The following is a 50,466-nucleotide window of genomic DNA, read 5'->3' as shown; positions in this document are numbered from 1 at the left end:
TCAAAATTCACTCTAGATCTTTTGATGTAGTGTGTGCTTTCTGTAGGCATCCTAATGACATCTTCTTCAGCATATCCACTTTTCTTGATTCAGAGTGTTGGCGATTTTCTTTTCCTAAAATTGCTTTAAAAGATCTTAAACCTTGGATTTTAAGATAATTATACAATCCCCCCTTAGGAGGATGTTGACCAACACTAGAATCACCCTGGAATGCATGACTGAGCTATGAGGTATATGAATCAATTTTCAAAAGAAAACTACAAACCCAAAAACCAAATAGAAGAGAAAAAAATTAAAATCTGGATAAAAATACATATATATATATGTGTACACATATATATATATATATATCCTATATGTATAAAATTATGAGTAAAAATGAAACCATAACAAGTCTTTGAATCACTAGCAAAACCCAATTAAAGTGGCTTATGTCCTACAAGCATGCAGGACAATTATAGCAATATTGCACTTATCCATTTGCAACCAGTACTACAGAAAATTGCCATACTATAAAAGAAAAAAACAGGGGACAAAAGTCTAAGGTAAAAGGGAAGTATGATTTTCCCTGGTCCAATTTTTCCTTCAATCTCAAGGAGAAGAAAGCCAAAATGAAATGAAATGAAAGCCAAATGAAGGTATTTGTGAGAATGTGGCATGAGGAAGTTCAACCTCTGGATCTGCCAAACAGTTGCTTCCTCAAACCCCAAAACAAGTCCTCTGTCTTGGCATAGATCTTCATCAATCCCACAGGGATTGTTGGTATCCTTGACCTTATGCTTCTTTGCACTGTGCAGTGGCTCCTCAGTAATCACTCCTTCTGAAATCAGACATAAATGAGTTAAAGTCCCATAATATTTAACAATCAATGGCAGGTTTCTAAAGTCTAAAGCTGTTGGGGTATGCAATGTTATTAGGGCTAATAGGTATTATAAACTTATTCTTCAAAATGAAAAACATTAATACTGATTCTACATAAAGTGTAAAAAAAAAGAAAATCAAACATCCTAGTGAAAATATAAAGAAAAACAGTAATAAAAAAACAGAAATTTATATTGTACATCTCATTTAACAATGGGTTGGCCAAACAGAGGAATAACAAAGGGATTTCTCACTCAAAATCAATCTCTATTTCCTTTCTACCTTGGCCATGATCCACAGTGAGAGTGTACATAATTTTTTCACCAGTTAAAAGCTTGTTACAAATCATAGGGGTGTATGGGGTGCTCAGGGAGGCGTAGTATCTCTGGTATGGAGGGCTTGTCGTGCCCTCCTAGGGCAGCTCTCCAACCTCTGACCCTCACCTGACACCCAGCTCTCACTTGTGGCTCCCAGTAGCTGCTAGCATGTGGCAATGGCCACACCCCGGGCAATGGCTTCAATAGGCCGGCTAAACCTTGTGAGGGTAGCCATCAGGTCGTCAACCCCTGGTGAACCAGGGCTTTGCTCACCCAGCATGTGAAGACTGCTTTGGTTGAACAGGCGGAAGAAACCAATAAGAAGGTTCAACGGCTGAGATGGCGACGCAGCAAGGCACTGTGGAGTGCTTAGGGCGTGTTGGAGCACAAAAGACAACACGGCCACCCAATGCAGCTGAGGAAGTCTCCAGATGTAACGATTTTTCGTGCCACTGGACCCAGGCTTCCAATGCCGAGAGAGTGGGACTGTCTCTGTGCATCGACTTTTCCACTTAAATCTTCATGCACAGATGTCTTTGTGCACACTCATCTATCCTAACCCCGATGAGGGTACACCATAGATGAAAACACACAGACAATTGTCATCCTTGGTTACCGAGAGACTACTACCATACCATAAACCATAGTACAGCAGCTAATACAGATTAATAAATGACTGGCTGATTGTTCTGTTTCACAGCTTTATTAATAATATGGATGAAAACATAGCTAGAACGTTTATTAAATTTGTAAAACAAAAAGCCAAATGGGACAGAATATAACTGGGATTCAAAAAATCTCGAAAGGCTAGAATAAAGAGCTAAATTCAATAACATGTAGTTTAATCCATCTAAATGTTTAGTTCAATGCTTTTTTTATTTTTTTAAACATTATTTTATTTGGTCATTTCCAAACATTATTCATTGGAAACAAAGATCATTTTCTTTTCCTACCCTCCCCACCTCTCCCATAGCCAACGCGTGATTCCACTGGGTATCACATGTGTTCTTGATTCGAACCCATTTCCATGTTGTTGGTATTTGCATTAGAGTGTTCATTTAGAGTCTCTCCTCAGTCATATCCCCTCCACCCCTGTAGTCAAGCAGTTGCTTTTCATGGGTGTTTTTACTCCCACAGTTTATCCTCTGCTTGTGGATAGTGTTTTTTAGATCCCTGCAGATTGTTCAGGGACATTGCATTGATACTAATGGAGAAATCCATTACTTTCGATTGTACCACAATGTATCAGTCTCTGTGTACAGTGTTTTCCTGGTTCTGCTCCTCTCACTCTGCATCACTTCCTGGAGGTTGTTCCAGTCTCCATGGAATTCCTCCACTTTATTATTCCTTTTGGCACAATAGTATTCCATCACCAACATATACCACAGTTTGTTCAGCCATTCCCCAATGGAAGGGCATCCCCTTATTTTCCTATTTTTGGCCACCACAAAGAGTGCAGCTATGAATACTCTTGTACAAGTCTTTTTCTCCATTATCTCTTTGGGGTACAAACCCAGCAGTGCTATGGCTGGATCAAAGGGCAGACAGTCTAATATCGCCCTTTGGGCATACTTCCAAATTGCCCTCCAGAATGGTTGAATCAATTCACAACTCCACCAGCAATGAATTAGTGTCCCTACTTTGCCACATCCCCTCCAGCATTCATTACTTTCCATAGCTGTTATGTTAGCCAATCTTCTAGGTGTGAGGTGATACCTCAGAGTGGTTTTGATTTGCATCTCTCTGATTATAGGAGATGTAGAGCACTTTTTCATGTGCTTATTAATAGTTTTGATTTCTTTGGCTGAAAACTGCCTGTTCATGTCACTTGCCCATTTATCAATTGGAGAATGGCTTGATTTTTTGTACAATTGATTTAGCTCTTTGTAAATTTGAGTAATTAAACCTTTGTCAGAGGTTTTTATGAAGATTGTTTCCCAATTTGTTGCTTCCCTTCTAATTTTGGTTACATTGGTTTTGTTTGTACAAAACCTTTTTAATTTGATGTAGTCAAAATTATTTATTTTACATTTTGTGACTCTTTCTAAGTCTTGCTTGGTTTTAAAATCTTTCCCTTCCCAAAGATCTGATATGTATACTATTCTGTGTTAACCTAATTTACTTATAGTTTCCTTCTTTATGTTCAAGTCATTCACCCATTCTGAGTTTATCTTGGTGTAGAGTGTGAGGTGTTGCCAATGCTTTTTTTTTTTAAATCAGATTGGGGGGAAATATGGATAGACTACAACTTATGAGAAGAAGCTCTGAGAGTCTGAGTGCGTTGCTAGCTCTTTGAGTAAACTAGATAGTAGCCAGTGATGAAATTAATGTGACTATTTGAATTATCTATAATTTGTTAGTCTTGGGAAATCATTTGGAGACTGAAAAGTTACATAGTCAGTGGATATCAGAACCAGAACTTGAATTTAGGTCTTCCCAACCCCCAGGACCAGTCTGATGTCCCACCATGATATACTGACTCTCAGTTTCCTCTATGGCCACAATAATACAATCACAGGATTAAAGGGTCAGAGCACTCTGTACTGGTTAGATTGTCCTTTGAGTACTGTGGTCAGTTCTGGGAACCTGTGTCAAGGAAGCTTATCCCCTCCCCTTCCTGAGGAACTTTACCTGTCTATCAAACATTCCTGAAATACCAGGGTTGTGTCGGTGTACATTCTGTGTGTCAATAAAAGTTAAGGTTTGGGGCAGAACCACAAGGAGAGACAGAGGAGAGAACCGCTGGAGAATTGGAGGGAGAATGGAGAAGAGACAGAGCAGGCAAGTGAGGGAAGAATGAGGAAGAGACTGGCAGACTAGGCACCACACGGTCAGGTTACTTATAGGAATGTTGTCTACCCTTCCAATAAACTTTATAAAATATATATATCTGGGTAGAAATATTATTTTGATCATTACAAACCACATTTTAGAGAGAGGACATTGACCAACACAAGTATTTTTACTGGAAGGAAGGCTCCTAGGACCCCAATGCTAGAAAAGGCTCATCAGAGCATCCCTTGTATTTATTTGTCTGTGTAAATGGTATTCCTCTACTCTCCTTCTACCTTGGATGGAAATTAAGCCCCCAGAGGGCAAGGAATATTTTGTTTTTTACTATGTCTACTCATCACCTAGTCTGGAGGCTCCACAAAGTAAATTCTTCATAAATGCTTGTTGAAAGAATGAGTTTATTCTGGAGAAAAGAATACAAAGGTGGGAAATGAGGACTGCTGAAAGTATTTGAAAGACAATTGTGTAAAATAGGGATTAGAATTGTTTTACTTGGCCAGGGCAAGAAAACCAGAAACAATGGGCAGACATTGCAAAGTGGCAGATTTCAGTTCAACAAAAAGAAAATTTCCTAATAATTCCAGCTGTCCAAAAGTGGAATGGACTGCCTCCAGTGGTAATGAGCTCCCCATCACAGAAGATCTTCAAGGAGAGTCAGGAAGACCACTTACATCAGAGCTGTTGTTTAGTCATTTCAATCATGTCTGACTTTTCATAATTCCATTAGAAGTTTTCTTGGCAAAGATGCTGGAGTAGTTTGTCATTTCCTTCTCCAGATCACTTTACAGGTGAGTAAACTGAGGCCAGCAGGGTGAGGTCACTTGCCCAGGGTCACACAGCTAATAAGTGTGTGAGACTAGATTTGAAATGAGGGAGATGAGTCTTCCTGATCCCAGGCGTGACACTCTATCCATTGTGCCACCTAGCTGTCCTGGAATGGACATAAATTGGATTAGACCTCTAAGGATTCTAAATGATCATATCCTCAGAGGGTTGGGGAAAATGGGCAGCATCTTGCTGAAAGATCATAGATTCATCCTGGCAGAGAAGAACGATTTTACTTTTACCCCAACCTTGAGAGGTAAGCGACATCAACCTCTGTCTGCCTCAGTTTTGCCATCTGCAAAATGGGAATAAGAATAGCATCTACCTTCCAAGGTTGTTGTAAAGAAAAAAAAATGAGATAGTATTTGTAACATGCATGGACACCTTAAAGTGCTAAGTAAATGTTAGCTGTTATTATTACAGATGAGAAAACATGTGTAACCCTGCAGAAGTCATTTAATTACTGAAGAAATTTAAATAGATCAACTTCAATTTGGCTTTCATTTTATTTTTTCAATTAACAAGCATTTATTTTTCCTTTGCTCCTATCCTACCCAATGTTCAGTATGAAAGAAAAAAGGAAAAGAAAGCAGCCTTGTAACAAATATCCGTAACATATTGACTATAAAATTAAATGAATAGGATTTGAATTTGAATCTTCCGGTCTGACTAAACACACCACCACCTCCTAGCTAGTGATGACTTTGTTTATGGAACCCCCCAAATTTGCCTTTGTCCTTGGGGAATTTGCATGGAGGGGAACTCCCAGACTGACCTTTGTCTTAGACTAAACAATAGACCATTGAGCATCCATTAGCACCCTGAATCGGAGTGATAAAGATATTCAAATCATAAGTACCCTTTTTTGTCTTCTTAGCCTCTCTTGGACCATCTGGTACCCCAGGCTCAGGCTACAACCTCTCCCCCAAGCCTCCACATAACCAATCACAGTGTGTTTCCTCTCCTTCATTCCCCAGAGTGTATATAAGATCCCAAGCTGTTCAATTCATTGGAAAATCCCCTTCCTGGTGCATTTTCCTGGGACATTGTTCCTGAGTCCCAGAGCTTGTCTCTGTATAGCATCTTGTCTGTGACTCTGTGTGATGACCCAGAGAGCTTTGTCTCCCTTGTCTGATTAAAGGCTGGTTCTTTCTAACCATTTGGGGGTTCTGCGTTTTTTCAAGGTTGACACTAGAGATGGACTAGGAGAGGATGACCAGGAAGGCGAAAGTCATGAATTACAAAAATCAGGGAGAGAAAATGGGGGTGTTTAGGTTGGAGATGGGAGAAGAGAACAGTCTGCAAGTATTTTCCCACAGAAGACAAGGTCGAGTTTATTCTTTTGGTCCCACAGGGGAGAACTAGGAGCACAGGTTCAAGGGCCACTTTTTAGGGGCAGTGTACAGGACCCTCTTCAGGGGAAAGGATTCTATTCAGGTACAGAGAGGTCTCTAAGATTCCCTTCCCATTTTACAGATGAGATGAAGTGCTGGATCTAGCAAAGTAAGCTCCCCTGCATAGATCTGGCAAGTTCAGATATCTACAGGATTTGTACTTTCTGAGGGACTTCTAGCAGATAAAGCCTTCAATCAGCCTTGTCAGAGAAGCTTCACCTCCAACCCAAAGTGAATTATTTGCCCAGTGGGATCCACACATTCCTGCTTCTTTCTGTTCCTTTTGTCTAGAAGATCCTCCTTGATTGGACAGTTCCCCTCCTCCAATTTGGGAAGAATCTTCAGCTGGCCAACTACCATGAATTCATTCCATCCTTCCAGATGTGTCTTGGCCTCTCTGTGCCCACTCCCTGATCCCCCAGCCTTCCATGGAGGAAACCTTGATGTTCCTGCAGATTCAAAGTGATCTCTCCCCTCTCTCAATTCCCTGAGACCTTTGTATCCAGTCTGGTTTTACATTCAATGATCATTGCTATGCAAAAAGGTCTTCCCAGCTCTAAACAAATGATCCTTTGCCTTTTCCTTTATTAGAATATGAGCTCCTGCTATTTATATCTATCTGTTGTTCCATTGTGGGTTTTTTTTTGTTATTTTTTTTTTTCAGTCTTGCTTGACTCTTTCTGACCCCTTTTGGGGTTTCTTGGCCAAGAGGCTGGAGTGGCTTGCCATTTCCTTCTCCAACACATTTTACAGATGAAGAAACTGAGGCAGAGTGAAGGGACTAGGTCAGGGTCACAGTTAGGGCTGAGGCCATTTTTGAAATCAAGAAGAGTCTAGACCCAGTTCTATCCACCATGCCACCTAGCTGCCCTCCTGTCTACTGGAATGCCTTGCATAAAGCAGGTGGATAATTGTTGAATAAATAAGTTAATACTGAGCAGAACAAAGGAGAACTTTTCAAGATTGCTCATTTCACAACTGGCCAATTGTTACTTCCTTGGCCTTCCAGGGCCTATTCAGGCACTCTGCAATTTTGAAAACCTTTATCTTATTTTAGAATCAATACTGTGTATTGAAGAGTGGGAAGGGCTAAGTAATGGGGTTAAGTGACTTGCCCAGGGTCACACAGCTAGGAAGTATCTGAGGGCCAGATTTGAACCCCAAATCTCCAGTCTCCAAGCCTGGCTCTCCATCCACTGGGCCACCTCCCTTTCTCTAGTCACTAAGTATTTATTAAGTGCCTACTAGGTGTCAAGCGGAGTAAAAGACAGTCCTTGCTCTCTAGGAGCTCTGTCTGATGGGGGAAGACAACAGGAACACAGCGGTGTCCAAACAAGCCCGACACAGGATAAATGGAAGGGAAACAAGGCAGCGGAGGTCCGGGAATGAGAAAGATTTCCTGCAGAAGACGGGATTTTAGCTGGGACTCTAGGAAGGAAGCCAGAGAAGCCTGGAGGGAGGGAGAGGCGGAGGGTCTTATCCGGGGACTCCCAAAGAGACCCGTGTTGCTGGCGCAGGAAGTAAAGGTGTAAAAAGGCTCAAATTGGGCGGGGGGGAGGGGGGGGGAATGAGGGGGACTACGAAGGGCTGTGAATGCCAGATGGAGTGAGCTGAGGGGTAATAGGGAGCCCCTGGAGCTTTTGGAGGGGCACAGGGGGTGCTGTGGGGTGTGCTTTAGGAAGACCCCAGGCCAGGGGTGAGGGTCTACATCGGGGTCAACAGATGGAAGGCAATCAGCCTCGGAAGGGACCGAGGGGAGGGAGCTGCTCCCCTACCCTCCTCTCCCCGGAAGGAGTCTCCCCCTCCTCCCCAGGGCCCTTTGTCTGTTTTTCTAGATCTTGGGTGCCCCGAGGCTGAATTCTCAGAAGCTCGCCAAGCCTCAGGGGGTGGCATTAGCCTTGGCAGCAGATGGGCCGGGGAGGGGGGTGGAGGTTGGCAGCCGAGGAAAGGGCTGGGTGTTGGCAGGAGCTCCTGCCGGCAAGCTGAGGACACCCGGAGCTCTCTGAGGAGGTGGTGACAGAGGCAGGGCCCGGGCTGGCTGGAGCTGCGGAGAACAACGAGGAGCTTGGCTGGAGGGAGCCGCTTTCAGGAAGCTCTAAGCCGGGCCAGAGGGGTCAGGCCTGGACAAGGGGCTGCTCCGGGACCGACTACCACGGATGTGGGACAGACTGGGGCAAGCAACAGAGATTTGCAGCCAGGACCCATCCGAAGCAGAAAAATCTGGGCAGAACCAGGTCAAGGGGCTCCGTCCAGCACCCCCTTGGCTCCCCGGCTTGAGCAAGTAGGCCAGAGTTCAGAAGAAACCCTCCTCGCAAAAGACCTCAAAAAATGTAAAAACCCAAAGTATCGCACTCTCTCGGGCCTCGGTTTCCCCATGTGTAAAATAGAAAAGGATGGACCTAAACCGGGACTCAACCCAGGAATCTACCGCCAGACTTCAGGGCTTGGGTGTGGGGCCCTGAGGGGGGAGGGGAGCCCCGACACCCATCCTTTCCGCCGCTCCCCTCTCCGGGAGGCTTGCAAGAGCTCAAAGAAGGGATGTGGAGGTTTCGCCATGCCTCTAAGGGCGGTCCTGGCCGGGAGGATCCCTCCCATCCCTGGCAGGTCGCATCTCCTGTTTCGGAGATTGCTCAAGAGCTTTGGAAGCCCATTTGGATGCCCTTCTGGGCCAAAGTGAATAAATACGCCAGTTCTGGCCATTCCGATTTTGCGGTGACCCTGAAGCAAATGCTGGCCATCGAGGGGGACGCTGAAGGCAGGCAGCCGAGGCTTGTTCCCCCAGCACTGCTGCGGGGCACCGGGGAGCCCTAACCAGGGCTAGAGGAACAAAGGAGCCCCTGTTGGGCCATGGAGCCAGAGCGGTTCTCTTCTCTGACCTGGCTTCCTTCCCCTCCCCCGATTCTGCTCTCCTCTGGCCTTCTCCGGCCGGGGAGTCAGTCTCACAGGATGCAGCCCATCCACCCCCTGGAAATGCTGTTTGGTGCCTGTTTGGCTTTGTTTTATAATCCCCTGTTTCTGTCTTCCAGACTTTTATACAATGCTAGGGGAGATTCGCCGCCCGCCTCCATGGGGCTTACAATCCAGCCCGGCAAATATTATAGATACAATTTATGTAATATATATAATTAGCACACATCACAATAATACATATTATACATCACATAATATATAAAATTCATACTATATATTATTACAATATATTATATAATTTATATTATATGGCATAAGTTATACTATGTAACAATATATTATGCATTATATAATTTATATTGTATTATAATACATCATACTATATATTATACATTATATAATACATAAAATTTATGCTACATGTTATTATAATGCATTATATTATCTATACTTTATATTATATAACATAAAAGTTATACTATATTATTATAATATATTATAACATATTATACAATATATTATATAATTTATATTGTAATACATGATAACATATTATATAATATATTGCTATAAACATATAATTTATATTATATTATAATACATTATATTATATATTATATAAAATGTATACTATATGTTATAATATATATAATTTATATTATGTAACAAAAGTTATACTATATTATTATAATACATTATAATCTATTATATAGGTTACTATAATACATAATGTGTCATAATATATAAAATTTATACTATATGTTATAATATATTTATAATTTATATTATATAACTTAAAAGTTACACTATATTATTATGATACATTATATGTTACAAAATATATATTACTATAATACATTATATAATTTATATTATATATTATACATTGTATAGCATATAAAATGTATACTGTCATAATATAATATGTATGATTTATATTATACAACAAAATTTATAATATATAATACATTATAATATAGTATGTAATATAATATATTATTATAATGCATTATATAACATATTTTATTATATATTATAATACATTATACTACATATATTTATTTTTTGTATTTGTATATTGTATTTGAATATTGTTTTGAATTTGTATATTTGTGTATATTATAAATAGTTATATATTATACTATATAAATTATATTATATAATATAAAATTTATATTATAAAACATGTTAATATAGAATATAATATATAATAATATACAAATATATATTTACTATATCATAATATAATATATGGATAATATATAAATATTACTACATACTATGTATTATATATAACAAATATAATACCCAAGGATTGGGGGCAGCTGGGTAGTTCAGGGGATTGAGAGCCAGGGCTAGAGATGGGAAGTCCTGGGTTTAAATCTGACCTCAGACACTTCCTGGATGGATGACCTTAGACAAGTGACTTAACCCCCATTGCCTAGCCCTTACCACTCTTCTGCCTTAGAACCAATACACAGTATTGATGGTAGGATGGAAGGAAAGAGTTTAAAACAAAAACTAGCCCAGGATTCATAGGTATTCCACATTTCCCTTCCCCTAGAGCAAAGGGTATGGGGCTTATCTAATGGCTGTCCCAAGAAATGTTAGATTCCAACAAGCAGAAAGGGTGTCCAGTTTCTTTCTTTGTAAAGTGAGGGGGTGATGGATGTCCTCTATTGTTCCTAGAAATTCCTGGGAGTTTCTGGCTGGGATCTGTTTCCATGAAGGGCCTGATTAATTCCATGCTAGCTTTGTGTTCCTCTGCCTCGTTAGAGGCCAAGCAAGGTGGTCCCATTTCTAAAGACTTAAGGGCTTGGTTGGGTAGACGAGGTGCTCAAAATGATCTCCCCAATGGACCCAATGATCCTATTTTACAGATAAGAAAACAGAGGATCAGACAAGTCCAATAATCTGCCCAAGGTCCTATTCATCAGTGGCAGAGCCAGGGGCAGAAGTTCACATGATAATTGATCCCTTGCATTAGGCAGAACAAGGGAGCCAACATATTGGGTTGAGACTTTAGTCGCCATTGGAGAGGCCACTACTGGGAAGGCTTTTCCTAGGGATGTTCAGACTCCCCACGATGCGTCCCGTCTCTGCACAGGTTCTGACAATGCTCTGATGACAAAACGGGCCAGTCCTCCCAGGTGACACATCCCATGTATGGAAGACAATATAACCTCCAGTAAATCTCTAAATACAATTAAATATGAACCAATGAAAATTAAATTGAATTAATAATAAAATTGTCTCTAAATCATATCTAATAAAAAGTCTTGGGTTGTCTGAAACCCTGTCTTGGTTTTCCCCACTATCTTGCTATGTGACTGTCAATACTTCACTTATCCTGTTTGGGCACCAGTGACCTAATCTGTAAAATGGGGATAATATTTGCACTCTTTATCTCAGAAGGTTGTGATGAAACTCTAGTGAGATAAAGAAGCACAAGAGTGCCTTGAATTATTACTAAATGGCCCAGCAATGAAAAAAGGTGTGGGGGTAGAGATAGAGAATGCTTTATCTCCTTTTTATTTATCTGATACTTATCTTTTTATTTACCTAATGCTTTAAGGTTTGCAATGAGCTTTCTTTTTTTTTTAACCCTTACTTTCTATCTTAGAGGGGTTAAGTGACTTCCCCAAGGTCACCCAGCTAGGAGGTGTCTAAGGCAGATTTTAATCCAGGACCTCCTGTCTCTAGGTCTGGCTCTCAATCCACTAAGCCACCCAGCTGCCTCTTAATAAACCTTACAAATAGCATCTCATTTGATCCTCACAGTAACTCCCATTTCACAGATGCAGAAACTGAGGCAGACAGAGAGGCAAAGTGACTTGCCCAGGGCTATATTGTTGGGGAGTGTCTGAGGCAGGATTTGAACTCACATCTTCCTGACTCCAGGTCTGGGGCCCTATCCACTGTGTTATCCAGCTGTCTAGAACTAAGAAAACTACCAACAGGTAAGAAGAAAAGGTAGATTTCTAAAATGTCTCCAACAGAAAAATCACACAAGGCTTGCCAAGTAGCTGCTGTAGTTATTCAATGAGGAACTGGGTACACTGTGGCTGCTGCTACCACTCTGACTGTCTGCCACCACTACTAGCGCCATTTTGACTTGATTCCTCAGTGTCCTGGAGTCTATGGCTTTCAGCACAGACTTGTAAATAGAGCAGTACTCAGGGGAAGGGAAGGGAAGGGAAGGGAAGAGAAGGGGCAGGGAGGGTCCCTGCAGCACTGGGTGGGGTGGGCAGCCTGCTGCTGGACGCAGATTAGCAGAAAGGGCCTTAGATAAGGGCTGAGGGGCCCTTAGAAAAGGCAAAGCGTGCCAGACCAAGAATGGGATACAGGAAAACTCCTGGGCCAGAAATGGGACGGTGGGTGGAGAGGGGGGCACTGGGGAAGGGAAGAATGGGCAGGATAGAACTTTCCCTAATTACCCTCCTCATTCTCACCTCACCCCCAGCCTTTGGAACCTCTAGGGGCTTCTCCAGTTTAACAGGGGCAGCATCAGCTTTATTTTCTGACACAATCATTCAAAACAGTCTCTTCTTTTCTATTTCTACTATCACAGTCCTTTCAGGGGTTTTCAATAAATGAATGAAGGAAAGGGAAGGGAAGGGAAGGGAAAGGAAGGGAAGTAAAGGGAAGAAAAAAGGAAAGGGAAGGGAAGAGAAGAAAAAAGGAAAGAAGGGAAGGAAAGGAAAGGAAAAAAGAAAGGAAGGGAAGGAAAGAAAAAAGGAAAGGAAAGGGAAGAGAAGAAAAAAGGAAAGGAAGGGAAAGAAAGGAAAGGAAAGGAAAAAAGAAAGGAAGGGAAGCGAAGAAAAAAGGAAAGGATAAAGGAAAGGAAGGGAAGTGAAGGGAAGAAAAAAGGAAAGGAAAGGGAAGGGAAGAGAAGAAAAAAGGAAGAGAAGGAAAGGAAAGGAAAAAAGAAAGGAAGGGAAGCAAAGAAAAAAGGAAAGGACAAAGGAAAGGAAGGGAAGTGAAGGGAAGAAAAAAGGAAAGGAAAGGGAAGGGAAGAGAAGAAAAAAGGAAAGGAAGGGAAGGAAAGGAAAGGAAAAAAGAAAGGAAGGGAAGGGAAGAAAAAAGGAAAGGGAAGGGAAGAGAAGAAAAAAGGAAAGGAAGGGAGGGAAAGGAAAGGGAAGAGAAGAAAAAAGGAAAGGAAGGGAAGGGAAGGAATGGAAAGGAAAAAAGAAAGGAAGGGAAGGGAAGAAAAAAGGAAAGGACAAAGGAAAGGAAGGGAAAGGAAGGGAAGCGAAGAAAAAAGGAAAGGACAAAGGAAAGGAAGGGAAAGGAAGGGAAGCGAAGAAAAAAGGAAAGGGAGGGAAGGAAAGGAAAAAAGAAAGGAAGGGAAGGGAAGAAAAAAGGAAAGGATAAAGGAAAGGAAGGGAAAGGAAGGGAAGTGAAAGGAACAAAAAAGGAAAGGAAGGGAAGGAAAAAGGAAAGGAAGGGAAGGGAAGGGAAAGGAAGAAAAAAGGAAAGGAAGGAACCTATTATTAATGCCAGGGATTAGGGCAGCTAAGTGGCACAGTGTATAAAAGTGCCAGGACAGAGGTCAGGAAGACCTGAGGACAAATCCAGGCTCAGACACTTCAGTAGCAGTGTGACCCTGGGTAAGACAGTTACCTCTGTTTGCCTCAGTTTCCTCATCTGTCAAATGAGTTGGAGAAGGAAATGGCAAACTACTCCAGTATCTTTGCCAAGAAAAACCCCCAAAGGGGTCGCAAGAGTCAGGACAGGACTGAAAAATGACTGGACAACAACAGCCGCATATTGAACTAAACGCAGGACTACAAATACAAAAATGAGGCAGCCCCTGCAATGGCAGAGAACATATAGAGAGGAGCGAGGATTAGGGAAGGAGGCTTTGGTCTGGGAAGTCACAGAGCATCTGCCAGCTGCCCTTTCCAGGAGGGGTAGCTGGACAACTTGAATTCTCTGTTGGGTGGCAAGCCAGGAAGATAACCAAGATAAGCAAGATCAGGGGATCACTGGTTATCTCCTACCTGGAAAGATAAGGAGATTCCATAGGAAAGACAACATTAGTTGGTATCCACAAGACCTGGGTTGGAATCCAGACTCCTTCCCAAGGTTAAGCAAAGTCGCAGCCTCTCTGTTCATGTATAAAACTAGGGATTGGACTCCGTGACCTCCGAGGCTCCTTCCAGCTCCAAATAGCCTCTTTACCAATCTTTCTGACATTTTCATTCAGGAGTCTTTCTAATGCTTCTCTCCAGTTGGGTCACTCCTCAGCTCTAACATTTCCACTGATTCTTTGTTGTTTATTGAGTCAAATTCTATGTTCCCTGCTTGGAATTGAAGGCTGTGCAAAATCTGGCATCTTCTGACCTTTTCAGCTTTATTACCAGATGAGATGATATTGGCAAAGCGCCTGGCACATAGTAGGCACTTAATAAATGTACGTTCCCTCCCATGCTCTCCGGTTCCCTCCTACACTTCTATTCTGCGCTTTCCTCCCAGCTGCCTTTCTGTTCTCATGCCCCGCTGGCTTTCCTCACTTCAGAATTCTTCCTCATCCTTTAAAGCACAATTCAGGGGCATCGAGGTAGCACTGTGGATAGATTGCTAGACCTAGAAATGAGAGGTTCTGGGTTCAAATGTGACCTCAGACACTTCCTAGCTGGGTGACCCTGGGCAAGTCACTTCATCCCAATTAACCAATATACAGTATTAAGGTTTTTTTTTTTTTTAACCCTTACCTTCGGTCTTGGAGTTAATACTGTGTATTGGCTCCAAGGCAGAAGAGTGGTAAGGGCTAGGCAATGGGGTCAAGTGACTTGCCCAGGGTCACACAGCTGGGAAGTCTCTCTCAATCCACTGAGCCACCCAGCTGCCCCCTGAGTAAGGGTTTAAAAAGAAAAAAAGAAGTTATGAGGCACCTTCTCTGTACCAGCCACTGGGCTAATGTTGGGGATATAAAAAAAGCAGAAGACAATCCTTGCCCACAATGAGCCTCGTCACTGTTGTGCCCACAGGGAACTCTGCAGCTCTGCCTGATGTCCCTGGACTTCCCTTCCCCCAGCCTCTGGCCTGAACTGTCCCTCTGCCCAGGGCTTACAAGGGAGCAGAACTTGGGAGGAAGAGATGAGAAAACGGTGGAAGGAGCTCATCGAAGAGGCCCAAATGAAGCTCTGGATGAAAAGGGTCCCTGGACAAACTCTTGAAAGCCCTTCCCTGGCCTAAAGGTCCAGAACTCTCCCCGGCCTGGCTGGGGCCTTGGGGGATGCAGTGACTTCTGGGAATAGAACGATGGGCCTGACGCTGTGCGGTCTCCTTCTCACCGCCATCTCCGGCCAGCTCTCATCCTGTCTCCTTCCTAGGATGCTCCCACACCCGCCCCAGGCCCTGGAGCTGAGCTTCTAAAAATCAGGGCCATTTCTCGGCTCTTCCCAGCTGACGTGACTAAAATAGAATCTTTTTATTTTCCAAAGAAGAAGTTTCAGGCCCTCCGTATGGAATAAGATGTTTACAGTCAGGAGTCGGGACTTTCCAAGCTCCTCAAAAAATGGACCAGTCAGGGATTGTCTGGATTTGCTGGACAGCCGCAGCCTTCCAGCTTGGGTCAGGGAAGGGCCATCTACAGACGATGGCAGGAAGGGCAGCTGGGTGGCTTAGAGGATAGGCAGGTCTTGGGTTCAAATTCGACCTCTGACACATTTTGCTGTCATCCTAGGCACGTCCCTATCCCTGGGCGCTTTGGAACAGCTACTTACGTACCTTCTAAGACAGGAGATAAAGGGGTTCTTTCTGTTTGTTTTTCAAACCTTTGCCTTGTCTTAGAGTCTGGTTCCAAGGCCAAGAGTGGTAAGGGCTAGGTAACAGGGGTGAAGTGACTAGCCAGCGTGACAAAGCTAGTAGGAGAGAAGGGAAAGAGAAGGTATTGGGGGGGGGAACCCCCCAAACTAAGGGAGGTTGAAGCCCTGGAGGTATCTGTAATACATGACCAGCTCATGAAGGGAGGCTCAGCGGTCGGGGCTAAGCAGACCCCTCTCTGCGTGAGTCGTGGGGCAAGTTCTGCCACTGGGCACGGCAGGCCCCTGGGTGCCCGGGTCCTGGGTGCCCTCTGCCCAGCCTGGACCCCCACTCTCTCCTTTAGCTGCCAAGAGAGCCGAGGGGCCGGCAAAGGTGGCACGGGAAGTCCCGGAGACTCCCGAAGCCCATCTCCTCCACCCCTTAAAATGCCACCCTTGGCAAATCTGGCCTCAGACACTTCCCAGCTGTGTGACCCTGGGCAAGTCACTTGACCCCCATTGCCTAGCCCTTACCACTCTTCTGCCTTGGAGCCAATACACAGTATTGACTCCAAGACGGAAAGTAAGGGTTTTAAAAAAAAAATAAAAAAAATGCCACCCTTGGGCCCGGGAGCGGCAAAGGGGGGGATGTGGCGGCATCTCTTGAGTGGCAAGGGCTGGAGAGCCGAGTGCCCGCTGCCCGGGTAGGCCCGTCTCCTTTGTCGGCACCGTACCCACCCAGGTTCGGAATGAGAAGGGACTGGGTGCTTTTTACCCCCCACCCCCAAGCCTAAAGCTTCAGGCGGCCTCTTCTCCCGAGCGAGCAGGGCTCAAAGCCCCAACGATGCGTTCTCAGGAGGGGGGACGCTCACACGGGGCCTTTAGATGCTCTCTAGCCCAGGTGCAATTTGGCTTTAGAAGAGGCACGTGAACAGGACGCGGCTCCGTCCGTGACCCCGAGGATGCCGCTGGCCTCTCCTGGGGAGCCCTCGCTGGCCCACCGGCCCGGCTGGCACCGAGGAACGCAGGCGGCCAAGAATGTCGCTGCAGGGGAGACGGGCCTGGTGCCTGGGCTGCTTTTGCCTTTGCTCCTCTCACAGAACCCAAAAGAAGTCTCACCTCTTACTGCCTGCAAACAAAACGTTAGTAAAGTAGGTAAAAGCGGCGTTTGGCCGCCCGCAGCCCCCCAGGCTCCTTCTCTGCCCTTTCTCCCACTCCTCTTCCCTCCCCAGAAACCCACGCTGCTAACTGCTGGCCTGCCCCAGACCAGTCCTCTCCTCTGTGGCTTACCCAAAAAGGGTGCTTTAGTAACCCGGGGTATGCCTGTCTCTACATCGTTGCTAGGGGAGTCAGGTAGCCAGGTGGAGAGAGCGCGAGGCTTGGCGTCAGGACCTGGTTCTGGATTTCATCTGGGTCCAAGCTCCGGTAGATCCTGCCCTTCCTGCTCTTGTCTTATCTCTAAGACTTTTTTTAGTCACTCAATGACTAAATTCCAGTTTAATTGGCTTCCTTTAGAGTTTTGTTTTAGGCCTTGGGCTTCACTAGAGTGCCAAGACTGTCTGCAACAAACCCAGAGATTAGAGCCTTTATAGTATTACATATTATATAGAGGGGCCGAATCGAAGAGCTGCCAGGGGACACGCTGAGGGCCTAAGCTGGGCGCCACTTCCAAGGCAGGGTTTCCCGTGCGGACTCCTGGCTGTTTTTGCACACACTTATCCACATCAGCTATTGGGCGAGCCTCGAAAGCCCCGGGAAGGGTTTTGCCACCTTTTTACTGGCAAAAAGCTGTCCAATGGGGACCAAGCATGAGCAAGAGTTCTTAGCAGGGAACACGGAGGCCTCGATGGACGAGACCCCCGGCAGCCCGGTCCTGCTCTTGGCTAGGCCTTCCTGGGACGTCCTCCAGCGGCTGCCTAGGCCTGGCTGCATCAAACTCCCTGAAGTGGCAGAGAAGGAGCTTTTACCTACTTTACTAACGTTTTGTTTGCAGGCAGTAAGAGGCGAGACTTCTTTTGGGTTCTGTGAGAGGAGCAAAGGCAAAAGCAGCCCAGGCACCAGCAAGGATGATTCCCAAGATCGCGGCCTTGTTCTCCTTGCCCTCTGGAGCCCCCCCCCTCCTTCCGGAGGATCATCAATGCAGGCTTCCTGCTGAACCCGCCCCCTTTGGCTTTCTTCATCTCCTAGATGATGCCCCAGACGCCAAAGCAGCAAGACCTAGCAAGCCCCATCCCTCCTCCCTCTGTCTGGCCCCATTCCTGCCACCAAGCTGAGAGGGGCCCAATAACCTTTACCCGTTTTCTCATGCTGTACTTAAGTCCTTCCGCACTTCCCCCTCCCACGTGGGAACCAGTAGCCGAAGAGGGTTTAATCTCGGGCCGCTCGCAGGTGTCCACGAGGAAAGCAAAGGACACCCAAGCTCAGTATTTCCGTTCGATGCCTGAAACCACCTTCTCAGGCCTGGCCTTCAGAACCCTCACTGGGAGGGTCCCCCGCTGCCCTCGGGAGCATGAATTCTCTGGCCGAGGGGAGCTGGCTCGGGGCAAGCAGGAAACCAAGTCCTCTGTGGCCCCATCACAAAGGCCTCGCTAGAGGGTTTGGGGTCACTTCCTTGGAGTGCTCCAGGAGCACAATGGCTCAACGCCCCCCCTCTGGGGCTGACATCCTGTCATCCCTCGAGATGCCGGGTGCTATCAGAACAGAAATCTAAGCCTTGGGGTCTCGTCCCTGAAATCAGAAGCGTTCTAGGTTCCAACTTGTACCAACCCTCCTGCTCCGAGGACTGGGTATTAGAGATGATACAGAGTGCCGGGGCCAGCCGTCGGGAAGACTCGTTTTTCCGAGTTCAAATGTGCCTCTGGATACTAGTTGGGTGACCCTGGGCAAACCACATATCTGCGTGCCTCAAGTTTCCTCATCTATAAAATAAGCTGGAGAAAGGCAAACCACTCCAGGATCTTTGCTGATTCCAAATGGGGTCACAGATGAGTCAGACAGAACCAAACAAGATAGGGGGATAGAAGGAGGATGATTTCTAAGATGTCTTGGGCTCAAAATCTCATGGCCAAGACTGTCACAAGCCAGGCCTGGAGGCAGGAGGTTGTAATCTGTTCTCAAGACAAGACCCTTCCTACCTGTGTGACCCTGGGCAAGTCACTTAACCCTCATCGCTTCGCCCCAATCGCTCCTTTGTCTTGGAACCAAAACAGCATTAATTCTAAAACAGAGGGTAAGAGTTAAAAAAAAATCCCTGTGACCTTTATGTAATAATGTGCATTAAAACAGTTGTATTCCTTGAAGACAGAAAGGCGCATGACTGCTGCGTTGTAAGGATTTGGGCCTAATAGCTTTAACTTCCAAACAGGAAGAAAAAGTTTGTATAGACTTTAGATCTCTATCAACCTTCTGGAAGATGCCCAAGTTCGATAGGAACTAAGGCTGCTGGAGAAAGGCTTTCTTTAGTTCAATCAGTCAGTTCTCACAGGCCCGGGATTTTGGTCTCTTAAAGACTTCCAGTAAAATCTCGTAACTGTCCTTTACTCATCAACAGGGGCAAGCCTAAAAGAGAGGAAGTCACTTCAGGAAGCAGAGCGGCAGCCCAGCTGGCAGCTGGCATTTTGCAAAGCAGGACACACAGAATTAGTTGAAAATTATATTTTTCCAATTATCACAGTGGGAAACATTGCTGAGACATTCAGCCCAAGCCTGCAATTAAGAGAGCACTTGCCTACTTCTAGAAATAGCAGGCCCCCTACCTCCCAGTCTATCTGGGTCTTGGGCAAGAACACTCTTCAGGAAAGATTACACCCCAAGAGGAGCTGCCCCCAGTAAGATCTGTGGCTCAGGCCTTCACCCTTGGTAGAGGACAAAGGAGCGGCTAGTGCGGCCTCCTCTGGGACTCTCCAGTCAACAAGAGCCCCAAGCAACCCTACAAGAAGCCCATAAAAAATGTTCCAATACTGTTAGCAGAAAACCAGACAGGGAAGATGCGTTTGAGGATTAGGGGTCACCAGCTCAAGAGTTTGTGTGAGCATCACAAGCAGATCTGCTTGCAGGAATGTTCCAGACACTACCAATGAGGTCGCTTTCCATGTTTTTACATAATAAGACCTAGAATGGTAACAAACAATGGGCAGGGCCCGGTCAAAGGAGGCAGGAGTGGTAGCTCCAAAAGACAAAGGTTTAATTTGTCCACATTGGCCCACAAAACGAACGAGCACTAAAAGGGCAACCTAAGTGGCGTGGTTCTTGCCACGTCAACCTGAGGAAGTCAGTCCTGAAGCCTTCCGAAAGCTTTTCAGCAGTTGGCTCAAGCAGGGCACAACCACTTAAGTTCTAGGCCAACTGCAGCAGAGACCAGTTTTCAGACAACCAGGCCTTTTATCCCACAGTCATTCATTTGTTAATTTCCCACGGGCCAGAGATGAAACTTAAAATGCCTTTTCTGGCCCAGAAACACTCAGGTGGCGCATTCTGGGGAGGAGAGGGTGGGGAGCAGACAGACACAGGGAACGAGGAGACAGATGGCCCGTTCGGGTCTCTAGGGCCTTTAAAAAAGCCTTTCTCCGGGCAAAAGAAGCCCCTCTACAATAACTCAAATGCGCACCCTATACCCGCCCAGAACCAGAACCACATCAGTCTAGAGGGCAAATCAGGGTCCTCCAGACAGTGGGAGGGCCAGCACTCGAGTGGCCACCTAGTAGGTAGCAACATCCAAGTTTGTCCCTCTGCCCTCACGGTAGGTACCACCAGGGCTTGGGCCATGCCAGCCTGTGCTTCTAAAAGCTCCACCAACCAAACCACCACTGGGGACGAGCTGCCTGTGAGGGTCGCAGAGGCATTCTCATCACGCTACACACGGAGGGGCACAATCCCCAAGAATGAAAACCGATTTAGCTGGACAGAAGCCACTTTCTAGAAAAATCATAGGCATTTTATTTAGAGGTAGACAGATGAGCATGGACTGCTGTAGTATGTCCCATTTAACTGGTGTGTCATTCGTATTCAACTCCATTCATCCATCTTACACTGCAGGTAGAACAAAGAGGGTAGTGAGGAGATTGGTGTGAGACGGGAGGTGCTGGAAAAGGGATCTGTAATTACATACACTCAACACAAAACCAGAAATACTCTTTTTTTTTTTTCAGGGTTTCCCAAACTCCAACAGGAATAAAATACTTTAAAATAGGTTCAAGAAATGGCTGCCTTGAAGCAAGTGAAGGATTCCAACTCATCGCGGCCCAAAGGCTCTCCCTCCTTCCCCCATAGCAAAAATAATAAAGTTAGTGAAAACTTAGTAACGAAGGGCAAACGAAAGGCCATTTCATTTCCTCCTGAACCCAGGTGCATTCCCTCCAGTTAAGGAAGGGGTTCCCATATATGCCATGGCACCTACCACTACCTTAGAACTAATGCAGAATACAAAGTATAATTGCATCATTTCCCCAGGGAATTTTCCATTTAAAAATACTTCAGTGAGGCCCCTTGTTCACATCTGGTGAACTTAACAGAGCAGATCATACCATTATATTTTGTTTAATAGACACATCAGCTGGCTCTGAATGGTCCTCAAAATGACAAGAGATTATCATCAATGACAACCAACCTCAAAACATAATGGAATTGAAGCCTGATATAAAAGTAGAGAAATATGTACAGTAATTCACAGCCCAGAAGGAAAGGGGACCTTAATGAGAATCAGTGGGAACCTGGCTATTTTACATAGCTAATTTTGAGACAAGTCATATTTAGCACAAAAGCAATTCTAGCACAAGTGACACTTCCCTCCCACTGCCCCCCAAACTTTAAAAAAGATTTTTTCTTCGGAGGAGTCCTCGGCAGCCCTCTCAAGTCACTCTATGGGGAGCGGGAATGTGTAAGTGTGGTCCCAAGCAGTGGTAGGAGCTTGATCTCAAACGGCATCACCTTAGAGAATGGCAAATCTGAAGAGGGCCATGATAGCAGCACTGATCACTCCCGAAATTGGCACGGTGACAAACCAGGCCATGAAGATGTTCCGGAAGAGTCTCCAGTCCACAGCTTTCTTAGAGCGAAGCCAGCCAACAGAAACGACCGAGCCCACCTGCAAAACCCCCACCAAAGTTAGTGCCCAACAGATTCCATTTTCTAGAAATCGCACAGTTGTCTGAACAAGAGGTCAGTCAGAAGGGGCTCACGGGGCACAGAGAGCAAAACTGTTAGACCCTGAACCATCAAGCTTTCTAGCACACCAACTCATACTGTTGGTCAGGGTCTAATTTTGTCGTCAACAAAAGGGAGGCCCAAAATGTAAATGGACCTCAAATGGCGCCCAGTGGATTAACTAAAAGTGCTGCTGGACACCACCTGTGTGGTGTGTTTATCCCCTGGCCCTCAGATTCCTTATTTAAAAAGGGATTAGATGGCCACTAAAATCCCTTCTTGTTCCAAAGCGGATTCTTGAACACTCAAAACAATGCAGGCAGTGAGAGGCAGCCAAGACCCCCTGGTATGATGGGTGAAGAACCTTAGCTCTAGGCCCACGACCACTGGCTCACCATGATGGGGGCAAATCAAGAGGCTGGATGGTCCTTTCTGCTTGGAAATCTGTGTTCCTCTCCAGGGCTTTCACTCGCCAAGCCTGACATCTAACAGAACACCAAACTGTCTCTGGGGATTTCCAGCCCTCCTTTACGTTCTTATTAGCAGTTCAGTGAGCGGAAAGCCCTGGACAGTCTCCTCTAGGCCAACTCCCTCATTCCACTGGGGAAGGAAGTGAAGTCGCTCAGCCCAAGCAGAAAGTGCGACACACCAGGCTAAGGAGCGCTCCAAGGCGTTTGGGCTTCTAAAAGTTAACTGCCTAACACAGTGCGTAGGCAGGGTTATCTTTGAGATGACAATTCGGCGTTCTAGGCCCCCTCGGGGAGATTACAGGGCAAAGGGTTGGAATCAGAGACTGGCTTCCTTGCCGGGAAGGCAGGGAGCAGCATCTACCTCGTCACCCCTATCGGACGGTCAATAGAAGCCGTCTACAAACTATGAAATACTCCAGCCTGGGAGGGCCTGGATGGCCTTCATCTGTGCATCCCCCTCAGACGCCCCTCTCCTGAAGGCTCAGGACCACCAAGTTCCCAGAGCAAACGTGTACAAAATAGGGCAAATGAGGAGACGGCAGCAGGGCAACGGGCCTTCGTTCTGCCACTCCTTGCTGGCCGCGTACAAAGGGAGAGATTACAGCCGCGACAGGATTCTGGAATCCCTGAACTGCAGTGCTCCGCCTGGGAGTGAAGCTGGGACGGGATGGGTACATACCTTACAGTGAGTGGTGCTGATGGGAAGGCCAACGTTTGACGCAATTACTACGGTGAGAGCTGATGCCAGTTCAATACTGAAGCCGCTGTTGACACAAAATGATTGCTTGTCAAAAAAGCCGAGTGACCCAAACTCGGGTCAAGACCTCCTCTCCAATGACCAGTTTAAGCTCCCTCGCTCTGGACTGAAAGACTCCCTATCGGATAACAAGTTTGGCCTGCTCAGGCAAAGCAGGCTTCCTTTGTTACAATTCAAATTTACATAGAAAAATGAGCATAAAGCAATGACCTCAGCATTCTGAGGTTCCAGCAGCTGTCTAAAGGGCGTTTTCAATTCTACTGAGAGCCCGATGCTACGGCAAGCTCATCTGGCAAGTGTCTCTGTTCTAGCTCCCAGGTAAGGACAAGCGCAACCCAAGCAGTGGCACCGCTGCCAAGTCCTCAAAGCTCAAGGCTCAAAGCCACGTCCTTCCCACACCCGCCATCTATTCACAGGACAGTTACTTGGTCCCGCGGCCAGGAGCGGATGGGCCTGCTCCCTGAGAGCATTCTAAGAGACGGTTATCGGTGAATAGGCACTCATCAACAGAAACGAACCCTGAAAATACGCCCAAATCTGGTGTTGCTACTCTAGCTGAGTTTAAGCGGAATCAAACAGACACCCATTCAACACCTCTGGAAGACAACGTGGGCCGTGGGCCCACCCACCTTTGCATCTGTTCCTTACCTAGAGGGCGTGATTGGCGTGAGATCCTTCCCCATGGTTTGAATAACTCTCCTTCCCCAGACCCAGAGACCAATACAGATACCAACGCCACCATACAACAGAAGCCAGATTGGGGTTACTGCTTTGGAAGCAACGTCTTTAGTTTGATAGATCAAATACAGAGCGACCAGAGGTCCAATGGCATTGCTAGAACGTAAGCAGAGAACAAAACGCGTCAGGACCGCCAGGGCCAACCTCCCCTTTGCTTCCTGCATGTGTCCTTTAAGCTTGGTAGACTAAAAGCCAACTGACCTGACATCGTTCCCACCGTGGGCGAAGGAGCCGAAGCAGGCCGTGAGGATCTGCAGGAACTGGAAGAGCAGGGAGATCTCGGGCTTGTCCTGGTCCTGCCACTCTTCCAGGGAGTCCCCGCTGCCCTTGCGGTCCCCAAGGCCCCGCTCCACCTGGGCGCTCACATCCACGTCAGACACCGAGTGGATGTCGGACACGGCGTTGCAGTAACTGGTGTAGCTGTCCATACGGACTCTCTTCTTGGAGTCCAAGGCAGGCCCGGTCAGCTTCTCCATCTCCTCGCCTTTCGGCTCTCCTTCTTTGGCACGAAACGAATCCAGAGGCATGCCGCAGATGGCCATGGTGTAGGACGTGTAGCTGTTGTTCCGCCGCAGGGGTTTGTCACTGGAGTCCCCCATGCAGTCCCCCACCTTGGCGAGGTGCAGCTTATGAAGTAACTCCTTGTATAAGCCAGAGTCCTTGTGCACGGTGTGATACTGATAGTGGCCGCTGGAATTCATCTGGTTGCTGACTGTTTGATTGAAATGGACCAGGTTCCCATTGGGCAACTGCACGGCGCCTAAGAACGATGGAAGGATTACACGTGCACGACACACTACCTACGTTACCATTTCAAACTTAAAGAGTGCCTAGAATAACGTCTACTTACATAAACCTCCACCCACAAAACTCACCATTCATTGCATGGTCAATATTTGTTTCTTTCATGTCTACACTAGGAAGCCTCTCCCGTTCTGGGGTTTCCTCCAGGTCTCCCAGCTTGAATGAAACAGTTCTCTCTTCCACTGCGGCTCTCAGGGGCACCGAAGCGGCCCCCACTTCAGAAACAGAGTTCCTGTTCTCCCCGTCTCCGAGGGAGAGCTTGGCTTCCTCATGGTCTTCTTTCAAGCTACTCTTTTTCTCCATCAAGGGGCTCTCAGAAGGACTGGATTTGATTTCTCCTGCAGCAGCAAGAAAGAGCTGTTAAAGTTCATCAACTCTCCCCTCTCAGAAATATTCTGCTTCGTCCAACCTTTCCAGTTATTAATAGTCTTTCAGATTGTTGTTCAAGAAGTCAATCTTTCACTCAATACTGTCATGGGGGAAAAGGGGGACACTCTGCTGCCTCAGATGACAGAATCACTAATTAGGGCCAGGAAAGGGGTCCTAAAGAAAAGGAACCACCAGCCACCAGTTTACTCCAAAAAGCGATAACCTCAGGCACTGAGAAAGGACCTAGAACACAGCAGGCCAATTATTCTATTCAATTCAGCTTCTTCATCCAAGTCCCTATTCTCACTCTAATTCTACGACTTTCTTCCCTTCTTAAATCCCCATGTAGTAGGCTAAACATGCTTTTCGCTACAGTAGTCAAGCTACAAAAAATATTTCCATAGCACGATTGGTTTAAGACCAGGAAACACTTGTAAGATGCTGTTCTCCAGCTCTGGCTGGGCCTGGCCTGGCTCAGCCTGCCAGACTCCGGCAGAGAGCCGAGCAGAGGCTGCCCTCCCCCTGGGCTTGCTCAGGTCTGCAGCAGCGAGTGGCGCAGTGCTCTGTGTGGTTGCTCATACTACTGCAGTGTGCGTCATGTCATTTCTGGGGAGGAACAGCTTAAACTCTGTAACTGACAAAAGGTAAAGAAAGGAGAACCCCAACCACCTGACAAAGGACACCTAGAGCCCCTACGCTGACAAACACTTCAAAGGCTAGTCACATAATCAAGTAGTTAGCTGAACTGCTTCAAATTGCACTCCCCCTTGAATGGAGGCCTTCACAGGCCACATAAAATTCATGCTCTAAAGGCGTGTGCCACCAATCTGGGGTTTGTGGGACTCCAGTACAAGATAGCTCTTAAATAAAAAGGAGTACTTCAAGATGCTTAGTTACGCACACCTGAGTCAGCGATGGCACAATACCTAATTATGGCAAATGATGACCACTAAATACATTATCCCTCACTTGGTTTTTCCTAATTAATTTCTATGACATTCAGTTTCTTTGGATAGAACCATTCCTGGATCAGTGGCAGCATTAAAAGGCTACTAACCCCCAAAGAGCCCCTCCCTTTGTCTCAGGTCTCCTAGGTTCCCTTTTCACAGCCCCTCAATCCCCAAGTACTAAACCCTATAAATAGGTAAGAAAAACATGGCTCTTCCCCAGGAGAAGTTCTGTAACTTGGGCATTTCCCTGGCTCTTTCAGAATTTTTAAACTGATACTAATTGATTTCTAAAATATAAGACACATGGAGTCTGCCACTGTTCAAAAAGTCCAACATTTCCCTTTCACGTCAGAGTACTTACGGTCAATTTTTCTCTTCATCCTGGGACAGACAAGGAACCAGACGATAAGAGCAGAGAAAACAGCACATCCCACCGAGATGAGGATGGTACCCCACAGAGGAAGTTTGTCAAAGCCCAGCACTAGGAGATAAAATAAGGGATCTTGAAAACCCCAGGGCAACAGCCCCCTGCAACACTGGGGAACCCTCCTCAGGAGGGCTTTATTTTTAGATCTTCATTGGCCTAAAGGTCAGTCAGTGGGAATTTCTCTGCTAGCAACAGACAAGTGAACTGACCTCTGGAAAAAAAGGCAATTCGGGTCTTAAAAACCTAATGAAGCACCTAACAAATGGAATCCAATTCTTCCATTTCCCTCTTCAGAAAAAGACTTAGGAAGAATTTGGATGACCTGCAGCTAGCAGGGAAAGGATAGGAGAGGGCAGCTAAAGGTTGTGTTAGCAATATTGAGATCAATGAAATCAAAATTATTGAAGGACCATGACATCCTATAATTCTGTGTTTCCTTCTAGAGGCTGATTTCCATCATCTAGTATCTAATAATCGTCAGGTTGATCTGAATGTCCTAGGAACTTCTTTAAAAAGAAAAGCAAGATGGTGGTCTAACATAGGACCTATTTTTAAAATTAATTATCTTGTTTTTTTGGTCCAAGCTCCCTAAATCTCACTAATATGTTCAAAGTCCCCATCCTGGTTCCTTGCAAGCTGAAATTCTAAGCTATATTTCCTAAACCCACCAGCAGTTCTGCCACTAAATGAACGTGGTCGTGGGCGAATCATTTCCTTTCTCTGCTTAGTTTCTTCAACTAGAAGACAAATGGTGACTGGATTATATTATATAGCATCGACTTTTCTTCTGCTGATCTCAATTCTGTTTCTGTTACTTAATAGCTAAGGATTTTTTATTGCAGTACACAGTAAATGCAATTTGTGACTGATACTATCCCAGGAAACACTCTCTCCTTCCAAAATAATAATAATAATAATTTCATGTAGTAACTTAAAGCAAGAAAGCCCCAGGGTTCTCTGTAAATGTATATTCTTTTCCTATCTTCCTATGGGGCAGTTAACTAATATGCCCTTTCCTTAAGGTTTAAGGTGATTTCTAAGTTAGGAATTCCAGTTTCATCCTCTGCCTCAGTCAAAACAAAATAGCCACCATTCCAATCTCTGTGGTCTCCCAATAGTTCTCTCAGCTGCATGAACTCCTCTTCCAAGTGCACTCACACCAGCTGTCAAAGATCCCAACTCTTCTTAGCCAAGTAGATTCAGGGGAGTGATTTAAAATTTAGGGAACGAAACCAAGGAAACTGAATTCCACTTGAGGCCGAAATGAGACAATCCAGCACCTCAAATCTTAAGACCGATTTATCCGAGGTTGAATAAGGTTAAGGGTTCTTCAGGAAGCAGCCAGGGTCCTGAGCAATTGCAGTCCTTTTAGTATAGGTAGGAGGAGAAAGGGAGGGAGAAGACCAGATTATCGGTGGTTCCTGTGAAGACTAAAGAGGAAAGGTCTGGAGTGATTTTAGAATCTGAGCAGGTCTCTGGTTGGGAAACTATCTAGGTTAACTCAGCGTACACTAGCCTGCAGCCTTCTGTAATGGGCACAGGCCAGCCACCTTCTAGGAGATTTCAGCCCTGTAAAGCAAAAAGGGGTAAATCGGGCATTTAATGCAAGGTTTGTAACCAAGTTCAATTGTCACATTTAAATATTTTCATCTGAACTTACAGGGTGCTCCAGTGTACATGATGGAAAAGAGGTTAATTCCAATTGTGCAGGCATAGAAAACCGGCAGGGCTCGTAAACCATTAGGAACTGGATCACTCTGAAAAACAAATTTTAAGGCAAATATGTCACGGAAGTCAAGACCTACTCATAAAGCCAGAATGAGATGGAGGCTGAACATACCATAAAATAGTTTACCTAGCTAAACACAACAATATGGGGCATGGCAGGCAGAGGGAAACAGCAAGAAGACCCACTTTCAAAATTTCCTCTGACTTTATAAAGTGGGTCTGTGGGCAATTCACTTAACCTTCTCTCAGTTGGTCTCAAGCCTGAAGAGCACTTTGGACACCAATCTCTATTTCCTGTTCTTCCACAATAAAGGTGAAAAGGCAGGGCAGAACTTGGAAGTGGCAGATGCTTTCAGCCAATGCCTCTACTCATACTTGCTACACAAATGACCTAGCAATAATTTTAGCACAGAATGTCTTAAAACTATTAAAAAAGATTCTGGAAAAAAAGATTATAGGCTAACTACAAGCAGGGTACATACAGCATTTCCCATTAAGCAAGTTCCTTTCTTTCCTATGTATATCTCCAGTAGTTAGTTCGTTTCTAGTTTAACTCTAGGCCACATAAAAGATCTGCTAAGATAGGTGCAGAATATAATGCACTCAGTGTGACCATTCTCTTGAGTGCAACAGCCTGAATATTGCTGGGCCAGGAATCAAGATGAAGGACTTTAAAATAAGGTATATTCAGAAGTTCAGTGTTGATCTGGAGAAAAGCAGGTTTTATCATTTCCCTTTTTGCTCCTTAGGGTTTTTCTTCCCCAAAATGACTTAATATATGTACCACGCAATAGGATTATGCCAAATTATCCAGATACTTTGTTAAATGGCCCAAGAAAACACCTCGAGAATTTATCCTAATAAAATAGTAAACACTACAGACCACCAAGTTCAAGCCACTGCAAATACATTGAACTGGATTACAGAACAAGTTTTTGAAATTTTGACTGGGAGAAAGGTTCTGTCAAATGTCACCGTGAATACAGAAATCCACAATTTCTGGTTAGAAACTGTCTGCCAAGACAGCTGCCTTCCCCCCAAATGGCAGCAATCTTTTTGCACAACCACCTCTGCTGGCCCCTTGCTTTTGGGGAAGGCTCTCAATATGATACTTACTTTCATTTTTTCTGTGATGCATCAGAAATAGGAAAACAAGAGGCTGATATAGCTGAAGTCCCCCAAACAAGTTTCTTTTTCAATTCCTGTTCATTCTATGTTCCAGAGACATAGAATGGTTCACATATCCTAAAGAACTGCACTACTCTAGTACTGATATTCTCTTTTGTTTTTTAATAAGTAAAGCCCCAAGGTGACTAGAATTCAGAAGCTTCTAAGTAGAAAACTATTAACCAATTAGTTTGAAACAGAAAAGTAAATTCTACTAGTTAAAAATATTCCAAATGGTAATTTTAGGTACCTCTTTTTTTGGCCTCTTAATTCCTCTATGTCTGAGCTAGGTTTTAGATGTAATGTTTGACTACAAATAAGACCAGGGTCAGCTTTATGCCACCGATGTGGCCAGGTGACACTACGGAAGCAGATCAGAAAAGAGTAAAGGCTGTGAGCATGCAGATGAGATTTGGAATTGACAGAGAAATGGGGCTAAGGGTGTACAATTAAAGAAAAAATAAATCAGAGCCTGCGTGTGGGGAGCAGGAACTGTGGACTGGATCTAGGACAGCCAGATTAAGAGTTTTAGGTGTTTATAAGAACACATAACTCAAAATGGGGAGGGGTTGGGCTCAAAGACTGTGGGACCCAGAGCAAAGATTGCTTTCCATCAGTCAAGAGAAAGACCATGTGAGCTCTGGCAGGGTGGACTTACAAATAAAAGAGCTAGGGCCAATTAAAAGCATGATTGTGTCACACATTGAATAAGGGACACAAGTCTGTTACATTCTTCATTATCATATGCTATATGCAACAGCTCAAAATAACCATGTTCTTCTATATCAGTGGTTCTCAGCCTCTCAATTTGTAGCAATGAGAATAGATAATGCATATCAGGTATTTACATTCCAAATCATAACTGTAGCAAAATTACAGTTTGGAAGTAGCCACCAAAATAATTTTTTGGTTTGGAGTCACTACAACATGAGGAACTGTACTGCGGGGTCACGGCATTAGAAAGGTTGAGAACCACTGTTCTATATGGTCATATGGGAGAATAGCTCAAGAAGGTCAATAATCTCAGAAGCCACTGGGAGATTTTGGGGGGCAGCAGTAGCGACTGTATCCCAAAAGTCCATAAAAACCAAGCTGTCTCAAGCTAGAGGGTCCAACAAGCTAATTCACCCTTTGACTCATAAGGGGCAAACCTCCCCCTACCAGAGCTGACACAAAAGCTTACTACCCATGCCTCTCCTGTGGCTCAAGATTTCTCCTCCATGAAATAATTAAATTTAATAATTTTTCTGTCCAGTCATGAATGACGTTATGAACAGAATTCCTAACTTAGTCCTGAAAATGGGTTTATTTTTATATTGGAACTCTTCAGATATTTCAGTGTCTTGAGTTTTCCCTCTTTCCCATCCTTCACAAGGTTTACAAATGAGTAGTAAAAGTCAAGTAACTGGCCTCTCTAATTCCCAAGCTTCTTCATAAGTATTCTCTCCTCTCAAGCTTTCTCAGACTGTGGGTGCATGGAGGCCCCTGCCACCTCACTGCTTCTGCTCACCCTGCCAAATCTAAGGAGACCCAACCCAATCAGTAATTCTCCAGATGGGCCTCTGTGGCTGAGGCCCCCCCAAACTGAAGTGAACTGTCACAGCCTAGAATGTAATAATGTGTATCTTATCTCCTGATTGGTAAAAACTGACCTTCCTGTCAAAATACACAGCTGAGAGCATTACTGTGAAAATGAGCGGTGCTTCTAAGAAGAAGTAATCTAGGTCTAGACACATAACCTCTAAGAGAGTTCCTCTACTTGGGTGAAGAAGAAAAAAAAGTACCTTTATTTCAATAGAAAGAGTTTTCCTTGGTAGTCCTTTGGATCTTACTTTATACATTGGAAACCATTAAAAGGGGACTGCCAGAAGGGTCCATGCCATGGACCTGATGCACCCTCCCTGCTGTGGGGGTGCATCAGAATAGAATTAAAACCCATCACTTCAAAGTGCCAGGGCAAGTCACTGTCTTTGTCATGGACTGATTATTCTAGACGGAAAGATCCCAAAGATAAAGTCATAATGTTAAAAACTGTCCTTGAACCACCACACCAAAAGCATGTTTCTAGCTGCTTACCACATTACTCTAGGCATGGTAGGCACTCCAATGTTTGCTGAGGCTCGAATTAAGTCTCACTTTAAGCCTCTTACCAAGTAGAAAACAACCTGCAAACACTACTTAAGACAGCTGCCTGATGTGAACTCCGCAGCAACCAAACGGGTCCAGAAACTAATCAGATGATCAGAAATTTGTCTCCCAAAGAAAAACAAAAGCCGGTATCTTAGAGGTCAAGTATGCTGGTAGTACTTTGGCAAGCAAGCCCCAGTTTGCCAAAGTCAAAAAGAGTCCGAATGCATCTGCATTGGAAGCTCCAACTAATGAGACTACTCGGATGTAGCAACTTCAAGCCATTCAGGTGTATTCAACCAGAAGTCAGCCCGCAGGTTAGGTACAAAATATGGGTAAAAACACATTGTTACCCTTTCCTAAATTCTATATAAAAATGCCACCCCTGGGGTTGGCAAAATTATTCAGATTTTAAATTTACAAATCTATAAACTCGTCCCTCTGACACTCAAGAAACCCAGTTCCTAGCCTCAACAATAGCTAGTGCTGTTGTGCTGGGAAGCCATGAGGAGTTTCCCATTGTCCCTGCTTCCCGACCGACCAAGACAAGAGGACAGCACTCTAATTGTCTGGGAACACTGACACTGTGGTCATCCTACAAATGATCCTAGGATCCCACGAAGTCCAAAAGGGTGCACTGTGAGACTTCACTGTATTTCTCTAATCTAACAGAGCTTCCCCTTTCTGAAGGCATTTTGAAAAGAGTCTAGAGAATGAGAAATGACTAACTCCAAATTTCCCATGAACAAGAAGCCTAACCTTTGATATTTTAAGACTGAAAAGAAAAAGCCACGAGAATTCTGAAACACTGAAAACTGCTAAACTGAGACTACTCTGGTAGGTAGCACCTAGATGCTCTATCTCAGAATATGAATTTCCTCACAGAAACCAAATCATCTGATTGTGGAATGAGTCTGTTTTAATTTCATTTAGAACAATTACCAGACAAAGTTACAATATGTAGAATAGGTGGGATCCGTCTGCACATTTGGATGGAGAACTAAAAAATTTTCAGATCAGGAAAATGTGGAAGCAGATGAGAAAGTTTTGTGTATTCATAACAAATTAACACATTTGCTACAATTTTCTCAGTGCTATCAGGAGGTAAAAAGGAGCCCACAACCTACCCCCCCCCCCTTTTACTATTCCCTTCCTGGAAGCATACCAGGATTCCATTCAACCTTTCAGGAACCAGGCTGAGTGACCCCAGCTGCCAGTCCAAGTTGGCATGTGCTAGTTTTGCAGTTGCTAAGCTACCCTAGTGGTTTGTTACCAGCAGCCAAACACTTAGGACAGTCAAAGTTAGTGTGGGAAATTTGTGACAACAATCACTTTTAGCAGTTACAAAGTTTCCACAGGAAAGTGGCACAAGACCTTTCCCTACAGTCACTTTAAAGCCAGACAATCGGAATTCATCACCCGCTTCTCTGGGGACTAGATGACCCAATAGATTGTAGTCTTCCCATCTCTCATTTCTGATTTGGGACCTCCATCCAGAGCACACAATCTTCTGAGAACATAATGCTGCTCACCAAGGAAACGGAACTGCAGACCAGGACAACCACAACCCTGCAACTATCTGTAGATTTGGGGTCTGACTTAAGAGCAACTGATTCTATACTCAGCCCCAAAGGGAAACCGAGTTCCTATTTGAAACTAGGTTCAAGGCTGAACAGTTCTCATTCTGGAAAAGGGGGATGAGGGCAGCCATGTGTTTCAAGTGGGGAAAAAAAAGAAAGGCAAAAAACCCACCACTAGACTTGAGAGTCAGAAAAAACTAAATTCGGATCTGCCCCTCCCCCCCATACTGGGTCCCAGACAACCATCTGGTCCCTTCTGAACCCCTTTACTTATTTGTCAAATGAGGGAACTGGATTAGACTGAACATCTTTTGCAAAAGCAAATCCCATGCTATTCTGATACCGTAGTCATAATCCAGTGAGTTATGGAACACGCTCTATTTCTTTCTGTTGGGAGCGAGACGCTGGTTCCTGATCTCTAAATCTGCTTCCAGTAAGACTGCGTAGAGAAAGATTCCGTTCCCCCCAAACCACAAGTGGATCTGTCAAGCCCATTCTAAGAACCAAACCTGGGATAAGCAGTGCCAGAGGAAGCGGCTTACCTTGCGAAGGATGAAGGAGCGAACTAAGAAGAAGAGGATTGCAGACATGATGCCAGAAAGAAGGGGGGAGATGAACCACGATAACACTGGAAACAAAGCACAAAAGACCCCGCATTGAGGAGGCGCTGGTCTGCACGCCCCACCCCTGGGTGGAGGCCCCCACGCGCCCACCTACCAATTTTCAGCAGCTCAGACCACTTGACCCCTTCCTGCCCCTTGGCCACCAGGGAGAAGCCGATGGTCGCACCAACAATACAGTGGGTACCGGAAATGGGAAGCTTCAAAAACGAAGCAGCTAGCTGCCACACTGAGGAGCCTGCAACACAAGTGTGGGAGGGGCTGGGTCGGCGGGGGCCCCCTCCCCAGTGGTCAGCCCCCAGCCCGGCCCGGGGCTCCTCCCGCCACACTTACCGAACATGGCACTGACTGAGCCGGCCATGAGCTCGTTCGGGTCGGTGTACATCGTCACGTTGATTAAGCCCTTGCGGATGGTCTCGCTCACCTTGGCCCCCAGCAGCACCGAGCCCACCGTCTCGAAGATACTGGCCAGGATACAGGCTTGGCGCAGGGTCACGACCCCGGAGCCCACCGCCGTGCCGAAGGAGTTGGCCACGTCGTTGGCCCCCACGGAGAAGGCAAGGACAAAGGCGATGATGAAGCCCAGGATGAGCATCCACAGATCCACCCCGGACCCGGGCGCGAACGTGGGTGCGGACGTCACCGTGGGGAGCAGCCCCGTGGTGGGGGGCCAAGGAGTGATAGTGGCCATGCTGCTGCTACCGCTGCTGCTGCCGGCCCGGGGATCCTAACAAGGGGGGGTGCCGACGGGATGAGGTATGCGGAGGCGGTAATAAATAACGTAATTACATACAATTAAATACTGTAAACGGGCTCCCTGCTCGGGGGGCTATCGCTATACTCGGCAGTTGGGGGGCATCTCGGGCTGCGGCCGGCTCTGGGGGTTCCTCAAGGCTACAAGACTAGGGCGCGATGCCATGGCGGACGACAGCGAGGGTTCAAGGGCATCCTGCGGGGAGAGAACGGACCGTGGCGCCATGCTGCCTCCTCCTCAGGGGGCCAGGGTGGCAGAGTGGGCACGTGGCGGCGGTAGGAAGCCGGGGGCTCTCGGCGGGAGGGGGATGGGTAGGGCCCCGAAGCCCGCGCGCGCCCTCCTCTCTCCCCCCTTCGCAACCGTTGTGCGAGGCAAGCGCGCGCGCGCGGGAGGTGGAGGAGGAGGAGGAACCCAGAGAAAGAGCGCGCGGACCAAGCCAGGAAGCCGGGTTCCCGCGCGCACCGCCCAGGCCAGCGGGGGATGGGCGACGGGGCAGATCGGGGCTCGGCCAGAAAGACCCAACCCCAGCCCGGCGGCACTGCCCGCTACTCACCAAGGAGAACCGGCGGCGGAAGGACTGCCTTGGTCAGAACCTTCCCAGGCACAAAGCGGAAAGAAACGAAGCCTCCCGCCCAGATCGTGAAGGCCGATCCAGAATAGAGCGACTACCCAAAGCGGTTACTAAAAAGACACACGCGGTACCCCATCAGCCATCACCTAACCGGCGCACGCTGCCGGCGGCCCCTCTTATAACGGCCTGGCGCCCCACGTGACTCTGCGCGCCCCTCCCCTCCTCCCTGAGGGGACACGCCCTCTCGTGACATCATCTTGCTCCGCACCTCCCAGAGCTGGAGCTTTCCGGAGCCCCATGACCTAACCAAGACACCGGATTCGTCGACTGCGAGAGACGAGCTTCGCCCTGTCTGAGCTGGACACCCCAGGCCTCCTCAGGTCCCGGAGTTTCCCACGTGAGGCCTCTGAATCACCTTTTCCCTTTTCTGGGGACCTTGGGGGAACGCTGACTCCCCCCCTCCCCATCCTTCCCCTACCGGGCTAAAACTCCCAGGCTGCGCCCCCTAGCTCGCGCCTCGCTTTCTCCTCCTGGGGCAGATTCGAGGACGTGGCTGCAGCCCCCCCCCCCCCCACACACACACACATACACGGCCAGGCCGGTTGTCGCAGCACCTGGAGCCTTGACCTCGCCCTCTGGGGAGGCGAACCACCCGGTGGCGCGGCGCGGCCCCCAGACGCTTTCACCCGCGCCCGCACCTAGGGTCCTTCCGGACTTAAAAGGGAGGGCGTGGGAGGGAAGCAGAAAGGTCTACGTAGCTGCTGAGGACCTTGGGGCACCGCACCGAAGAGATGGCGGGATTGGGGAAGGTGGTAGAAATGGACAAATCCAGGCCCCCTGCAGCGATTCCTCTCCTCCATCCGGTGCTAATCTGAGCGACTGAGGTGACAGAGGTGGGGGGGAGGCGGAGCCGGGGGCTGTGCCTCGGAATACACTCCAGGAAATCGATCTTTATCTGCCTTCGGTGAACTGGTCGATCTGGGCTGGGAGGGGCACATCCACCCTCAGGGCGGCCACTTGGTGTGGAGCTCTCAGGCTGGGGCCTCGACGAAATAAAAAAATTACAAAATGACATTCTCCCTGTTCCCTCACTCTGGGCACTCAATTTCCCGACTCTGGGTCTTTGCGCCGGCCGCCCTCAAGCCCCAACGCCTCACTCCATCGCTTCCTTCAAAGCTCGGTTCAAATCCCAGCTTCAGCCAGGACTTTGCTCTGCCCTCATTCCCAGTTGATGAGTGTTTTCTCTGAAACGACGTCCTTCCATAATCTTGTACGTATGGCTTTTTGCACTGCTTGCCCATTAAAATGGGAACTCTTTGGAGGGACAGACATCGGTTTAGGGTTTCCCCCCCTTTCTTTGTATACATAGGGCTTAGAACATTGAACTCTTTAGCCAGCATTGATTGGATCTACTCTATCTGACACCGGAGAAAGAATTCCAGGATGAGTTTTGATTTCCATTCCTGAAGGGAGTAACCAAATCAAAGAGAAGATCCGAAGATCCATAGATCCCATGGAATCCTGGGGGAACCCTGTAATAATAGAAAATTTAGGTAATAAGGAAAAGGAGTAACTCAGAATCAATATAGGGAGGCACTGAGCTAATCACTTTTTACAATGATCTCCTTTGATGCTATTGTACCCATTTTACAGATGAGGAAACAGGCAGGCAGGTAAAGTGATTTGCTCAGAGACAAACAGCTAATAAATGTGTAAGATCATATTTGAACTCAAATGTTTCTGACTTCAGGCCCCAGACACAGGCCCTCTCCAGGCTTGCCCAAAGTCCCACAGCTAATAAACTTCAGAACTAGGGATGGAACCTAGAACCTTCCAACCCCAGTGTTCCTCTCACTACAACATCTATGCTTCCCATTATAATGCTGATCTCAGCCAGTGAGGCTTTGAATAAATTGTTTCCCCATGGAAAATTAATTTGTTTCCCTTGAACTGATCCTGACTATTTGTATTTGACACATCTAGGGGAGAATCCTAATAAACTTCCCTCATCTAGGGACAGTGAGGTGGATAGAGCAGCTAGGCCTGGAGACAGGAAGTCCTGGGTTCAAATGTGGCCTCAGACACTTCCTAGCTGGGTGACTCTGGACAAGTCACTTAACCTCAGTAGCCTAACCTTATCATCTTTATGCCTTGGAACCAATACACAGTAAATGGGTTTGATCAGAAAGGACAACATAGTATCAATTCTAAGACAGAAGTCATGGGTTTTTAATAATAATTTTTTAAATAAATATTGTTCATCTTTAAAATAATAACCAACCTTCCTTTTGCATAAGACTTTAGTTTTTCAAAGTGCATTTAACCCTTACCTTCCATCTTGGGATCAATGCTGCAATAAAGCTGAAGAGCAGTAAAGGCTAGGCAGTGGGGGATCTCTAGACCTGATTCTCAATCCACAGAGCCACCTCACTGCCCCTTCCCTCCCAACCTCTCCTAGAGCCTTTTCATTATTTTCTTTTATCCTATCTATGACTTGTTTGTACATATTTTCTTAATGTCTCCTCCTCTAGACCATGAGCACCTTGAAGGCAGACTATCTTTTGCCTCTTTTTTGTGTCCCCAGTGCCTAGCACACAGTAAGCATTTAACAAATGTTTGTTGATTGACAGACTCCTCAGTTTGTCTTTAAGGTCCTTGAATATAGAGGCCATCTTTTGCCTGCATTTGAATCTTTAGAGCTTAGCATGGTTCCTAGTACATAGTGTGCACTTAATAAATGGCAACTGACAAGCCTTGCTTTAAACATTAGGAAAGCAGTCTTTGACCTTGAGATTTTTAGTTTCTAATTTTTGTGGGTGTACTGTTGCCCCTTTTCTAGTCTCTTTAGACTTTCTTCAGAAAATTCTCTTTCTCTGGCTCTATCTCCAGCTAAGTGCTGGACTAGAAGGAGATTGAAAAGGAATGGGTAGATAGTGCTTATATATATGTCACCCATTCAGAGCCCATTCATCTTCACTCCATTTGGTTCAAGATTTTCCATAATTCAAGTACTGCATTTTTATGGCATCTTCCCCCATTTGGATATGTTATTTATATCCTTACTACTTAGGATAATAGAATGGAGAAATGTAATATGGAAAGTAAAATTTTTAAAATGAATAATTATAATTAATAATATTTAAATATAGCTTTGGGCCCCAAACACATTGATTCTAGCTCTAGACCACCTCCTCATTCCCATCCAGTGATGGGAAGCAATCCGGCCATTTGTGGAACATGGTTTTGAAATAAGGAAGTTTATTGTTAGACACATTCCCCAATGAGAATAAAGAAATAAAGATCCCATATTATCCTGAAATATTCATAACAGTACCTTCAGAGGCAACTGAAAACAAAGCAGATGCTCCTCAGTTAGGGGAGAGCCAAAAAAGTCATGGGCCATGCCTGTAATGAAATATCCCCATGCAGTAAGAAATGATAAGTTTGCAAAACTCAGAAGATCATGGAATGACAGGAACTGAATTAAACAGCCAAGAAATCAGAATCCACATGTGACAATAATGCAGATGAAAACAAGACCAGCCACAACAGAAAAAGCACTGAACCCAAGGTAATAATAACCCAGCTTGTTCTCTCCCTCTGCTTTTTGCAGAATGGAGGTTTCGGCTGCAAAAAAATCCAATACTTAACAAAGGTCAACTGAGGCACTACTGATGTACCAGTGAGCAATCTTCCTAGCAGAAAAGCTCCTTCCCGAATGAAGGCATGGCAAGCTGAGCAGTGCATCCCAGTGAAGAGATTAATCGGCCAGTTGTTGCCTCACAAACAATCTTTCTTAATGGATGATGCCCCCCAAAAGTGGCACAGATTTGATAGGTAAGAATCCCCAAATGACAACTGGCAGAGGAGTGCCAATTGCACACACAACCAACAGGTGCTTGGGTAAAATTTGGATTGAGATGTCGAAGGTGTGGGTGTGTTAGGGAGTTCTGGTAAGCTTTTTCCTCTTCCCTCACATCAGAGGTTAAAGCATGCTGGCAATCTTTGCCCTAGCAAAGGGGCACAAAGGATTGTCAGGCTGTGGTGATAGATGGATGTGAAAGCTTGGGCAAACCAGAGGCGATTATAGCAGAAACAAGCCAGTCTCCTTAGGTGTCCCGCCTTCAAAGAATGGAGTAGCCATCGTGCTAGGATTACCAACAGTCAGAGACTAAAACTGATAAGAAAACATTAGGCTTCATCCAGGAGATTAGAGTAGTAAAGTAACTTGTTGGTCTAGGGTAGCAAACTCTTTCCATTGTTCCAGTTTGCATAACCACTTGAGCGAAGGCATTTGTCTGGTTTTGAAGGGAGCTCATAGAATCACAGAGAAGCCAAGCAAAGTAATCTATCTGACTTGGGAGAGAGTCATTGAATTTCCGTGGAGCCACAGTTAACCCTGTTTCTAGGGATAGATTGGTGGCAATCTTGATTAATGGAGAGATTCCTGCTGCCTGAACATGGCTTTGCTTAATCAGCTTCTTCAGAAGATCTGCTAAATTCTTCTTGCCTCTTTTTTCTAGATCTGTTAACATTTTTCAAATGGCCTGCCGCACACTTATTCCAGTTTCTCTTATTAATAAGACAATTACCAGTTTGGGTAATACATTTAAAGAAGAGGCTTTCCCTCAACTCTGCTAAAAAATATACTTTACAGCTGTCACAGGGAGACGCTTCATAATGATACCCAGGAGCAAAATCTCTCCAAATACCACAGGAAAAACTCAAGGGAAAGGAAAAAGTAGTAGCAATAGGGTGAGTCTCTTAATGCGACACTGAGATGCAAGCTGGTTCCTTGGAGTCGGATCCTGAAGAGGTGCCCCCTTGGAATTAGGAGGCATTCATAGCCAGGGGCATGTCTTGACACAGTTATTTCTGAGTAGCCTGGAGAGAAGCTCATGCTATTGAGAACACACGGATCATAAAAGGGTAACAAAGGGAGTCAGTTCATTCATTCGTGCCTGTACAAGTGAAGAAATAAATTGTACTTTCTCTTGAGGAAGGGACTGGATTTCCTGCTAGAGAACTACCAGATGATTTTTGGAGTCTTGGGAAGCCACGTGAGCTTGATAATACTGTTTAAGGAGACAAACTCGACAATCTTGAATGGTGGGTTTTTTAATTTCACTATCATTGGTGAGAGTCTTACAAAGCAGACTTTTTCTTCTTTTTGAGGTGTGGCTTCTAAAGATGTGTCTGTAGGAATTGCACCCAAGACCTCTATAATGCTGATCTTGGATAGCTTTGTTATCACAGTCCACACAATGATCCTGCTGAACGACTCAAAGTCCTTGTGCATGGGCATGGAAAGAAAAGCAGTCAGGTGAGGACATCTGACCAAGTGTGGGTCAGACAAAGGACCCTGCAGACCACTAGGTTCCAACCTCAGAGAAGAGAGTCCTAAGGAGATAATGATTCCTACCAGATTTTTCTAGAATTCAGATAGCTGAAGTTCTCCAAAATCCAAGGCCATAGCAGGCAAGACCATAGCAAATTGTAAATAGAATCTCTGGAGATAAAAAGAAATCATCAGTATTTATAATAGTCAAATATCCAAGTCAGCCTTGAGGTCCATTCAAAAGCCCACATAGAACAGCTGTTAATACACAACCAGGAAAAAAAAAAGGATAATGTACAGGATAATTAAAGCCTATCTGAAAATAAAGGAGATATTCCACCATCCTTTGGAGCTCATGAGCATTAGCAAGGACATCACCTGAAGGGTTGATGTAAGAATAATAGTATTGGCTAATAATGGCCCAGGCTCCCCCTGGACAGCAGTTGGAACACTGGATGCCATTCAGTTTTCCATGGCCAGGAATCAGTCAGTTTCCACCTCAAAGCCAGAGGTGGCTGCTGGGGTGTGTTGAATGGCTGCAAATGTGTCCTGAGCGAATCTCCCAAGTTCCACAAATTCTGGGCAGAATCTATTATTGCAATCGTTCCCAGATAAAGAATTCGTATCTACAAATGCAATAACCTACTCCTAGGGGTGCTTCAGGGTTACTGTCTCCCACCCTCATTGTGCTTCTTATGGATCCTTGGTACCCCCAGACATCTCAAGTGGTCACACGGGTCATTTGTGGCTGACCTGTGGTAGAGCTTCTGAGCCGGTATTGGTCTCATCAGCCACAGCCAAACACACTGACCCCAACATAGTGACCTCATTTTGATCCTCATTGAGGATGGAAGGACAACTCCCAGGCACCAGCCTCCCATGTTTCTTATTCCTCCAAATATTTGGTCAAAAGGGGCAGCGGTTGTGGCCCCAGGAAACAAAAGGGTTCATTGGTTAGCTGATGGCCCACGGAATGACCATTTTCCCTTTAAAAAGGTAACCTAATCTAGGAGCTCAAAATTATTGTCACAGGCCACCATGGGTGTGGAATATTATATAATGTAAAAAGTTTATAGCTGGTTTTGCTAAACTTTTATTCTCTTACTTTAAAAACCTTTGTTATAAGAATGATTCCTCGAGATAGGGAGAGAGGAAGAATATATTTGGGCATGATATATACATATATGTATATATTAATATAAATATAATAAATAACATGATATAAAAATAAAAGATTATGAACATGAGATTTAAACAACAAAAAAGACCAAATCATTCGCCTGTTCAAACAGCTTTAGTGGCTCATTATTGCCTCTAAAATAAGTACATCCTCTTTTTGGTATCCTAAACCCTGCTTGGTGGGGCTCTAGCTTACTTTTCCAGGTTCCTTACTCGTTCCTTTCATATTTGATATTCCAACAAAACTGTCCTCCTTGCTATTTTTTGTAAAAGACAATCCATCTCCCACCTGGAATTCTCTTTCTTCTCAGCTTTGCTTTTTAAAATGTCTTCAAAGGTGAGCTTAAATATCATTTCTTGCTGATGCTTCTTTGAAGATACGTTGTATTTATCATGCATCTGTTTTGTATTTATTTGTGCATATCTGTTGTTTCCTCTGATAGGTGAGATTTTACACAGAGCCTGGAATACAGAAGATGCTTAATAAATGTTGTTGATTGAATAAATGCTATTGATTGACTCCTAATATACACAAATAATAACACATATATATGTAGGTTTAATATTTGCAAGTTTATAAAAATGTCCCTCCTAGCAACTTTATGGGGTAGGTGAGATAAGTTTTATTGTCCTCATTTTACAGATGAGGAAATGGTACTTCTCAAAGTCTCATGCATGGTTGTTCATTAGAATCAACATTCCTACGCTCTTTCCTCCTTTGTATCTTTATTCCCAGCACCTAGTACGGTGCCTCGCCCAGAGTAGACAGTTAACAAATACCTGGTGATTGATTTCACATTGTTGAATGTGTGTTGTGTGCTGGACTGCCCATGGATCATATGACTGCCCGCAGTGGCCTCCTGTATCTGCCAGCTCCCATAGAGATTGTCTGTCCTATTTATTCTGCATTCAGTTCTGTGACATGCAAGCTTTCCTTAGAACTCTACACGTTCCCCATTATTATGACTCTTTGACTTTTCATTCTCCCAGAGGTGTTGAATTCTTCCAGGTGAGGGCCAGTACAGCACTCTGCGCACAAAGAGTGTTCAGTAAATGTTGGGTCATAGAAACCAATCAACAAGAGTTTCTCCATAATGAAGAAGACGTGTCCAGGCATACTCCACAAAAGCATAGCCTAGACTCTCCCCAACACAACAACCCCCAGCCTTTACGGCCAAAGGCAAAGGGAAATCCCAGACAACCAGATAACAGCTATTCCCTCTGGAAAGGACCTTGGTGGCCATCTAATCCAGCTCCTCATTTTAAGACCGAGGAAGCAAAGAGGCCTAGACACAGTGAGTGGCAGAGCCTGGTACAGAAGCAGGTTTTCTGACTCCCTACCTAGGCAGAGAATTGTTTACCTTGGGGTAAACAAGTATTGATGAAGCACTTAATGTCCCCGGCCCTGGGAATATTTGGGATAAAGACAAAGACAGCCTCTGCCCTCAGTGAGTTTATATTCTATGATCAAATAAAATAACATATATAAATCACCTTGTATATCATAAAGCATTATATTAATGACAATAATGATTATTGGCTATTATTATTGCTCTGAGGCAGCATGTACTTATGGAAGTATATACAGAAAAATACAAAATACAAGCTAGTTTTGTGAGGGATGGCACAAGTGTCTGGTGGTGTCAGGGAGATTTGTCAAACATTTATTAAGCACTTGCCATGTGCCAGGCAAAACAACTATGCAGAAGAGAAATGCAGGATATATTAGAAAAAATCAACAGAGAAAGTCGTAGAAATGGGGGATTGGGAGAGACTTCTGGCAGGTGTGATCTTAGCAGGGACATGCAGGAAGCCCAAGGAAATCAAGTGGTAGAGATAAGGAGGAAGAGTATTCCAAGCGTGGAGGATAGCCAGTGAAAATGCCTGGAGCCATGAGATGAGTATCTTGGTTGAGGAACAGCAAGGAGGCCAGTGGTCCTGGATCAAAGAACACATGAAGCAGTGAAGGGAGAAGAGGTGTAAGGTTTAAGAAGATTAGGTAGGCAGAAGTCAAGTTACAAATGATTTTGAACTCCCCAAAGAGGATTTTATATTTGACCCTGAGGGCAACAGAGAGCCACTGGGGTTTATTGATGGGTAGTAGGAGTAGCATTGGCAGTGGAGTGGAGGATGAGCTTGGAGTGGGGAGAAACATGAGGCAGGGGAGCAACCAGGAGGTTATTTCAGTAGTCCAGATAAGCAAGAGCCTACACCAGAATGTAGCAATATCAAAGGAAAGAAAAGGATATATATAGGAGTTGTTTGGAAGGTAACTTCTAGAGACCTTAGCAACAGTTTGGATATGAGGAAAGAGAGAAAGTAAGGATGGTGACAATGATGGCATTCAGTGGCAAACCTAAGTGATGGAGCATAGATGCCCTCACCAGCAATAGAAAAGGTTTGAGTGGAAAGATAAGGAATTCCACTTTGGACTTATTGAATTTAATATGTATATAGTACAACAAAATGTTGGATAAGCATCTAGAAGGGGGAATCTGGAGGTCAGAACAGAAGTGAAGGCTAAATAAATAGATTTGAAAATCATCAGCATGGAGATAGTCATTGAATCCATCAGCGCTGTTGAGGTCACCAAGGGAAGTCTTCTAGAAGAGGCAAGGGGCTCTGTGGGACTCCTATAGTTATTGGGTGTGACCAGAATGAAAATCCTACTCAGGAAGGGTCAGGCAGGTTGGAGAACTAGCAGAGAGTGGTGTCATGGAAATCTAGAAAAGAGTTTCAAGAAGAGGGTGATAGACACTGTCAAAGGCTTTGGTCTGGGATTCCTGACCTAGAAATTTCTCTAAAGGTTTCAGACAGGGCTGGATGATGGATCTGAGGTCACCCACTCTGCTCATACACATGGTGTTCACTTCTGAATTACTCCTTTTCCATGCCTATAAACACTCCTCATTCTGTAGATGCAGGTGCCCTCCTCAATTCATTCTGGCTTTTAACATGGAACTGGCTATTCAATAAAAGAGGTGCCAATTTCCACTTAATTCTGCCTGTTGCACAAGGTTAGGACCCTCTGTGCTGTCTCTGGGACCATTTTGCCCTGGTGCACACCCTCTCCCTGTGCTGTGATGTTCTGCACAGCCACTCCTGGATGGATCCCATCCCTTGTGCCCTCCATAGAGTTATTGTCTGTCTCCCTATACTGGCCTGGGCTAGAAGAATGATTTGTGCTTTTTAACCCTAGATTTCTTAGCCAGAATTTGGTCAGATCTATTTGTAAGAGGGATGGAGGAAAGATATTGCTGTGCTTCCTGCAGCTGCACCATTTTGACTCTTTCTCCTGTTTTCATGACACTACTCTCTGGTTCTCCTCCTTCATGTCTACATTCCTTCCCAGTCTCCCTTACAGGAGGATCTGATGCATGAGTCCCTGGTTCTGGGACCATCTCTTCTCTCTCTACACTTTCTCTCTTCTTATTTTAAATCCTTATGGTCTGTTTTAGTATCAATTCTAAAACAAAGGAGAAGCAAGGATTAGGTACCTGGGGTTCAAGTGACTTGACCAGAATTACACAGCTGGGAAGTATCTGAGGTCAAATTTGAACCTAGGTCCTCCAGACTCCAGCCCTGGTGCTCTATCTGCTGTGCTACCTAACTGCCCCCCTTTATACTTTCTCTGGATGACCTCAATCCAAATGATCATCTCTGTAGATGAAGGGAAAGGAATAGCATTTATCTTATGAGTCGGACTGCTAAAAGATTGCAAGATTGTAAAAAAACCAAAACTATTAAATACCATTTATCACTGGCCTAGCTTATAAGTTAGCAAGTAGCCCAAGCAATACTTAAAAAATAAAAAACTAAGTTTGAAGAATTACAGAAAACAAGTTTCTGAGATTCTTTAAAGTAATCTTTACATATGGATTAAAAAATAAAGTAATCTTTAAGAGTTGGAAAAAAGACTGGCCTGTGATAAATGGCTTTTTACCTCAAATGATGACAATTACTTCATAATAGAAAACTCTGTCCTGGGTCTTAGGGTCATTGATTCATTAAATACCAAAGGAGATAGGATGCATGATTTTCCCAGTAACACAATTTTAAAACGCATTCTATTGAGCAATTTTTCTCTTGTATTATGAAATCTTAAAAAAAAAAAAGCTATTAGGATAAGTTACTTCTGCTTTTGATCTGAATGCTGTTAGATCAAAAATATATCTTAAAGACTATAACAAAAATGTTAAAAAACTGTTAATATTTAATGAGATACATTTTATTTTAAATTAAGAAGATAATAATGATGAGAAAATGACTTATGGTTGGGAGAAAAGTGTGGCCAAATCCTCTTTATCTGTGGGGTTCCCTTAGGACTGCCTGCTTGAGCTCACTTGAATGTTGTGAAACTCAGAAATGCTTCTCTTTGAGGAACTAAGACCTCTATCTGCCCCAGTAGGGAAATTTATGAGTTAGGCTTGATATAATAAGTAAGTTTCATTTCAGATCATTTAGAAAGTCATTAAATTATGATGCAGAGCAAAAGGAGCAGAACCAGGAGAACATTGTATACAGAGCCAGATACACTGTGGTACAATTGAATGTAATGGACTTCTCCATTAGTGGCAATGCAGTGATCCGAAAAACTTGGAGGGATTTATGAGAAAGAACACTATCCACATCCAGAGGAAACTATGGGAGTCGAAACTCAGAAGAAAAACAATTGCTTGAATACATGGGTTGAGGGGATATGATTGGGGATGGAGATTCTAAATGATCATCGGAATGCAAACATCAACAACATGGAAATAGGTTCTGATCAAGGACACATCTAAAACCCAGTGGAATTGCGCATTGCCTACGGAAAGGGTAGGGGGAGGGGAGGGAGTAATAGAATATGATTCTTGTAACCAAGGAATAATGTTCTAAATTGACTAAATAAGTTAATTTAAATTAAAAAAGAAAATCATTAAATTATATGTTAATCTTTAGTATATAGAAAGGTTATAAACTGGCATTCTCTATATTCAAGTAAAAACTTGTTCTCTGTATTCATGTACAACTCCAGAATGTAGGATTTGTGCTGTCTGTCCGGTGTACTCTCCATCATTTCCTGTGATGGCCCCACTGGACATCTGCATGTTGATTTCATCTGCATGCCCAAGTCTGGTTAAGGTAAAGTCTTCCTTCATCTTACTTGTTGGGATAAAGCCTTCTCTACAACTTGGCAAGATAAACTCTGAAATAAACCTAGTTATCCTCCTTTTATCTATAGGACACACCAGTGGGGTAAATTATTGCACATAAATGAGGCATGAAAAGGAGGCACAGTGGAGGGGAAGATGGGGGATGTGGAGAGAAGAGCAGGGCATCTTACTCTCATCAAAATTGGCTCAAGGAGGGAAGAATATCCACAATCCATTGGGTATTGAAAGCCCTCTTACCCTACAGGCAAGTAGAAGAAGTGGCCAAGAGAAAGGGGATGGGGCTGATGGAAAAGAGGACAAATTGGGGGAAGCTGAGGCCAGAAACTAAGGTTCAAATAGGATGTAAAGTCTTACATAGGAATCATAATGGTGCAAAAAGCTTTTACAAATCTCTCTGATAAAGACCTCATTTCTCAAATATATAGAGAAATGAGTTGAATGTATAAGAATACAATCCACTCCCCAATTGCTAATTTTGCGTGTTGCTCAAGGTTAGGACCCTCTGTGCTGCCTCTGGGACCATTTTGCCCTGGTGCGTGCACACCCTCTCCCTGTGCTGTGATGTTCTGCACAGCCACTCCTGGATGGATCCCATCCCTTGTGCCTTCCATAGAGTTATTGTCTGTCTCCCTATACTGGCCTGGGCTAGAAGAATGATTTGTGCTTTTTAACCCTAGATTTCTTATCCAGGATTTGGTCAGATCTATTCTCCAGTTCTCAACTAAACTAGGTTAATCTCAATTAAAGCTCTCTATAGTCATGCAAAAATTCTCTAAATTACTATTAATTAGAGAAATGCACATGAAAATAACCCTGAGGTCCCAGCCAATGCCTATCACATTGACTTATGACAGAAAAGGAAAATGACAAAACTTGAAGGGAATATAGGAAAGCTGGGACACAAATTGTTGGAGAGTTGTGAACTGATTTATATTCAAGAGAGCAATTTGAACCTATGCCCAATGGGCTATAAAACATAACTTTTGGCCCAACAAAACCATTACTAGTACCCCCCCAAATTAAAAAGGTTTAAAAAAAGAGAAACTGAGGCAGACTAGGGCTGCATATGAGCAGATAGAATTAGATGCTTCAAATTCTTCTATCTATGAGACCTCCAAACCACAGGGTCTCAACTGCTAGCTGTGATGACATCCAGAGCTGGCTTAGGGACCCAGAAGTCCCCAGATCCCAGCTGTCTTTGAGAAGACAACCCTCTTTTTTAAGTAACTCACTCCCTTCTCACTTTCCCTCCTGAAAGGGCAAAGATTTGGAAAGTGAGGCATTACCCATCAAATGGGGATGGCTGAGTAAGTTAGAGTATATGATTGTAATGGAATACTATTGTGCTTTAAGAAATGACAAGTAGGAGAACTTGGACCTGGAAAACCTTACAAGTGAAGTGAAGAAAGCAGAACCAAGAGAACATTGTACTCAGTGACAAGAACACTTTACGATGAACAACTGTGAATAATAGCTCTTCTCAGAAACACAGTGACCCAAAACTATACCAATGGACTCATGATTTTAAAAAAAGTCTGTGTATTTTCATAGAAAAAGAAGAGTCTGAATCCAGACCAAAGAAAACTTTTTTCCCTTTCTTAATATTTTTTTATTTAAGTTTCTTTCCACAAAAGAATTAATATTGAAAAATGTTTTACATGATTGCACATGTAAAATCTATGAGATTGCTTACCATCTCTAGGGGTGGGAGTAGGGGTTGGAGGGGATAGAGGGAGGGAGAGAATCTGAGACTCACTATTCTTTGAAAAATGTGAGAAACTGGTTTTTTTTACATGTAACTGGGGGAAAATAAAATTTAAAATGTGATATATGGAAAAAGCCAGTTATTAAGCATTCATCTTAACACTGCCAGGGTAACTCAACATATAAATGGAAAGTGGGTAAGTAGGAAGGTGAGACAGCTAGAGAATGGAGTAGATAGAGCACCAGGTCTGGAGTCAGGAAGACCTGAGTTCAAATGAGGCCTTAGACACTTAATAGCTATGTGACCCTGTGCAAGTCACTTAGCCCCATTGGCCTCAGTTTCCTCATCTGTAAAATAAATTGGAGAAAATAATAGCAAATCATTGTCCAAAAAAACCTCTAATAGAGACAAAAAGAATTAGACACAACTGAAATGACTAAGCCACAACAAAAAAGTGAGATAACCCAGAGGGGATGCTAATATATACATATATATATATATATATATATATATATATATATATATATATATATATGAAAGAGAGAGAGGGGGGAGGGAGAGAGAGAACAGGAGAGAGAGAGAGAAGGGGGGAAAGAGAAAAGGAGAGAGAAGTGGAGAGAGAGGGAGGGAGGGAGAGAGAACAGTAGATAGAGAGGGAGAGGGAGAGAGAACAGGAGAGAGAGGGAGGGAGAGAGAGAGAAAAGGAGAGAGAGAGAGGGAGAGAGAGAACAGGATAGAGGTGGGAGGGAGAGAAAAGGAGAGAGAACTGGTGAGGGAGAGCAGGAGGGAGGGAGAGAGGGAGGGAAGGAGGGAGAAAGAACAGGAGAGAGAGAGAACAGTAGAGAAAGAGAGAGAGAACAGTAGAGAAAGAGAGAGAGAGAGAGAGAGAGAGAGAGAGAGAGAGAGAGAGAGAGAGAGAGAGAGAGAGAGAGAGAGAGAGAGAGAGAGAGAGAGAGAGAGAGAGAGAGAGAGAGAGATTGTGGACACTGAATGAACAGTGATTGTTTAGAAGTAGAAGGAAGAATTGAAGACTCCTGGGGCAGGATTATGGGCAATGCTGATGTCTATGCAAAGAGAAATCCCTCCTCTCCATTATAGCCGGTTTTCCGGAATGGCTGCCTTGGAAAACTCTTGTTCTGTAGCCAGCCAGCTGGTGAACCGTTCAGAATTGAACTAGGCTGACCCTTGGGCATTTTGTCCCGGGGCTCAGGGCCTTCCCCACTGCACACCTCCTGAGCTTTTTGGCTCAGCTCCAGGCCAGGACGAAATCTCGGAGGCTTTGAGTCGGAGGACCTGGGGCAGAGCAGTTATTTCACAGATATTTTTTGAATCCACTGGGACCAATGGAAGAGAAATAAATGCCATGTCCAGACCTGGAGGCCAGCCATGCACTAGCGAGCGAGCGAACCTTAGGGAGCGCGTCTTTCACCTTCCAGGTGAGAAAACTAGGGTCCTTGGAGTCCCAGCAACTTCCCTGCCGTGAGGAGCACACCTGCAGTAAGGAGCGGAGGCTGGAACACATCCCTGATGCTCTCGTGCCAGACCCACTGCCCAAATCCCACTGCACCACGGCTGGCTCGGGTTTCTCCAAAGGGCTGCCCCGGCTTTCTTAGACAGCCTTGTTTGGAGTGGCCCAGCCCATTCCTCAAGGGGCCAGGGAAGGGGCTGGGTAGGAACATTCAGAGTACACTCTCTACCAAAATAAAGTGGCTGTGCCCCTGGTTAAGTGGTGTGGCTCTGCCTTCAGGGGCAATGAAAGCCGTACTGTCTACGGAGCGAGAGAGGGAAGCCTCTGAGAAGGGAGCAGTGCGCCACCCAACTCTTGCAGGGAAGAGGGTCAAAGACTGTTACAAGGGACGCCAGCCCCGTCCCCACCCCTGGGCAGCTTCTCCGAAGAACAACAGGGACAAGTGTCTCAGTTTAAAACAACAAGCAGTCTTTGAGAGCGAATGTCCCTTCCCTGGCTGGTTCGTATAAATAGCTCTGGGTATGAGGCTGGCCTCAGAGACTTACTGACAAGGGCTTCTCAGTCTCAG

The 50,466-nt window shown here is 45.0% G+C and overlaps 1 protein-coding gene and 1 long non-coding RNA gene across 8 annotated transcripts; one reads left to right on the top strand and one right to left on the bottom strand.

Moving 5' to 3' along the window:
• Positions 1 to 20,760: 20,760 nt before the first annotated feature.
• SLC20A1 (solute carrier family 20 member 1) lies at positions 20,761 to 35,253 on the bottom strand. 4 transcript variants are annotated; one of them, XM_007477570.3, is made up of 12 exons: positions 35,035 to 35,252; positions 34,061 to 34,676; positions 33,825 to 33,965; positions 33,650 to 33,735; positions 28,166 to 28,262; positions 26,440 to 26,559; positions 24,831 to 25,097; positions 24,157 to 24,715; positions 23,866 to 24,051; positions 23,140 to 23,224; positions 21,775 to 21,931; positions 20,761 to 20,877 (listed from the first exon to the last, which is right to left on the bottom strand). In XM_007477570.3, exons 2-11 carry the CDS (start codon positions 34,416 to 34,418, stop codon positions 21,776 to 21,778), a joined length of 2,055 nt encoding a protein of 684 aa, XP_007477632.1. In that variant the 5' UTR covers positions 34,419 to 34,676; positions 35,035 to 35,252; the 3' UTR covers positions 20,761 to 20,877; position 21,775. The 4 variants fall into 4 exon arrangements, with proteins under 4 accessions (XP_007477632.1, XP_007477631.1, XP_056668109.1 ...); XM_007477569.3 differs by having other exon boundaries at positions 20,761 to 21,931; positions 35,035 to 35,253; XM_056812131.1 differs by lacking the exon at positions 33,825 to 33,965 and having other exon boundaries at positions 35,035 to 35,195.
• Positions 35,254 to 35,379: 126 nt separating this feature from the next.
• On the top strand, positions 35,380 to 48,546 carry LOC103105429 (uncharacterized). 4 transcript variants are annotated; one of them, XR_008915272.1, is made up of 4 exons: positions 35,380 to 36,322; positions 38,666 to 38,889; positions 46,587 to 46,693; positions 48,079 to 48,546. It is a non-coding gene; the product is annotated as an uncharacterized LOC103105429 (long non-coding RNA). The 4 variants fall into 4 exon arrangements; XR_008915271.1 differs by having other exon boundaries at positions 46,794 to 48,546; XR_008915270.1 differs by lacking the exons at positions 46,587 to 46,693; positions 48,079 to 48,546 and adding exons at positions 40,228 to 40,375; positions 42,013 to 42,070.
• Positions 48,547 to 50,466: the final 1,920 nt, after the last annotated feature.

Source organism: Monodelphis domestica, chromosome 1, assembly GCF_027887165.1.
Source record: "Monodelphis domestica isolate mMonDom1 chromosome 1, mMonDom1.pri, whole genome shotgun sequence".
NCBI classification, from domain to species: domain Eukaryota; kingdom Metazoa; phylum Chordata; class Mammalia; order Didelphimorphia; family Didelphidae; genus Monodelphis; species Monodelphis domestica.
Note: the sequence above shows the minus strand (reverse complement) of the source record. Positions and strands in the feature narration are given on the sequence as shown.

Excerpts from the sequence above, each read along its gene's own strand:
- SLC20A1 (XM_007477569.3), bottom strand. The coding sequence starts at position 34,418 with ATGGCCACTATCACTCCTTGGCCCCCCACCACGGGGCTGCTCCCCACG. Across the intron at positions 24,716-24,830 it reads TATTGACCATGCAATGAATG|GCGCCGTGCAGTTGCCCAAT; the intron begins GTGAGTTTTGTG and ends CATCGTTCTTAG. Across the intron at positions 23,225-23,865 it reads ACGCCAATCACGCCCTCTAG|CGGCTTCAGTATTGAACTGG; the intron begins GTAAGGAACAGA and ends TTGTGTCAACAG.